At 57.5% G+C, this 66,756-nt stretch overlaps 5 protein-coding genes and 1 pseudogene across 13 annotated transcripts in view; 4 read left to right on the top strand and 2 right to left on the bottom strand.

The window, feature by feature from the left end:
• Positions 1–867, top strand: part of TMEM150B (transmembrane protein 150B) — a 9,863-nt gene extending 8,996 nt beyond the window's left edge. For all 5 annotated transcript variants that reach the window (XM_047100933.1, XM_047100934.1, XM_047100932.1 and 2 more), the window contains one exon: positions 1–867. This exon is cut by the window's left edge and continues 1,229 nt beyond it. The gene's annotated coding sequence lies outside the window, so the exon portion shown is untranslated.
• The window catches only part of BRSK1 (BR serine/threonine kinase 1), an 18,074-nt gene extending 406 nt beyond the window's left edge, over positions 1–17,668 (bottom strand). Inside the window, exons 1-18 of the mRNA XM_047100929.1 lie at positions 17,533–17,668; positions 15,438–15,532; positions 15,257–15,342; positions 13,248–13,388; positions 9,809–9,925; positions 9,695–9,728; positions 9,546–9,614; positions 6,039–6,185; positions 5,640–5,671; positions 5,271–5,441; positions 4,652–4,749; positions 4,283–4,442; positions 3,990–4,050; positions 3,168–3,537; positions 2,673–2,721; positions 2,458–2,581; positions 1,696–1,894; positions 482–571 (exon numbers count right to left, since the gene is read on the bottom strand). Of these exons, the coding sequence (XP_046956885.1) occupies positions 482–571; positions 1,696–1,894; positions 2,458–2,581; positions 2,673–2,721; positions 3,168–3,537; positions 3,990–4,050; positions 4,283–4,442; positions 4,652–4,749; positions 5,271–5,441; positions 5,640–5,671; positions 6,039–6,185; positions 9,546–9,614; positions 9,695–9,728; positions 9,809–9,925; positions 13,248–13,388; positions 15,257–15,342; positions 15,438–15,532; positions 17,533–17,668 (2,179 nt within the window). The remainder of the gene's footprint in view (positions 1–481; positions 572–1,695; positions 1,895–2,457; positions 2,582–2,672; positions 2,722–3,167; positions 3,538–3,989; positions 4,051–4,282; positions 4,443–4,651; positions 4,750–5,270; positions 5,442–5,639; positions 5,672–6,038; positions 6,186–9,545; positions 9,615–9,694; positions 9,729–9,808; positions 9,926–13,247; positions 13,389–15,256; positions 15,343–15,437; positions 15,533–17,532) is intronic.
• A 4,114-nt stretch (positions 17,669–21,782) lies between these two features.
• HSPBP1 (HSPA (Hsp70) binding protein 1) lies at positions 21,783–34,516 on the top strand. 3 transcript variants are annotated; one of them, XM_047101011.1, is made up of 8 exons: positions 21,783–21,932; positions 22,287–22,581; positions 24,293–24,497; positions 26,829–27,053; positions 29,855–30,010; positions 30,121–30,217; positions 30,760–30,871; positions 34,209–34,516. In XM_047101011.1, the coding sequence occupies exons 2-8, from the start codon at positions 22,378–22,380 to the stop codon at positions 34,281–34,283; spliced, it is 1,074 nt and encodes a 357-aa protein (XP_046956967.1). In that variant the 5' UTR covers positions 21,783–21,932; positions 22,287–22,377; the 3' UTR covers positions 34,284–34,516. The 3 variants fall into 3 exon arrangements, with proteins under 3 accessions (XP_046956967.1, XP_046956968.1, XP_046956966.1); XM_047101012.1 differs by having other exon boundaries at positions 22,284–22,581; XM_047101010.1 differs by lacking the exon at positions 21,783–21,932 and having other exon boundaries at positions 22,243–22,581.
• LOC124527795 (60S ribosomal protein L17-like) lies at positions 25,676–46,486 on the bottom strand (annotated as a pseudogene).
• Positions 46,487–46,604: 118 nt separating this feature from the next.
• PPP6R1 (protein phosphatase 6 regulatory subunit 1) lies at positions 46,605–60,316 on the top strand. 3 transcript variants are annotated; one of them, XM_047101009.1, is made up of 23 exons: positions 46,605–46,837; positions 47,109–47,295; positions 47,403–47,540; positions 47,633–47,698; positions 49,009–49,121; positions 49,207–49,320; positions 49,698–49,860; positions 49,945–50,097; positions 50,219–50,353; positions 50,691–50,755; positions 50,847–50,962; positions 51,049–51,134; positions 51,291–51,380; positions 51,466–51,563; positions 53,544–53,601; positions 53,696–53,871; positions 56,498–56,622; positions 56,719–56,866; positions 56,964–57,034; positions 57,137–57,218; positions 57,593–57,703; positions 57,785–57,863; positions 60,258–60,316. In XM_047101009.1, exons 1-22 carry the CDS (start codon positions 46,611–46,613, stop codon positions 57,858–57,860), a joined length of 2,598 nt encoding a protein of 865 aa, XP_046956965.1. In that variant the 5' UTR covers positions 46,605–46,610; the 3' UTR covers positions 57,861–57,863; positions 60,258–60,316. The 3 variants fall into 3 exon arrangements, with proteins under 3 accessions (XP_046956965.1, XP_046956964.1, XP_046956963.1); XM_047101008.1 differs by lacking the exon at positions 60,258–60,316 and adding an exon at positions 57,967–58,809 and having other exon boundaries at positions 57,785–57,856; XM_047101007.1 differs by lacking the exon at positions 60,258–60,316 and adding an exon at positions 57,967–58,809.
• TMEM86B (transmembrane protein 86B) lies at positions 59,764–61,923 on the top strand. Its single transcript, XM_047101013.1, has 3 exons — positions 59,764–60,012; positions 60,255–60,501; positions 61,049–61,923. The coding sequence occupies exons 1-3, from the start codon at positions 59,962–59,964 to the stop codon at positions 61,429–61,431; spliced, it is 681 nt and encodes a 226-aa protein (XP_046956969.1). The 5' UTR covers positions 59,764–59,961; the 3' UTR covers positions 61,432–61,923.
• The last annotated feature ends 4,833 nt before the right edge of the window (positions 61,924–66,756 follow it).

The raw sequence follows: 66,756 nt of genomic DNA, 5'->3' as shown, positions 1-66,756 counted from the left end.
ACAGACTCTGGCTAGGACGTTGTTCGCTAAGGGACAGCCTGTCGCAGCAGCAGCAGCAGCTCAGATTTGGGGATGACAGCCAGAGGTCCCCTTTCCTTCCTCCCAACCCTGGTTGTTAGGGAGGACGCTCCTTGGCAATAGGGCCCGGGGGAGCCTACATGGGCCATTTGGGGGCCTGAACAAACCCGGATGGTAGATTCCCCGTCTCCAGAACACACTTCCAGAACTTCTGGCAGCAGAAAGTTCCACTACGCCCGACAATGAGACTACTCATTCTCTTGGGGACCCCTGGAGGTGCCCTCCCTAGCAACGAGGCCTTCTCGGTCAGGATGGCCAGGTTCCCTGGATGGAGCTCAGGCCCCAGCCTCTCGGAGGCCCCGCCCACAAACCGGAGCCCTGGGGGGCACTCGTTCAGCAGGGGGTCTCCCCTCCAGCCCACAGGATCAAAGAGGGAGACATTGCAGCCCCCACCCCCCCACACCTGCCAGGGCCTGCACGGAGGGCTGGTCGTGAGTACTCAGCAGCTGTGCCTGGATGGTCTCCACAACTCGCTTGAACCGACGGCTGGGACCTGGAAGGGGTATGGAGACAGACTGACTTGGGGACCGACCGGGACAAGGAAGGCCCTCCCACCCTGTGAAACCCAGCAAAGGACTCTTCTCTCGGTCTCAACTTCCCCCGCCCTGTGTTGGGCATAAAACTAAACTTCGGTCTGCAAAGGGGACTAAGAAAGGTCTGAGTTGAAATAATGATGGGTGCCATTTTCCACTTAAATAGGTCCTGTTCCTTGTAAGTTTCAAGGTGAGGTCATGTAGAGCCAGAAATGCAAGAAAAGAAACGGGAAGTAAAATAAAATTTTAAAATCGAGGAAGTCCTGCGTATTAGTCTTTAAGGGAAAGGAAAAACAACGCGCCGTCATTCATTTCGGTGATGACACCGCAGTGCTCTGGGGAAGCCTGGTTTAGAAACCCCGAGAGCAAGCTCATCTCCCAGCTGTGACACACTAAGACAGCTCACAAGGCTGGGAAACAGGGGCAGCCCTGGTCATTCAAACTCTTGGTTAGCAGGACTCAGGAACCAAGCTGAACCGGAAGCAAGGCACCTCTGTGGTTTTCGTCTCCTGTGCCAACTCCCGAGTAGTGATGGTGGCCTGAAGTTTCTCAGGCTGCACCTGAGCTCAGCGGGAGGAAGTGCAGTGGTCGATTGCTGATGTCTGCTCTGGGTGCAGCAGTGACATCTGACAACGGGGCGGGCCATGTCTTTGCCCTTCTGCTGTACTGTCTTAAGGAAGTAGGAAGGGGGCTCTGCACTTCAAGGTCAAGGGCTCGGTTGAGCCCAGCTCTGTCATGGTCTGTAGTGTGACTCTGTCAAGTCTGTTTACCTCTAGAGGACTCAGTTTTCTCCTCTGTAAGATGGGTGATTACTAACACCACAAAGGCTGCTGGGAAGCTTCAATGAAATAGTGCAAGGAAAGCATTTGGAACATCATAAATATCCACTAAATGTCAACGAGGAAAGGGGGAAGGAGAGGAGGTAGGGGTCGGAACGAGCAGGGGGCTCACACAGTCAGTCAGCACTAGCTGAGCCCCACCTCCTCCCCCTCGCTCTTGCTGCCCTCGTGGGCCACTATCCTATCTCAGCTGTCTTGAGGATCCCAACACCAGGCTAGAGGCAGTGTAGCTGAGGGAAACTTACCGGAGATGAGAGTAAAGGTGACAGAGTAGATGCCACCACCACCGCTGCCATCCCTTCGTGGGGAAGGCTCCGGGCCCTCTGAGGAGCTGATGTCTACCTGGAATCGGACGGGTTTCTGGAAGACGGATGGGCCGCCACTGGCCTTGTACTCGGCCCTGAAGCTGGTCTGTGACAGCACACTGTGACTCAGGCTGGGGATCTGAGGCAGGAGGGGGACAAAAAGAGGGGGTGATTCCAGTGACCTGATTCCAGGGAATGGAGAGCCAACCCTACAACTACTTCTGCCCAAGGAACTACAAGTTCCATCAGCCACTGGGGCAAAGAATAACAGAAAAGCCATTGGGAGCCCCCACTGCCTGCTGGGACTTGTAGTTTTCTTGTCCAACTATAGGCAGGGTATAAGGGGAATGGCTGAGCAACTGGATCCCCACATAACGGGACCCTCATATCTAGGTGTCAGCCCCAGGCTCCAGAACCACATGACACAAACATCTCCTCCACAAGCACGGCCACATCTGTCTCAAAACCTTTAAGTCCCACTAGCTCCTAGAGCAAAGCACCCCAGGACACAGTAAACCCCTCCCACCTCGCTCCCCCTACAGTGACCAAACCCAACTCTGAATGGAAAGCTACAGATCCCATGAGCCTTAGGAGGAAGCCAGGCTAGAGCTGGGGGGTGGGGGGGAGGGGGAAATCCCCCAAGGGCTTCTGGGATTTGTAGTCCTATGCTGCCCAGGACACACGAAGACCCAGGGCCCTCACCGACAGGAAGGCGTGAACAATGTCCGCTTTGATGCTGCTGAGAGGTTTGTCCTTTAGCACAAGGAATATTTGTTCTTCTTTGTCCAAGGAGATGAAATTCCCAAACCAGGAGCGTTTTGCCAACCTGAGTGAAAGGGGATGGTTGGAGGCGGGCCAGGAGGGGGCTAAGGGATTAAATCCCTCCCTCCTTCCTCTCCCTTCCCCGTCAGACTCACTCTGGAGAAGACTCTGGAGTCAAACTGGACATCTCCTCAGCAGTGGGGACTGGGGGATAGGGAGGGGAGAGTATGGTCAGCACTTGTCCGTCATCCTGGTGTCCAGCACGCAGGCTAGCAATCACCTCCAACCAGAGGTTCCAGACCCCAGCGCCCGCCCGCTCACCTCCCAGTAGCTAAACCCCAAATGGCATGCTGACTGATGGTCCTTCCAGGGATGCTGTCCCACCCGTTAGACCACGCCCCCCGAGGGCGGAACTTGCTTGCCATGAGCCAATGGGAAGATGAGCCAGAGCAAGGAAGGGGCGTGTCCTTCAGGGAGGCCCCTCCTCCAGAGATGGATGCCACACCCCCTCTTCCCAACACCCGAATCTTTCCTCCCAAACCCATCTTCTCTTCTCCTAGGACGTGGGAATCCAGGCCCCCTACCTCTCTCCTCATACTAGGACTCAGGAATCCGTGCCCCCAGCCCCTGCACCCCCAGGGACCCCGTACCCTGCATCTTGCGCCGGTGAAAGCGAGGGGAGCCCAGGAAGCTGTTGCGGATGGAGTTGAGACGACTCCTCCAGGCGGCTCCCCCGACACCACCACCGGGGCTTGGGGGTGGCGTTGTTCCCGGCGTCCCGGTGGGGCTGGCCCGGGGTGTGTGCAGGGGCGAATGCAAGGGGGTTCCCCCAGAGGAGCGCGGGGAGCCTGGGGGGCCAGGCAGGGGTGTGGAGCGGGCACTCGGGGGCGGGGGCTGCTCCCCGGCGCCCCCACCCCTGGGGCCTCGAGAAGGCAGCGTCTGCGTTTTGGAAGTCGGGGAGCCCCCGCCCCGAGCCTCATCTCCAGCCCCGGGCTCAGGCGAGAAGGAAAAGACAGGACTCTGCGAAAGAGTGGAGATGGGTGAGATGGCAGACTACAACTCCCAGGAGGCTCTTGGAGCCTCAGTCTCACATGCTCACAGAGGTGGACACTGATGCACGCTGGAACTTGTAGTCCATTATTTCCGCCTCCCAAACCACATTGTTAAGGGGACGGGGACTTTTTCTATCATGCTCACTGCTCTAAGACCCAGCACAGTGACTGGTCACGGTAGGGACTCACTTAGCTTTTGTTAAATGAATAAATGAACCTCTGACACACTAAAACCCCAATCCTATTGGAGGTGAAATGCCCAATGTACTAAAATAAAATACTTAATGCAGCCTTAGGTTTTGGTCCTTTTAGGTACAAAAAGGCAATGCCCCAAGACTTCATGGGAATTGTAGTTCTGCCAATCTTTGCTCCAGTGTTTTCACCCCCTTATCCCTTGAGTAATCGGGGACCTGGCCTTACCCTTGGGCTGCTCAGAGGGCTGGAGGACAGACCGGTGGAGGCTCCACTGACACTACGAGACCTGTTTCCAGGAGACATTTTTTTTTTTTTTAAATCAGTTGTGTGGGTTTCATAAGGCTCAGATGTCCTCTCCCTTCCACACTCCTTTCAGATGACGACACGAGGCCCAGAGAGGGGAGATGACTTGTCCCAACGACACAGTACGGTCGAGGGGCAGCTGGGCTAGAACCCTGACCTCCCACCCCCCCTCACCCGCCAGGACTGTGATCCGCTGGAGGGGCGAGGGCTCCCACCTCTGACTGTGCTGGGCCATCTCCAGGGCCCGCCGGGTAGGCACTGGGGAGCCACCGCCCCCAGCATCCGTGATGCTCAGTACTTCCATGGACTTCCGCTCTGGCCGCCGCTTCCCGTGACGGCTCAGCATAGGGGAATCCACACGTTTCCGAGGTGGGTCTGAGGGCGGAGAGAGTTTCAACCTGATCAAAAGACATGTTCGTCCAGCTGCACATGGCACTCATGCAGATGGGGAAACGGAGGCCCAGAGTGGGGAGTTGTGACAAGGTCACAGGGCAAGTCAGGGGTCTAAACCCAGAAGCTAAGGGCTTGCAGCCCCTTCCTCCCACCGGAATCCGGGGTCTGGATTCCCAGCCCTGCCCGCTCACCAACATCATTCCTGGGAGGCAGGTCCTGGTCCTCACAGCTGGGATAGCGCTCCTTCCGATCCAAAAGCAGATAATAGATCATCTTTTCTTGGTTCTCCCTGGCACGCAAGGGGCGTGAGGGGGTAGGAGGAGAATTGGGATCAGAGGTCGGGTCTCCAAGGTCTCAGCCCCTCCCCGCAGCTGGGGCTCGGTACACCCAACATCTCTGCCCATGCTTCCATCTTCCTAGGTAGCGGCACGGTTAGTTCCTCTGTGTCGGTGTACATCCTACCCTCACCTTAGTCAGCAATGATAACAGTAGTAGTAATAATAATATCGAAGCACTTACTATTTGCAGGCACTACCCACGTGAGGCACTAAGTCTGCGTCAGCACCTGTTGATACTTTGCAGCATCCTATCTTTTTTTCCGCTGGCCCTACCGCCCCCTCCTGGTTCCTCGGGGAATCGCTCCACGTGGGACCTTTAAGCCCCGCCCTGTCTAGCGGCCCCGACGCCCGCCCCAGGGAGTCTGCGCGGGTGCGAGGCACAGCTACGCCCCCTGCTGGCCGTCCGGGGCGCTGCAGCAGCTCGCCGGAGGCGGGCAGGTGGCGCGGGTGTTCGAGGGCGAGGGGGCCTTACTCCTCGCTGCGCAGTTCGCGGTGCAGCCGCTCGCGGTCCCTGAAGCAGCCCAGCGAAGCCATGCTCTCCAGGACGTCGGGGTCCAGCTCTCCGTTTGATGGCAGGCTCCGCATGGCCACCCGGCGCCCTGGGGCTGGCTCCAGACAGGGGTCCGGCTCGTGTTTCCCGCCCCTGGGAGACGGAGAAACGTTACAGGGGGCCGGGCATCCGTGATCGAGCCCACTCCACCCTCTCCTGGGAACCCAGAAATCCGAGTCTCCGGCCCCTCCTCCTTGAGGAACCTTGGCATCCCACCCCCTAGCTGGTGCTTGACATTTGCCCCCCTCCCCACGTCCTCCCGGAACCGGGCACCCAGTTCCCCGTACTCACAGGTACCAGGGATGTTTCTGAATTTGCTCCAGCTGTGAAGAGGGTGGGTCGTAGAGAAGCACCAGTGAGGTCGAAAGTTGATGACGTGGCATTGGGGGTCCCTGACGATGCCCCCTCCTCTCCACCGGGGTCAGGATGACTTTGGTCTCCCCTAGTGGCAACTGAGTGCCTTGACCCACAACTACTGCCTGGGGCATGCATCCTTCCCGCGGTGGGGGACCTTCCCAGCTTGGAGCGGCAGGTTGGGCAGACCCTGGCTCATTCCACGACACAACCCAACCCCCCCCCCCCCCCCCCCCCCCCGGCCAAGCTGACAGGCAGGTCCTGGAAAGCCATCTTTATGAGCCCCCTAGGGATTCTGTCCTCTTGAGCCACCATCCCCCCTGCCCCCCAACTCACACTGAGCCTTTTCTCAGGCTCCACTTCGATCATCCCTCTCAGGAGGCTCTGGCAGTCTGGAGGAATGAAGTGGGGCATGTGGAAGACGCCCCTTTTCACCTTCTCCAGCAGCTGGCGGAGATTGTCGTCATCAAAGGGCAGAGCCCCCTGAGTGAGAAATGACAGGACCCCTTACGGAGCTTACCACGTACCAGGTAAGAGCCTAAGTGCTCCACACACGGACACATTTAGTCCTTACCACAGGCCTCGGGAAGTAGGGAACTGTTAGTACCCCACCTTACAGGTGGGGAGACTGAGGCACGGAGTGGTCCAGCAACTCGCCCGGGGCCTCTGAGCTGGTAATGGAGTCAGGCCCCGGTGCTTAAGAGGCTGGGGTTGCATCTTAAGAACAGGTTTCTCCCCAGACCAGTTTCGGATGCGGTCACGCTCATTCATTCACTCAACAAAAGGTGAGCATCCATTATGGGTCGGGGATCTAGTAACCGACAAAACGAGCCCTCGCTCTCCGGGACCGTGAGATGCCGGCGAGTGGACGCGCATTAGCTGTGATGTCATTCACGATGGATTCAGCACCTGATGGTGCCCCTGCTGCCGCCCGGGTTCCGATCTGGCCCCTAGGGCTGGAGCAGGACAAAACCAGATTCCTGTCCTCACGGAGCTTTGTGTAGAACAGTAATTAATAGGCAACGGTTGTTGAATGCGTGGTGGGCGAGGCAAACAACACATGGACGGGAATGTGGGTGATGAGGACACAGAACAAGCAGGCAGCGCGGGACGGGAGCCGGGTGTAGCCAGGGAGTCGAGGAAGGGGTCGCGGGGGAGGTGACGCTGGACCGAGACTCACAGGGGGTGACAGTGCCGTCCCTGGTGTCAGAGGCCTCTGGACAGAGAATGCCGGGTGTTGGGGTTGGGGAGACTGGGAGAGGGCGCCCCTGAATGCTGGTCTAGGGCCAGGAAGCCTGGATGTGACTCTGCTTGTCGGTCTTGTTCGATGTGTCCCTGTGTTTCTTGTTTGCCTGGTACCTGGACCCTCAACTTCCCAGCCTCCAGAACAGTGAGAAGTGCATGTTTGTTGTTTAAGCTGCACGGTCTACTTTTGTCAGAGCAGCCCAAGCGAAGACAGACCTCTTGTTTTATATATATATATATATGTGTGTATATATATATATATATATATATGTGTGTGTGTATATATATGTATGTATATATATGTCTATATTAATATATATTTATATAAAATATATATATACATAAATACATGTGTATAATATATAAATATATAAGGGCGCCTGGGCGGCTCAGTCAGCTGAATATCCAACTTCGGCTCAGGTCATGATCTCACGGGTTTGTGGGTCCAAGCCCCACATCAGGCTTTGTTTATATATATATATATATATATATATATATATATATATATATGGCATACAGATAGAACTCATGGGCAACAGCATTATAACTCACACTTGAATGAAGCGTATCTAACGCATACATTTTCCTCGATGAGGGACAAAACAGCCTTTTTGCCCTTAGGAACGCAAGATAGCACTTCAACACTACCCTGAGCACCATTTAAAATCCCCAAGAAAAGGGCACCTGGCTGGCTCAGTCAATGGAGTATGTGGCCCTCGATCTCGGGTTGTGGGTTCGAGTCCCACACTGGGTGTGGAGATTATTTAAAAAAAAAAATAACATGGGGGCGCTTGAGCGGTTCGGTCGTCTCACTCTTGATTTTGGCTCAGGTCATGATCTCACGGTTCGTGAGTTCAAGCCCTGAGTTGGGCCCTGTGCTGACAGCACAGAGCCTGCTTGGGATTCTCTGTCTCTGTCTCTCTCTCAAAATAGACAAACTTAAAAAAATAATAATATAAAATAAAATCACCAATAAAAAGCACGAAAAAGCAAATATATTGCACTCAATAAACCACAAAAAGCACAGTTGCTTACGAGATGAGCTGAAATAAGGAAATAAATAAATACATAAAAAGCAGAGGGTGGGCTGCCTCGCGTGTGGTGGGGACTCCAATTTTTCTCTGCTCTGTGCACATCTGAGAATGACCTCAAAAGCACCCAGAGTGTTGATTTTGAGGTCATGGATAAACTGCGGTGAGTGGGCAACTTTGCAATACAGAATCCGTAAGTCGTGAGAATCATCTGTAATAATGATAGTAATGAAGTATGAGTACCAGTAACTGTCGAGCACCGCCTAGAACGCTGAGCATACGACACGCTATCGAAACCCTCGCAATTCCAGGTACCCTAACCGTCGCCACTGGGCGGGTGAGGAAAGGGGCCTGGAGAGGGACGGTGATTTGCTTGCTCGAGGTGACGGAGCGGGGGTTTGAACTCAGCTGGTGGGCTCCCGCACTGCCAGCTGCAGAGGGGCTGAGGCCTGTAGTGTTGGAGCCTGCCTCTCGGGCGCCTCTCCAGCTTCCCCGGGGCGCCCACTCGGCCTCGTTCCCCTCAGTGTCACGGAGCCTCCCTGGTCACGTGGGCTAGTGCTTGTGACGCCAAACACTGATCCCAGACCTGCCACTTCTCAGCAGTGCGGGCCGGTCACTTCTCTCCGGGGCTGTTGGGAGAGGTCCGGAGGATAACGTCCCTGTAACAGTGCCTCGCATGGAGCGCACCACTAATTCGTCTACACCACACGTGTTCCTGAGGGCCGACCGTGTGCCAACTCGGGTCCCACTCGCGAGCCCACGAAATAAGACACACAAAGACAAAAGCCCTGACTTCTGGGAGCTGATGATCTAGAAGGGAAGGGAGACGCCCCCTCAAGGAACCGAACGACTAAACGCACGATGGCAACCGAGGGCCCCCGGAAGCCCAGAGCCTACCCTGGAGGATCCGACCTCGTGGGGCGTGGGGGACAGGGGAGGCTTCCTGGAGAAGTGGCAGTTGAATTGAAGCAGAAAGAAAGTCTAAGGGGGCGCCTGGGTGGCTCGGTCGGTTAAGCAGCCGACTTCGGCTCAGGTCATGATCAAGAGGTTCGTGAGTTCGAGTCCCGTGTCGGACACCGGACTGGAGGTGTGGAGCCTACTTGGGATTCTCTCTCTCTCTCCCTCTCCTCTCTCTCTCTCAAAATAAATAAACAGCACCACCAAAAAAGTCTAGGTGTAACCTAGCTGAGCAACGGGACTGGTAGGGGTGGGAGAGCGTTCTGGGCAGAGAAGCGCAGGTGTGGAGGCGAGGCGGGAAGAGCCAGGCTGACTGTACGAGTTACTGTCGTGTTGCAGTGCCCTAGCACGGCCACCGTCCCGAGCCGTCCCAGGGCTCCCGGCTGCCCCGTCCTTTTCTGGGACACCTGGATTAGCTCACCATTGTGTGACTGAATGGTGAGCTCTGGGCACAGAGGGGGGTGCTCCAGGATCTTGGTCTGCTGGCTAATACCTCCCACCTTCCCGATCTCAGTGGAATAGTTGGTACCCCTGAGGGGAGGACGGAACTTGATGTTCTGAGCTCTAGGTTGTCCTAGAAATGGGGCAGGAGAGGTGAGGGGCACCTTACCACAAGCAGGGCAAAGAGAATGACTCCACAGCTCCACATGTCCGCTCGGCGGCCGTCATACTTCTCCCCCTGCAAAGGAGGACCAGCTGTGACATCGTCTCTCTACCACGTTCCTTCCACTCCTCCCGCCTCTCCACCCGCTCACTCACCTTAATCACCTCCGGACACGCATAGTGGGGGGACCTGAGGGAGAGAGGCAGTGTGAGCCTCTGGCCGGCTTCTCACCCCCTCCCTGGGACTACAGGGGCCAGGCCCCCACTCACCCACAGCTGGTCTCCAGGAGGCTGTCCCCCACCTGCAGGGACGCCATGCCAAAGTCCGCGATGCGGATGTTGTTTTTCTCATCCAAAAGCAGGTTCTCGGGCTTCAGGTCTCTGTGGCTGAGACAGGCAGGCAGGTGGCGCTCAGATCTCTGCCCTCCTCCTGGGGGCGGAGGCCCAGTTCGCTATCTCTCAGAGGGGGAGACTTCTGCAAAGTCTTATGGACAATTTCAAACACGCTCCAAAGTAGTGAGAAGATACAAGGAAGCCCCATGCACCTGCCCGCCGCGCCACCCCCCCCTTTATCAACTCAGCGCAAATCTTCTCTCGCCTATACCCCTACGTACTGTTTCCTTCCTCCGCTGGATTTTTTTTTTAAGTTTATTTTGTTTATTTTTGAGGGGGGAGGGGGAGGGGCAGAGAGAGAGGGAGAGAGAGAGAATCCCAAGCTGTCAGTGCAGAGCCCGATGCAGGGCTCAATCCCACGAACTGTGACATCATGACCTGAGCCGATATTAAGAGTCGCACGCTCGTCCAGCTCAGCCACCCAGGCGCCCCTTCACTGGAGACGCCAGACAGCGTATCATTTTATCTGCAAAAGCTTGACTATGTATGAAGTGAGATATTTTGAGGTGAGAAGAGTTAACATTGAGCTATTGAAATACTTCCGTGCTGAACAATAAAAACATTGCCACCCCAAGCCAGTCACTGGTCCCTCGTGAGACACCTGCCCTCTCCCCTGGAGCAAAATCCTTCAAGTTTTAAGAGCTAATGTCTGGGAGGAGATGGGGCCTGAAGACTCTAGAGTTTCGGTCGGAAGCGGTCAGCTCAGTAACTGGGTCATACTTGTTCAGTATGTTGACTATTGCCCCCTAGAGGCCAGTGTTTTTAATGTCAGGGTTTCGACAGGGTCCGGTCGATAGGGAGGTGTTGACAACTTAACCAGGCTGCCTTTTCATTTCCAAGCTCTACCCCCAACTCTGAGCCCCTCCACCCTGATACCCACCCCAACTCCAATCCCCACCCCAGAGAGGGAGGTGTGCAAACAAAAGAGGCTGAAAGACAACGGAAGGCATCCATTTGCACCTCAATGAATCATTAAAATGTTGCATATTTAATATCCTGTTTTGAGAGCGGAAGAGAGGACAGGACGATCTTTTCACATGGACATTCACAAGCCAAAGCACGAACCTCAACCCTTACTTCAAGTCATAGACAAAAATTAATTTGACATGGATCCCAAGACTAAATGCAAGAGCTAAAACTATATAACTTCTCGAAGAAAATGTAGGAGGAAGCCTTAGGGACCTTGAGCGGGGCAAAGATTTATAGATAGGACAGAACTAGCATAAACTGTAAAAAAAAAAAAAAATGACAAAATTGGATTTACCAGAATTTAAAGCTTTTGCTTTTCACAAGACATTGCTATAAAAACACACAAAAGAGGGGAACCTGGCTGACTCAGTCGGAAGAGCGAGCACGTGGCTCTTGATCTCGGGGTCATGAGTTCGAGCCCCAAGCTGGGTGCAGAGATTACTTCGTTAAATAAAAAAAAAAAAACCAACCCTAAAAATATATTAATAATGCAAAATCACGTCACAGACTGAGAAAATAATACTCAAAAAATATACAGTTGATAACAGATTTGTCCTTAGGGGTGTCTCAGCTCAGTTCACGATCTCATGGTTGGTAAGATCAAGGCTCGAGTCGGGCTCTGTGCTGACAGTGTGGAGCCTACTTGGGATATTCTCTTTCTCTCTTTCTCTCTCTCTCTCTCTCTTTCTCTCTCTCTCTCTCTCTCTCTGTCCCCTCTCTGCCCCTCCCCCTCTCATACTCACACACCTTCTCTCTCAAAATAAATGCATAAATAAACGTTTACAAAAAAAGATCTGTCCTTAGAATAAATAATTCTTAAGAGTTATTCCTAGAGCTCTCGTTCCTAGAATAACGGAGTCTTACAACTCAATAATCAAAAGATAACTCAAAAGAAATGGGCAAAGGGTCTGAACAGACATTTTTCCCAAGGAACATAAACAAATGGCCAATAAGCACATGAACAGATGTGCTACATCATTAGTCATGAGGGAACTGCAGATCAAAACCACAATGAGATACCACTCCATATCCACTAGCATACGGCTATAACCAAAAAGTCAAACAGTAATGGGCCGCCTGGGTGGCTCAGTCGGTTAAGTGTCCAGCTCTGGGTTTCAGCTCAGGTCACAGTCTCATGGTTCGGTCTCACGGTTTGTGGGATCGAGCCCTGGGTCGGGGTCTGCACTGACAGTGTGGAGCCTGCTTGCGATTTCTCTTTCTCTCTCTCTCTCTCTCTCTCTCTGTCCCTCTCTGCCCCTCCCCTGCTTGTCCTCTCTCTCTCTCTCAAAATAAATAAGCTTAAAAAAAAAAGTCAAATAGTAGCAAATGTTGGCAAGGAGGTACAGAGACTGGAACCATCATGGACTGTTGGTGGGGCGGAGGGTGTGTTAAAGGGCGCAGCCGCTTTGGAAAATCATCTGGTACTTCCTCAAAAGGCCAAGCAGAGTTCCCATATGACCAGACAGTTCAACCCCCGGGTACGTACCTGAGAACCGAAAACACGGGTACACACAAAACTAGCACGTGAATATTCACATGTCCCTATTATTTATAATGGCCAAAAAGGAGAAACAGGGGCGCCTGGGTGGCTCAGTCGGTTTAGTGTCCGACTTCGGCTCAGATCATGATCTCATGGTTTGTGGGTTCGAGTCCTGCGTCGGGCTCTGTGCTGACAGCTCGGAGCCTGGCTCCTGCTTCCTTTTCTGTGTCTCCCCCTCTCTCTCTGCCCCTCCCCTGCTCACGCCCTGTCTCCCTCTCCCACTCGAAAATAATCAACATTTAAAAATGGAGAAACAACTAAAGTGTCCATCAACTGTCAAATGGATAAACAAGATAAGGCATATCCACGTGATGGCATATTTATCAGCCACAAAAAGGAACGAAGTACTGACAAGCTACAACATGGCCGAACCCCGAAAACATTTTGCTCCGTGAAGGAAACCAGACACAGAGGGCCACATGCAGTATGAGTGCGTCTGTACGAAATGTCCAGAATGCGCCAATCCGTGGAGACACAAAGCAGACTGGTGGTTGTCAGAGGCTGCGGGCAGGGGCGGTGGATGGGTGACGGCTTAATGGGTACGAGGTGATGATGTCGGGGGTGATGAAAATGTTCCAGAATTACATAGCAGCAACGCACAGCACTGACTATACTACAAACCACCGAATTGTGTACTTTAAAGGGGCGAATTTTATGACACGTGAGTTATAGCTCAGTTTTTTTTTAAAGGGATAAAGATTTATGTCGGGGCCGCACCACACTGGCTTCCCCTCAGCTGCCACGTGCTTCCAGGGCCTGCCTCGTGGGCAGTGCTCCTCCCGGCCTCCCCTCACGCTGCCCCCTCACCAGATGGAGTAGCTATGGCAGAAGTCCAGCGCCGATACTATCTGGCGGAAGAACTTCCGGGCCTCCTTGGGTGTCAGTCTCCCCTTCTTTACCAGGTAGTCAAACAGCTCACCTCCAGAGACGTGCTCTAGAACCAGGTACCTGGGGGACGTGGAGGGGGCAGAGGGCTGGAAGGGGCATGTGGAGGACCAAAGAGCCTGGTCTTCCTCTTTCAAAAGCCCTTGGACCCCAGCACAAGACCTCAATCCCACTGGCCCCTGACAGCAGAGGACCCCAATTCCCATGAGTCCCTGGGAGGGGAGAGACTCCAATTCCCATGAGTCTCCGGGAGGGGGTGGGACTCCAATTCCCATAAGTCCCCGGGAGGGGGGAGAGATTCCAATTCCCATGAGTTGCTGGGAGGGGGAGAGACTCCAATTCCCATGAGTCCCTGGGAGGAGGAGACTCCAATTCCCATGAGTCCCCGGGGGGAGGAGGAGACTCCAGTTTCAATGAGCCCCTGGGCAAAAGAGACTCCAATACCCCTCAGCCTTTGGGAATCCAAAACTCAATTCCAGAATCCTATGTCAACTTTAGGAGTATAGTACTTTGACTCCTAGTTATTTCAGGAGATAAGGCAACCCTGTTAGCACCTGGGGGGCAGAAACACCCCAATTCTCACAAGACCCTGGGAAATAAAGACACCTCCCTCCCTCACTCCCATTAGCTTCTGGAAAGCCAAGCCTCTCATTCTCATAAGCCTCTGGGATGAAGAAACTCGAATTCTCAATAATGCCTGGCAATAAATGATTGTAGTGTGCACCAATCTAAGTCAAAGTCTGTGAGGTAAAAGACTACAACTCCCATAAGCTCTAAAGGGGTTTAAAACTCCCAACTCCCATAAGCCTCTGGGACATAGACTCCTAATTCCCATCAGCCACTGGATCCTTAAGACTCCAAATCCCATCAGGCTCCAGGAGGTTAAAACTCTGATTCCCATCAACCACTGGAAACAAAGGCTCAATTTCTTGGAAGGCTGATAATCCTCTGTGAAGCCGAAACTCCCATGGGCCCCCCCTCTCCCTACCTAGGTGGTGGGGTGGGAGTGACATCTCCACCAGCTGGTGACAAAGCCCCTCCCTGCTGCCACACCTGGGGAAGCCTGAAGATTACAATTCCCATGAGCACGTGGGGCCCAGCAGCGTACTGCCTGGGGAAACCAGCCCCAGCATCTGATGGGTATTGGAGACAGTTCATCCTGAGGACTGCATGGTGGGGGCGGGGGTCTGGCCCCTCTCCCGCTGCCCAGCCCAGCTGTCCCTTGGGTCACCAGAGTCCAGACAAAGGCCTATTGTCTGTACCCTGGACAGCTGGACTCCACTCCCATGTTCCTGGGGGGTAATCAACTTTGAGATACAGACTAGGAAATCGTAAGACGGCCGTTGTTGGGGTGTCCATCGTAGCACCCAGAGTTATGTGCGGGGAAGGGGGGGTTCCAATGCTCCAGAGCGGGGGTTTAGGAAGAGGCAGGATTCACTGAGCCTTAGGCTTTGTTAAGCCCTGTTGCCTCAGCAGATGGAACTGGGGTGGGGAGCTGCTCTTAACAAGGTGGACCTCCTTGAGGACATCCAGGTTATCTAGTAGAGAGTGTTCCCTGTAGTGGGGGGGGGTACCGGGGCTGGGGAAGAAGGGGCAGGATGGGCCTCTGTCCCCCCACTCAGGACGGCTCACGCTTAGCTGTCCTGTTGTTGAGGCACATTTGGTCCTTAGCGTCAGGCCAGGTCAGGCCAGTCAGCCTGGGAACAGAAGGATTATGTGCGAGCATGCGTGTGTGTGTGTGTGTGTGTGTGTGTGTGTGCGCGCGTGTGTGTGTTCTGTGCAGTAGGGAAGGGACTGACTGGGCCTTCAGAGGCCCAGCCTGGAGAGCTTAAGTTTCCACAGGCCTCTTCAGGCCTTCTTTCCAGAAAGGTCCCACGCTAGGAACTTGGAGTGGGGGTGCATAGGGGGGCTGGGTGTCTATAAATACCTACAAATATTTCTTGTTCTCGTAGACATCATGCAGCTTGAGGACGTGTGGGTGTTCAATGAGCTTCAGGATGGCGATCTCCCTCTCCACCTGGGGGACGGCAGGGCGCACAGAAATGGAGGTCAGCATGGCCTCCCGCCCTCCCCTCAGCCCCAATGGGACGCCCTCCCTCAGCACACACACACCTTCATCAGCACCGACTCGGACAGCTTCTCTCGGTTCACGATCTTGATGGCAACCTTCTGGCCCGTGATGCAGTGGACCCCGAGTTTAACCAGCCCTGGGGAAGCAGGATTGAAAATGTGGAGTGTGTTCAGAGAGCACTCTCATGGCCTCTGGCTCCTCAGTCCTCCTTGCCACCCCTTTCCTCCTCCTTTTCCTGCTGGCTGCAGTGGCCTGAATCACCCTGACCTGAGTCCCTGAGGGCTCTGACAGCTGTCATTCCCACAAAACGCACTCTTCTTCCTGCTGCCCGTAGACATTGACATTCTGATCTGTCCATTCTTCTTCTTCTTTTTCTCCCCCTTAAGTCATCTCTACACCCAACGTGGGGCTCAAACTCACAATCCCGAGATCAAGAGTCGCACGGCCCACTGACTGAGCCAGCCAGGTGCCCCTGTTTTGTCCCCACCTCCACAGCCGGCCCTGGTTCTCACCCCCTTCTCTGTCCTTCTGATGTGCCCCCTGAAGTCCGTCTCTCCACAGAATCTCTCCTCACTGTGTCTCCATAGCTTTGTCTCCCCTGCTGCCTCCTTCAACCTCTCTCTCCCTCTAAACCCATCTTTTCCTTGAATTCTCTGCCCTTCGATCATCTGGAGACTCCAGGTCTCCCAGGGAATATACTTTCACGTTTGCCCCCTTCCCAGACCATTCTCCTCCACCTCCTTCCAAACCCTGACCTTTTTTTAATCCTCTTTTTGGATCTCCTTTTAATAGCAGCTGTAGCTGGGAGCATGCAAGAGTATGCCCACTCCCCAGGGGTAAGCCCCAAAGCCACAGACCCTGGAGTCTGGGTCCCCAGCCCCTCCTCCCTCAGACCCAGGAGTCTTGCCCCAGCCCCCTCCTACCTCAGATCCAGGAGTCCAGACCCCTAGCCCCTCCTCCCTCAGACCCAGGAGTCCAGGCCCCCAGCCCCTCCTCCCTCAGACCCACCCAGCTCCTCTTCCCTCAGACCCAGGAGTCCTGCCCCCAGCCCCTCCTCCCTCAGACCCACCCAGCTCCTCTTCCCTCAGACCCAGGAGTCCTGCCCCCAGCCCCTCCTCCCTCAGACCCACCCAGCTCCTCTTCCCTCAGACCCAGGAGTCCTGCCCCCAGCCCCTCCTCCCTCAGACCCACCCAGCTCCTCTTCCCTCAGACCCAGGAGTCCTGCCCCCAGCCCCTCCTCCCTCAGACCCACCCAGCTCCTCTTCCCTCAGACCCAGGAGTCCTGCCCCCAGCCCCTCCTCCCTCAGACCCAGCAGTCCAAGACCGTGTCCCCTTCCTCCCCCATAACTCAGGAATTCAGGTCAGTGACACCTTCACACTCTTACCACTAGGCTCTTGGGGTCTGAGCCTCTACTTCCCTCATGCCCCGGCCCTCAGCTTCACAGAGACCCTGGGCCCACCGCTGCCTAGGACACAGGTGTGCAGCTCCTGCCTCACAACCCCCTACCCTCCACCTGGCAAGAAAGAGGCTACAGCTGGGGCCAGTGTTTAGCAACAGCAAAGGATGCCCTCCCCCCCCCCCCCATTCCACAACCACTCCTGGGAGCTATGCTCTTGGGTCCACCTTTCTACCTCTCCATCCTGTTGCCCACACTGAGCCGGCATGCCAGAGAAGGGGGAGAAGGCCGCAGGCCCCATCACCCTAGCCTCCCCGCTGGTCACCCACACAGCCTGCCAGGAGAGCGTGAGGCCCTCCGGATCCAGAGCGGTGCAGAGGGAAGCGGCTGTCCAGGGCGCACCCCCATCCCGCGGCCGGACTGCAGCAAGGACCTCGGCTCCCGTTGCCGGCTGGTCCGCTGCTGCAGGCCGGCCTCCCTTCCCCACCTGGAGCCCCTCCAACCTCTGCCCACCATGAGGTGGGAGCCTGTGGGCCCCGCACCTCACCCCCCCCCCCCCGGAGTCCAAGCCCCCAGCCCCCTCCATCCTGGGGACCCAGCAGACTGGAGCCCAAGTGCCCTCTCTGTGAGGGACCCTCACAGAGGGCGATCAGCCCCTGCCCTTTGAATCCCCAGGAGTCCCGCCCTCTGCCCCCCAGCTCTTCTGCCCCCGCCCTAGGTGTCCCCTCCCCTGGCTCACCTGTCTGTCCTTTGCCCAGCGTCTTCTCCAGCCGATAGGGGCCCACATATTGGGCGTGCTGGGGTGGGTGTGGGTGTGGGTGCGGGAGGTGGTAGGCGGGGGAGCCCCCGCCCCCCTCCTTGGCCCCGGACGACATGGTGCCCTTGGTCCCGGCCCGACCGGCCCCCCGGCCGCCCCCCCGGCGGCAGGTCGCCCCGTCCCTCCGGTGGGGGCCGGCGACAGCTCCGTCCCGGCCCCCCCGGCTGCTCCCCACCTCTCCGGGGGTCCCCAGGGGGCTGGGCTGGGCCCCCCCAATCGGCGGGCCGCGGAGCTGGGGGAGGGGGGGCTGGCCCGGGGGGGTCAGGCCCCGGGAGTCAGCATGGCCCGGGGGGGGCTGAGCGGCCCCCCCTCCCCAGCCCGTCCCTGGCCGGCCCCCCCCTTCCTGCGCCTCCCCCCGCCGGGGGGGTCTGAGGTGCGGGCCGGCGGATGCTGCAGGCCGAGGTCCCCCCCGCCCCCCCACGCGCCCTCTCTCCTCCGCCTCCTCCTCCTCTCCGCCTCCCCCCGCCACCTCGTCCTTTCTCTCCGGCACGCTGACATCACCATCCGGGGACTCCGGGCCCTTCCCCAAAGTTAACCCTTTCGGAGGGGGGAGGGGGAGCGGGGGCAGGGGGCGGGCCTGGGAGCCGGAGGGACAGAGAGGAGGGATGCAGGAGGGGAGAGGGTGGAGGCCAGGCGAGGGAGAGACGTGCGGAGCCGAGACCGGGGCCGAGACGGGGCTACACAAAAGGAGATGAAGTCGGGCACAGAGGCAGACGGCGAGAGAGATGCGGACCAGCAGACCGGCTGGCGCGAGGCAGGGACAGGGGCAGAGCCGGGGGAGTCCGACGCGGAGAGGCAGAGACGGGGGGAAAAGAGGGAGAGAGTCGGCCGGGGAGACGGAGACAGATGTGCAGAAACGCAGATGTGATGGAGAAGGGGAGAGGGGATGAGGGGGAGAGACAGCGACACAGAACCAGGGAGAGGCACAGGTGAGGGGAAGAGACAGGGAGGTGAGGGGGAGAGATAGGGAGGAACAGAGAGACAGAGACAGAGGGAGGGGAGGATGTAGAGGCGAGGAGCAGGGAGAAGAAGGGCAGCCAGAAAGACGAAGGGTCAGAGCGCAGGAGGGAAGTGGGAGAGACAGGTGGACGGGGATGAGGCGGCAGGTAAAAGGACAGACAGGTGGAGGGACAGAGACCCAGACGAAGAAAGACAGGGCTATGGAGAGGGACAAAGAAGGAGAGAGCTGGGGACCGGAAAAGAACCGTGGGGTCCCTACAGGGGGAGGGCTACGTGCTGGGGAAGACGGGGGCACAGAAAGAGGGAGACAAGCAGAGAGAGGGAAAGAATTTGGGGGTTGCCGAACCAGGCCCCCAAGCCTGCCCACCCAGGCCTCCTTCTCCCTCTAGTATCAGGGCCCCATATCCACCCACAGCCCAGGTGCACCTTCTCAGATTTTCTTGGTTCCATTCCCCCTTTTAGGATCCTCAGTACTCCACAAAGAAACTTCCAGAACCCCCTCAGGTCCCTGTGTATGTTTTGAGACCCCTGAATATTCTTTGTGCCCACCGTAGGGTCCCCTCAATCTTCATGTGGGCCTCCATACAATTCTACATGCCCACTATAGCACATCCACGGATCTGTGCTCAGGTAGATGTCCACATAATCCAGGACTCCTGTATCAGGTGCCCAAAGGTGTTAGACGCCCGTTTAGTCCCCAAGTCCCCTATAAAGTGGACCCAAGAGCTTCTAGTCTCCTAGACAACTGCCTTCATTCTGTAAACCTTTATTTAACACCAAATCTGAACGCTGGCCCTGTCCACATGGTGAGGGGACACCAGGGAACCACACCAACAAAGATCTTTGCCCCGTGGAGCTTCCACGGCAGTGGACACAGCAGGTGATAAACAAGATAAGCGAAGTGTATGTTTTGACAGTCAAGTCTCTGGAGACGAGTGCCGAGGAGCAGATGAGGGGTGCAGGAAGTGTTTGTTGGGTGGAGTAGGATTTTTTAAGCGGTGCCAAGAAAGACTTCTCCAGTGAGGGAACACTGAAGGAAAATGAAGGTCAGAGCTGTGTGGACAAAGTACCTTCCACGCAGGGGACAGCGAGTGCAAAGGCCCTACGGTGCATGGTGGGAACCTCGAAGGGTCAGTGTGGCTGGAGGAGCAAGAGAGGGGGAGAGACAGAAAATGAGGTGAGGAGGCAGATCATATAGGACCCCATTAGAAGCAGGGTGACCATATGCCTGGTATTCTGTAATTATCGTCATCACCATCATTATTTGGTATTCTGTAATTATTAATGAGGTCTGTTTGCACTCTGAAGTCTCGCTATGCATTGAAAATTGTATGATCACCCTACTCATAAGGTCATCATAAGGACTATGGCTTTTGTAGGGTACCTGGGGAGTTTTCCTGTAGGCCAGCATTATATTATACGTATATTAACATACACAGTGTTATGTATAATTACACGTTGTAGTTACATAGGTTGTATGGTACCATGCATAATAACGTATTGTAAATAATATAAATCGACTTGTACATGGGCGTATGTAAGGATGGTAGGCTGAATAACAGCCCCCAGAGATGCCCACATCCTAATTTCCCAGAACCTGGGCCTATGTCACCTTATGTAGCAAAAGAGACTTTGCAGATGTGACTGAGTTGAAGATCTGGAGATGGGCAGATGGTCCTGGTTATCTGGGTGGGCCCTGTAGGTGATCGCAAGGATCCTTGTGAAAGGGTGGCAGGGGACGGTCAGAGTCAGAGGAGATGGGACCAAGACAGCAGAAGCCAATGTGATGTAGCCACAATCCAAGGAATGCGGGTGGGCTCTGGAAGACAGAAAAGGCAGGCAGCAGATTTTCTCCTAGACCCTCGAGAAGGAACACAGTCCTGCTGCTACCTTGATTCTAACTGAGTAAGAACCATTTTGGACTTCAGACCACCAGAACTGTAAGATAATAAATCTGTGTTGTTTTAAGCCACCAAATTTTTCGTAATTTATTTTTTAAATGTTTATTTTTTTGAGAGAGAGAAAGAGCGTGAGTGGGGGAGGGGCAGAAAGAAAGGGAGAGAGAGAATCCCAAGCAGATTCCATCACTGTCAGCGCAGAGCCCTATGCAGGGCTTGACGCAGGGATCCCCGAAGGGCTCCATCACACGAATTGAAGAGCCCACGCTTAACCGACTGAGGCACCCAGGCGCTTCTTTCATAATTTGTTAAAGCAGCAATAGAAAGACATGCAATAGGGTACAGGGCGTGAGGGTAGCGGTAGGAGCCCAGACCCCTGATAGCTATTTTGCTCAGTGCTACAAACACCGCCCGCGGGTGCCCAGGGCTTTTACGTTGTCTCTCCAATTCTGTCCCCAATACAACCTCGCACACTCCTGGCGCAGCAGGATGTGCAATCCGTGTGCGACTGTGGCCGCCACCTGAGCTGAGTACAACCTTCTCCTAGCGGGGCAGGGCGGGGCCCCTAATGGAAGACTAGAACCAGGGGTTAAGCCCAGCTCGAGGCAAATAGCTCTACAGACCAGGCTATTCCCAGACCCGGGCCCCACGCATGGCGCACAGAACCGGCAAGCCTCCCGAACCACCTAGTCCGAGCATTTTGCTTTGGCTGCGGCCTTCAGGAATCCCCTCGTCCTGTGCACCTGGCAGGACCCAGGGAAGATTCCAAGAGGGAGAGGCTGGGTGATAATAGGTGTCCCCAGGCGCTGCAGCGGGAACGAGGGAGCCCCCTTTGACGACTGGGGAAACTGAGGCCAGGAGCGGGGTGGAATGGGCCAAAGGCTGCTTACATCAAATATTAGGGGTGAGAACCTAGGGCTCCAGTAAAAGACGCAGCAGGTGTCCAGGTGCAGGGGAAAAGGCCCTAGGGTGAGGGACCTGCACAACCTGCAAGTAGGGGGTGGGGCCTAACGGGGAGCGGCCCGCTCACCGGCACGCGGCTGGGCTCAGGGGAGGGGTGGAGTCAAGCTGGGAGAGGCCGAAAGGCCCAGAACAGGGGCGGAGCGTGAGGTGGCAGGGCGGGGCGAGAACATTGGTGTGGGCGGAGCTACACTGTGGGCGGGGCGAAGCCACGGCAGGGGTGGAGCTTGCAAGGAGGACTAGGGGACGCGGCTCCTAAGGGGCGAGATCTGGGTCGGGGCGGAGCTTAGGCTGAGAATGAAGCGGGGGGCGGGGCCGGCCGCCTTATCCGGCCAGGTGGGAAGGGCTTAAGAGCCGGGAAAGCCTCCTGGATCAAGGTTGGGAGGGTGCGCCGGGAACTTCCGGGCGAGTTTGGCGCATTTCCGGTCAAGATGGCGGCGCCCAGCAGAGTCAGGTGCGGGCGACTCTGTCTTTAGTAGCGGCGGCGACTCACAGCCCGGGGAGGTGAGTCTTGGGTTAGGGAGGTCCGTCTCGCTCTGGCTCCTCTCTTTGGAGAGGAAGGAGAGGGGATTTGTTGCTAAGGCGTCCAAAGGGGGGGCTTGTTGCCAAGGAGGCAGGGCAGTGGGGTTGCTAAGAGACGGGAACGCACTTAGGGGCGATGGGGGAGGGGGTTGCTAGGTTGCTAGTTGGAGTGGGTGGGGCCTGTTGCGAGGGAGGAAGGAGGGGCGTGTGACTTTGGGGAAGGGTCCTGTGGGTCTGCAGGAAGGAGAGAGGGCTGTGGCTATGGTGGGTGCGGGCAGAGTGGTTTGGGGTCATGGGCGGGCGCCCAGCTCCCCTAAAACGCCGCCTTCTCAGCAGACCCCCAGGAGTCGACCCGACGGGACGCCAGAGCTACCTCAGCGGTGGCCACCCGCTCTCCCAGACACATTCTTCCCTTCACAAACAGCCCATGGCGGACCAAGGCTCTGGGGGCAGCCGCCTCCCCCTGGCGCTGCCCCCGGCCTCCCAGGGTTGCTCCTCAGGGGGCGGCGGCTCCTCGGCCGGGAACTCGAGCCATCCTCCGCCCCCGCGAAACCTCCAAGGCCTGCTGCAGATGGCTATCACGGCGGGCTCTCAGGAACCAGAGCCCCCTCCGGAGCCCATGAGTGAAGAGGTAAAGGGTGGGGATCCCGGAGGTGGGGAGAGGGGGTAGGTGGGACAGAAATCTCTCGGGAAGTGCGTCCTGGGCAGGGGCGGGAGTCCAGGTGTGAGGGCATGGCGGGCTGTGTTTGTGCCAGGTGGGGTTATGGTAGACTGGAGGTCAGATCTCAGAAGTGCCTGCGAGGGCAGATCCCTGGAACCCAGCATCCCGTCGAGGTGCAGAGTTGCACAGTAGCTTTGTGGTGAGAAGGGAAAGGGAGCCGGGCAGACCTGGTTTCGGCAGTATCCAGCTGTGTGACCTTGGGTATGGCGCTTCACCTCTCTGAGCAGCAGGTTCTTTATTTGCAAGTTGATGATGACGCTAAGAATAACAGCACTTCATAGGGTATTTCTGAGGTTCCCGTTTAAGTAGGGGTCCACACGGCGCCGGGCAGTGTTCCTGAAGACAGCAGGCTGTTCTCATCAAGAGTGCAGGCTCTGGGGACAGGCACTTAGGTTTGACGTTAGGCTTTGTGGGTGGCCCACACTGTGACCTTGGGCAAGTCACAGCCTTTCTGGGCCTCGGTTTTCTCATCTGTGAAGTGAGGATAGCGATACTCACCTGGGAGGGTTGTCTTGGAGATGAGTTAGCGATACTGGTTATATGTGATGTTTAGCGGCCGATGGTGATTATAGTATACAAAATATTGTGCTAATCCAGTGATGTCATTGAACGTTTAGGACAATGAGGTAGGAATAGGCACAGAAGGATTAACATCTTGCCCAAATTCATCCAGGACTTGTGACCACAGAGCCCGCATATGAGCACTAACAGACCTGGTGGGAAAAAAAAAAAACAAGAAATCAGTGGCCAGCTCTCAGCTGTCATCTCACTTGACCTGATAGGCAGCATTTGATTCCTACCCATCTCCTTAATCTCTTTCTTCATTTGTTTTCTAGAACAACAGTGTCCTGGTTTTATCCTAACTCACTGGCTCTCCTTCCCTCTCCTCTTCTGGTTCTTCCTCATTCTCCAGCCTCTGAATGAATGCGTACCCCAGGGCTCTCGTCTTACCTACCTGTGCTCACTTCCTTTGTGAACTCATGTTGTGTTGAGACTTCCCCCTGACCACTCTCAGATTTATATCTCTAGACCGGTGGTTCTGATATTATCTCTCTGCGGACATCTGACAACCAGCGGAGACACGTTTAGTTGTTCACCTCGGGGCAGGGGGTGGGCTGCTGGCATCTAGTAGGTAGAGACCAGGGCAGCTGCTTGCCGCTCAACATCGTCCAGTGTACCCACCCCCAACAGAACCATCCGGCTCAGAGCGTCGGTAGAGCCAGGTTGGGAAAGCCAGGTCTAGGCTGGACCTCCTCTCTGAGCTCCAGCATTTCGCCTTGGGTGTGTAATAGATCTCTCAAGCTGAACGTGTTGAAAAATGAGCTCTAATCTCCACTCCTCATGTTCCATACCCGCTTCCCCTCCCGTTTTCCCCATCTCCTCCTAGTTGCTCAGGACAGAGACCTAGGAGTCCCTTCTTTCCCACCCCGTTGCCACTCTCTCCGTAAATCTCGTGGCTAGAAAGTTGTGAATAGAAAAGACGCTCAACGGAAACCTGTTGATTGAAGGAGCAGTCAGCTCCCGAATGTTGGCCGTTATTAGCAACAACTGTTAGGCGTGAACGAATTACTGACGGAGGGTTGCTTCTTTCCCCACCCTCCTGCCCGGTCTCGCGCCCCAGAGGCGTCAGTGGCTGCAGGAGGCCATGTCCGCCGCCTTCCGGGGCCAGCGGGAGGAGGTGGAGCAGATGAAGAACTGCCTCCGAGTGCTATCCCAGCCTACACCCTCCTTGGCTGGGGAGGCCGAACTGGCCGCTGACCAGCAGGAGCGTGAGGGGGCCCTGGAGCTGCTGGCCGACCTGTGTGAGAACATGGACAACGCTGGAGGTACGCCCCGGGCTGCCCACCCCCGCCTCCAGGGTCCCGCCCCTTCTCCCTGGTCCCCGCCCTGTCTCTTCCCTCCTCTGCAGCCCCGGGTCCCTCTGTGTCCTCGCCCCTGTCCTTCCTTTCGGGGATCGCACTGTCGGCCCCTCCCCTACCCTCCCGGCCTCCAGCCTCTCCCTCTCTAGTCTGGTCCCAGATGTGACTGCCCTGTCTCTTCCTGCCCGGTCCCCTTGTCATCAGGAGGGGACCTTCTCTCACCCCACCAGCCCGGCAGCACGTCTGCCTCCCCGATATCCTCCCAAACTGGTCATTTCTCCCTAGTCTCTTGCGTGTGCACCGTCACTCCCCGGAACGTGAGTGAGGAGGTGGTTCGGGGCAGGACGGTCAGAGAGGGTCTCCCCGAGGGGTGCCATTTGGTCAGAGACCTGAAGCGGTGGAGTGAGTTATGAGATTAGCTCTGGAAAAAGCTAATGGGGTATGGCCAGTGCAAAGGCCCTGAAGTGGGAACATACCCGGGACGTGCAGGAACAGCAGTAGGGCCAACAGGCCAGAATGGAGTGAGCGAAGGGTGGGAGGTGGGAGGGGACGCTGGGTGTGGAGGGCCTTGTAGGCCAGAGTCGGTGCTGGGGTTTTGTTCTAAATGCCAAGGAGCTGGTAGGAGGAGGACATTCTACTTTCAGTCTCAGGGGCATAATATAGTCATTGAGGGTGTGGATTTGTCTTTTCTGGCCGTTTCGTGTCAATGGAATCATAGAATATGTGGCCTCCGAGTGGACGTTTTCAAGGGTTTTCCACGTGGGAACCTGTAACTGGAACTTTATTCCTCTCTGGAGCAACCTATTGTGTGGATAGGTCACGGGTTTGCTTATCCATTCATCAGTTAATGGACATTGGGGTCATTTCCCCCATTGCTTATTGAGAATACTGCCCTCGTGAACATTGGTGCAAGTGTCTGTTTAAGTCTGCGCTTTCCGTGGTTTTGGGTCTTTATGTAGCAGTGGTCATATGACAACGCTGCGTTTGACTTCTCGAGGAACCACCACTTTATTTATAAGAACGGGTGCTGGGCCGTAGTTTGCCGAGCCCTGGTCTAGTATGAGGTACTCCCACAGGGAGATTGGGGGTCAGTACCGGAATTCAGTGGGCTGCAGCCTGGGACCCTAAGCCCCCAAACGCTGACATTTTTTTTTTTTTTTTCTGTTTTTACTTTTATTTGCATGTATTTCATGCAGAATTTACTCCCGGGCCATAAGTTTTTGTTTCTTCACTTTCTTCTGGGATATCTTTTTCTTCTGTGCAACCTCCTCTTCTGGTTTAGGAACAATCTGCTCTTTTTCAGTAAGGATCATCTCAATGTGGCAGGGAGAGCTCATGCATGGGCTAATCTGACCATGAGCCCTGTAAGTTCTACGCCACATTTTGGGGGCTTTGTTCACCTGGATGTGCTCAGTGACCAGAGAATCTACATCTAAACCCTTACGTTCAGCATTGCTGTCTGCATTTTTAAGCACGTGCAATAAAAATTTGGCACTCTTTTTGGGCCACCGACCCTGTGTTTGGCCTGGGCACACCTACCAACTCCACCATTGTAGCGTCGGAATGGCACACATTGCTTCTGCAAAGTGACATCTTTCAGATACTCGGTGGCCTTTCGGATATGCATTCTTGATGGCCTGGGCAGTTTCCCGTGTGTTCTTAGAGTGAACACGAAGATTTGAACCTCTTGATTTGCATGATTTTGTCGGGTTTTCCGGGTCAAGTGAATAGCGAACCATTTTCAGAGATCACCTCAGGCCGCTTACGGGAAGAGAAACGCTGACATTTTTGAGACCTCGGAGGGATGCCTGGTTGGGTGCCGGGAGGAAGCCCGCGCTTGAGGCAGGCTCCCCTGGGAGGCAGCCTCACCCTCCAGCCTCACCTGGAGTATTAACTTGTGAGGGTGGCAGTAACAAAGCACCACAGAATGGGAGGCTTGAATAGACTTGTGTCGCCTCACACCTCTGGAGACTGGAAGTCTGAGATCCAGGTGTGGGCAGGGTCAGTTTCTCCTGGGCTCGGGTCTCCTTGGTTTGCAGGTGGCCGCCTTCTCCCCGTGTCCACACGTGGTCTTCCCTGCGTGCATGTCTGTGTCCTGACCTCTTATAAGGACACTGGTCGTACCAGATGAGCACCCACCCTGATGACCTCACTCTACCTGGGTGATTTCTTAAAAGGCCCTGTTTCCCCGTACGTTACATCCTTGGACACTCGGGGCTTCAGCATACGAATGTTGGGGGGGAGGGCACAGCTCAGCCCCTAGCACCTGAACTCTCGTCTCCCCTCTCTCTGGCACAGACTTCTGCCAGCTGTCAGGCATGCACCTGCTGGTGGGCCGGTACCTGGAGGCAGGGCCCGCGGGGCTGCGGTGGCGGGCGGCACAGCTCATCGGCACCTGCAGCCAGAACGTGGCGGCCATCCAGGAGCAGGTGCTGGGCCTGGGCGCCCTGCGCAAGTTGCTGCGGCTTCTCGACCGGGACTCCTCCGACTTGGTGCGCGTGAAGGCCCTGTTCGCCATCTCCTGTGAGTGTCGGGGGGGCTGCGGGGAGGCGCACAGATCCTGCTGGGATCTGCCTGGGGGCAGGTGGAGGGGGACCTGAACGTTCAGTTATGCCCATTACCCGTTGAGACTCTGTGCTGGGTGCCAGGACCGGGTGGTGAGCTTGCCAACCCCCTGTCACTCAGAGAGCCACACCCTAGTGCCACGGGAATGCCGCTCAACACGTCAGAGTCGTCAGTCTCTGTTGCCCTTCCTTGTCGTGAGGAGGGGGCCGTCCTTGCCTGAGAGGGTGGCCTCCACCCATTAGAGATACCAGTGGCTCTCACTCACGCTGCCTCCTGGGGAACAGGTGCCTGGATGGGGCTGATGCCGACACCTGTGGGGCACTCTCTGTGTGCCAGGCCCCACGCCAAGCCTGGGCGAGCATTAGCTTGCTTAGCCCGCACACACACCGTCGGAGGTAGGGAGACTGAATCTGCGTCAAGGACAGACCAGGTCAGGTAGCCTAAGTGACAACCCGGGCGCCCTGCAAGGACGTGCAGGTGCGCGGTGGGAGCCCAGGCAGTGCTCTCCACCATGCACTGGGCCCCCGTCTATGTGTGCGCCATGCTGGGGGCCCCCATTTGACGGTTTCTTTCTGTCTTTTTTTTTGAATAAGCTTTGTTGGGATGAAATTCACAGGCTATAGAATTCATCCTTTTGTTTATTTTTAAAACAGCTTTAATGTTTATTTATTTTTGAGAGACAGAAAGAGAGAGGGAGGCAGAGGATGAGAAGCAGGCTCTGAGCTGTCAAGTGCAGAGCCTGACTTGGGGCTCGAACCTGTGAACTGTGAGATCATGACCTGAGCCGAAGTCAGATGCTTAACCGACTGAGCCACCCAGACACCCCATCATCCCTTTGAAGTGCACAGTTTAGTGTATTCTCAAGGCTGTGCAACCGTCACCGCTGTCGAAATTCAGAACATTTCCGTCGCTCCCAAGAGAAGCCCCACGCCTGTTAGCGGCCCCTCCGCGCCCCCTTTCCTCCAGCCCCTGGCAGCCACCCAGCAGCCTGCTTACTGCTTGCCTGCCCCGGACATGTGGCAGAAGTCATACACCGCGTGGCCTTTTGCGTCTGGCTTCTTTCACTGAGCGTCCTTCTCCAGGCGCGTCTGCGTTTATAGCACGTACCACCGCCTCGTTCGCTTGTGTGGCTGAATAGTACGTCATTCGTGAATGGACTGCGTTCTGTTTATTCCTTCATCACTCGCGTGGCAGGTGGTTTCTACCTTTGGCTGTGTGAACGGTCCCACCGTGGACCATGTGGGCAAGGTTTTGAGCGGACGCGTGTCTTCATCGCTCTCGGGTGCGCACGCCTGGGCGCGGGCGCGCGGGGTCCCGTGGCCGTTCTGCATTTAACTCTTGGAAGTTGGAGGAGAACCTGTTCCCTCCCCTCACAACACTCGTGATACCAAACGTGTGTGCGGGGGTTTCTACAACAACCAGGTTTCCAACTTGCTGGACACCAGCGGGGTGTTGGACAGTTCCATTCGGACACTAGCTACCCACAGACGGCACACCTCCCACAGGGTAAGGGCTCAGCTCTATGAGACTGCCCTGCTTCGGACACCAGTGGAGAGTTTGGGCGTCCCTTACTTCTTCGTTACTGGCTGCGTATTGGCGGCTCCCATGACGCCCCTCCTCGGCCTCGATAACTTGCCAGAATAGCTCACAGAGCTCAAGGAAATACCTATGTTTAATGACTTATTATAAAGGATGTGATAAAGGATACAGATGAACATCCGGATGAAGAGGGACATGGGACGAGGTCTAGAAGGGTCCTGAGGACAGGAGCTTCTGCCCCTAAGGAGTTGGGGTGTGCCTTCCTCCTGGATTCACTAACCCAGGGGCTCTCCGAACCCCACAGTTCAGGGATTTTTTTAAGTTGTAGAAACCCCCGCACAGACTTAAAAAGCACAAGCAGGGGGAGGGGCAGAGAGAGAGAGAGAGAGAGAGAGAGAGAGAGAGAGAGAGAATCCCAAGCAGCCTCCACACTGTCAGCACAGAGCCCGACTTGGGGCTAAAACTCATGAATTGTGAGATCATGACCTGAGCCGTAATCAGGAGTCAGACACTTAACCGACTGAGCCACCCAGGCGCCCCGAGGGATTTTTATGGAGGCTTTCTCACGTAGGCGTGATGGATCATTGATTTCACTTCCAGTCCCTCTCTCCTTTCTGGAGGATGGGAGGTGGGGCTGGAGGTTCCAAGTTTCTAATCATGGGTTGGTCTTTCTGATAAGTAAACCCCATCCAGTAGTCCACCCAGAGTCACCTCATTAGAACAAAAGATGCTCCTATCACCCAAAAACTTCCAAGGGTTTTGAGACGTTGGTGTCAGGAAAGGGGGCAGAGACCAAGTATGTATTTAGTATGTCACAGTGGCCCCGGGAGAAGAACAGGGAGGCTACGGAGAAAGGGATTGTGGCAAGGGTGCGGGAAAGAGTCCTGGAGGAGGTGGCATCTGGAGAGTCACCTGCAAAACTGGGGAGACAGAGGGACAGGCAGACCTTGGGTGGCTTGGCCACAAAGGGTGGACAGAGAGACTCAGTTCCCCAGAGGTCCCGAGAGCCAGAGCAGGATGGGGAAGAGGTGGGTCAGTGTTGTCTTCTAGTAGCTTGCGTTAACCATCTCTCAGTAAAAAGAAATACCTAAAAAAAAAAATAATGCTTATGAAGCGCGGGACCCTAGAAGTTGATGTTGATGGTGGTGACGGTGGTGAGGATTCTGGTGATGGTGGTGACCGTGACCTCGAGGTTCCTCCCCCCGCTTGTCTCCCCCCAGGCCTGGTCCGGGAGCAGGAGGCCGGGCTGCTGCAGTTCCTGCGCCTGGACGGCTTCTCCGTGTTGATGCGGGCCATGCAGCAGCAAGTGCAGAAGCTCAAGGTCAAGTCGGCGTTCCTGCTGCAGAACCTGCTGGTGGGCCACCCCGAACACAAAGGTGGGGCAGCCAGGGCAGGGGGCCCAGGGACGGTCCCAAAGGGAGGGTGGGCGGTGTGTGCGGGGGAGGGGTGTGGACTGCCCCTCTGACCCCTAAGACCCTTCCCCCAGGGACCCTGTGCTCCATGGGGATGGTCCAGCAGCTGGTGGCCCTGATCCGGACAGAACACAGCCCCTTCCATGAGCATGTGCTTGGAGCCCTGTGCAGGTATGCTGGGGCCTCCGAGAGGGCGAGGCCTGCGCCAGGCGCCCCCCACCCCCCACCTCCCGGGCTGGCACCGCTGGGCTCCCGCCCACCGGCCTCCTCCCTGATGGGATTCGGGAGCTTGGGCCTTTCCCACAGAGGGGGCAGGCATCATTGTGCTGGCCCTCCCTGAGCAGTAGTTTCCTCACTTGCAGGGGCTGACACGGCAGCCTGGGAGGAGGGGCAGAGGCTTACCCCGCTCCCCCCCCACACACGGTACCGGCAGATTAGTGTCTGCACGAGAGGACACGGGGAGCAGCCCGTCACGCAGGCGGCGGCTCCCGCGTGCCGAGCGGGCTCCAGGCCAGGCTCTGTGCCAGGTGCCTTGTTTTGTACCAGTCTCATCGTAGTCCCTGGGGTGGCGTGGGGACGGCGTGAGGTCTGCATCCGGATGGGGAAACTGAGGCCCAGCGTGGGGAACTGTCTTGCCAGGGCTCCTGTGGGAGCAGCGCGGGGGCGGGCCTGTGTAGAGCGGGGTCCCAAGGATCGCTCTCCTGTCCCCGCAGCCTGGTGACAGACTTCCCCCAGGGCGTGCGGGAGTGCCGGGAGCCCGAGCTGGGCCTGGAAGAGCTGCTCCGTCACCGCGTCCAGCTGCTACAGCAGCACGAGGAGTACCAGGTACGGCCTGTGGGCGTGGCTGCGGCACCTGCTGCGTCCTTCCTGTGTCTCTTGCCGCGTGCCTCGTGCTCTGAGCTAGCGCTGCTGCACGGGCGAATGGGAGCCCGGGGTGCCGTAAGGGGTTAGTTAGCAGTCATTTATTTATAGCCAAATCGTATAGTTATTTACATCCTGTCAGAGTTTTAACAATTAATCTTTATTAGATTGCTAAATAACAAGTCTGATAAGTAGCAACCAATGAGATAATTGAATAAGAAACGAGATAAGTAACTCGTGTATTTAATTAGGTAATAAGTAACAAGTGATAACTCAGATAATTAATCAGGAACAAATAAGTGATAAGAGCAACTAATTAAATATTCGTACAGTTGTTTAATTATTTAAGTGATTTAGCTGATAATTAAATGTGTCACACTCCAGGGACAACTGTTCGACTGAGTCCGTTCCTCTGTGACACTGTCGAGAGTTCACAGAGGTGCTGGGAGTGAGGAGCAGGGATGACCAGGAGAGGCACAGTGTCCACTCCGAGGGGCTTGCCCCGACCTCATCACAGGGACACGTGGAAACATGTGCCCACGGATCGTGGGGGCCACGGAGCCCCAACCCGGCCTGGGCTCACTTCCAGCTGGGGAGTGCTTTAGTTGTTGCATTCGATCCCTGAGCCGCCTGCGTGGCAGGTGATACCACGGCCCACTGGTGAGGACCCTCCTGGTGAGACAGGTCTCCTGTGAACTGACCAGCACTCCTTTTGCCTTTTTTTTTTTTTTTTTTGTTCCAAAAAAAAAAGTCTGTTAGCTCTATTTGGTTCTAATTTTTCTTTTAACATTTATTTATTTTTGAGAGGAGACAGAGCACAAGCAGGGGAGGGGCAGAGGGAGAGAGGGAGACACAGACTCAGAAGCAGGCTCCAGGCTCTGACCTGTCAGCACTGAGTCCGATGAGGGTCTCGAACTCACGAGCCGTGAGGTCATGAGCTGAGCTGAAGTCGGACGCTCAACCGACTGAGCCACCCAGGCGCCCCGCTTAACAGTTCTATTGAGGTATAAGTGTCATGTAATAAACCACTTACTTGAAGTGTGCTACGTGAGAAGCTTAGACATATGGATACACCTGTGGAAACCTTCATTCTTCCTTGCCTCTCTTTGTCGGGGGCAGCTCAGCCATGTGCCAGGCCCTGATCTGGGCGCTGGGGGTTTGGGGAGGAGCAAAAGGGTACAGCCTTCGCTCTCACGGGGGCTCAGGGGTGATAAACATGCAGACACGCAGAAATACATATTTACAAGTACATGTATACCTTGTGTGTGCGTGTATATGTGCATGCATAATACATTCAGTGTTTGTATATGTGTAATTTAACACGGATAGTATGACATCAGGAGGTTACAAGTACATTGACGGAAAAAACGTGAGGGGGCAGAGAAGACGGGGCAGTGATGCGTTAGATCTGGTGCCATATCAGTTTCCTACGGCTGCTCTAACAGTACCACAGACTGGGTGGCTTAACGCAGGGAGGTACGCTCTCGCAGTTCTGGGGACTAGACGTCTGAAGGCAAGACTAGAGTCGGCAGGGCCGTGCTCCCTCTGAAGGTTCTAGGGGAATAATCCTTCCGCTTCCAGCTGCTAGTAGTTGCTGGCAATATTTGGCTGGTGGATGTGCCGGTCCGGTTTCTGCCTCCATTTTCACATGGGCCTTCTTCTGTGTCTGTGTGTCTGTCTTGGAAATCTTTCCAGATACTTAGAGGTCTGCTTTAATTTCAGCATAATTGAATGACGCAGTTGGCATGATATCCCGTAAGGTGATTCTGTCATGACTTAGTCCTCTTTTGTAGGTAAATTTAAGAGTTAAATTTCATGAATGCTTTCTTGCAAAAAGGTCCTGTAGTCATGTGGTTCAAAAGTGAAGCTGCATAGGAGGGTAAGCAGTGAAAAGTCTCCCCGCTGCCCTTGTCTTTAACCACCCAGTGCCTCCCCCAGTTCTGTGTGTGCCCTTCCTCAGATGGTCTATGCACACAAGCAAATGTGCGTGTAAATTCTTCTCTTCCTGTGCCCCTTTGGTGCACAACCGACCTGTCCTGACCACTCTTCTGTTCCCTGCCTCATTCCCTTTCATGACGTCTCAGGGAGGGGTGCAGGAGGAGTGTGTTGTGTGTTGGCGGCCCTGGCTTTTTCCTGTTTCCTTTGAGAGCTGCAAGGTAGGTCGCTTCTTCCGCATCATGACCTCTGTTAATGGACTTGCTGGCTGTTGCTACCACTCTGCTAAAGGAATAACCTTTTTACCTGTTACTTAATATGCATGAATATGGCTATAGGACAATTTCCAGAGAGGGAAAAGCAGCCAGGTTAAGGTAGGTTAAAGTGAAGGTACAGAGTTAGGGGCCGTTTTGTTAGCTATTGCCAAGTTGCTCTCTATAAGGGGGGAACCAGTTGATGAGGGCGCCCAAGGGTCCCTTAAGCCATTTGGTCTTTTTCCAAGCCGATTGGCGAAAAGTAGTATTCCAGACCGGTTTACATTTGCGTTTCTGCAGTGAGTAACGTCGGACAGCTTTCCTTTCTCGTGAACTGCTCATTCGTATCCTGTGCCCATTCATCTACAGGGTGGTTGTTTTTTTTTTTTATTTTTTTTTATTTTTTTAACGTTTATTTATTTTTGAGACAGAGAGAGACAGAGCATGAACGGAGGAGGGTCAGAGAGAGAGGGAGACACAGAATCTGAAACAGGCTCTGGGCTCTGAGCATTCAGCACAGAGCCCGACGCGGGGCTCGAACCCACATACTGTGAGATCGTGACCTGAGCCGAAGTCGGACGCTTAACCGACTGAGCCACCCAGGCGCCCCTAAGGGGTGGTGGTTTTTATAATCGATTTATTTTAAAGCTCTTGAAGCATTAAATATGTTAGCCTTTTCAGACGAGTTGCAAATATTTTTCACCCCAAATTGTTGTTTTTCTTTCCTTTTTGTTTCTGGCATCTTTTTGCCAAGCAGAACCCTTTCAGGTTCATACAGTCCAGTCTTTCAGTGGTGTTTGTACCTGTGGAAGGGGTTTTAGTTTTAAGTGGTGATTAGTAGGGGTCGGTGGTACCTGGGAGTTAGGGCGCAAGGAGCTGAGGGGAGGACTCACCAGTGGGGTTTGATGGAGGCTGCGCGGCCCCTGGTTCTAGGTCAGTAGTCCGGGCACAGGGGAGAATGATGGATCCCGCTGGCATGGATCTCCGCTGAGATCTGAGGACCCTGGGAGACTTCTGGGGCAGGCAGTGCGGAGGGCAGAGACCCCGAAGCAGGGGTGGTCCTCTGCACTCAGGACTCTGCCTCTTGTCCCCCCACCCCCACCCCCATCCAGGAGGAGCTGGAGTTCTGTGAAAAGCTGCTACAGACCTGTTTCTCCAGCCCGACGGATGACAGCATGGATCGGTGAAACCTGGTGGCTTATCGCCTGTCTCCGTGGAGCCCCAGGCCTCCTGCCTCCCAAGCGAGAGCAGGGCCTTACTGGTGCATGGCCAGGGCGTGCCAGCCGGTCTCTGCTCAGCCCCCTGCAGGGGCACCGGGGAAGGCTCTGGCTCCCTGGATCTCACCTCTTGTGCTCTCACGCCCTTCCTCCTTCTTGTGTCCACACTGTTCTAATAAAGGTGTTTCTCTTCCTCCAGCTCATTCACTGCAGCCTTTGTCACCTCCCCTAGAGGATAGTTGGGGGGTGGGGCACGATCTTACGGGACCGAGGGAGCCACGGAGGAGGAGAGGGCAGCGGGAGGAACCTGGAAAGAAAAGTGCTGCTCCCTAAAATCCAGAGCCATCGTGTCTCATCTTCTCAGGCCCTCTTGAGAGGGAGTGTGGTGGACACCCGCCCTCCCTTTTGACCATCCAGCGTCGCGGGTTTCTCCATCAGAAGAGCCCCCCACGTTTGATATCCAAAGGGCCTGCCCGGAGGCGGGAGCCATGTTACTTCCCAGCATCCCGTGCAGAGGCATGTCACGTGACATCAGCCCCACCAATTAGAGCCCACCGCGCGGCTTCTGGGCGCGGGAGATGGGGGGAAGGCGGGAGCAGGTGCACCGCGGCCAGCCCGAAGCGCTCTACTTGCCCAGGGCTTGGGCATGGGCCTTGCTCCCGGCTGCAAAGCACTGAGAGATCCCCAGCCTTATCAGATATTGGGGCCGGAGACAGGTCTCACCCCCTTTCATAAATTCCTTGTCAGCTCAACCACGTCTGGTCGTGTGCAACCAAGGCTCGTGACCAGTGCCATTTTTCAGACGAGGAATGTGAGCCCAGGGTGTTGATGCGTGGGCAAATTCACACAGCTAGGTTTCAGACCCGGGCTGGCTTCAAAGCTGTGCTCCTCCTGTACCCTGGTCTCCTAGCTCCATTTCGTACACGCTAATTCCTCTCGTGTGGCATTTACTCGTACTCTTGGGATTTGGGATGGCCCAATTATTTCACCCTTCTTCCCAAGTTCAGGATAAATTGAAAGGTAGCTACAGAATCCAAGAATTGGAGCTCAAGTATCACGTTTATTACCATTATGGCCAATCAGAGAAAGTAGCTTTAGTCTTGCTGCTACCCCACCCAGCGTGAGACATGCTTGCCTGTCTGGTCACAGGCAGCACTGGACAAGCAGAGGCCTCCCCTTGGGTGCCGCAGGCCGCACTGGGCAAGCTGGCTCTAAGACAAGGAGGGCTGGCGTGAGCCACGATGCCCGTCCAATCTGGCAAATTGTTCCTCAGCCCCTAAAGGGGTTGGAGAGGCCAGGGGAGACACACTAAGCAATAGAAGTACCTCCGTGTGGAAATGTGAACAATGGGGAATGAGCGTTGTCACCAGACACTTTAAGCGCCTTCCAATTTTTTACGCATAACAGCATCGCCAACCTGTGAGTCCTGATAGGGGGAGACGACGCAGATTTTGGTCTTTAAAGCTGCTGCAGCTTCCCGGGTTCTTCCAGACTGACCATGTCAACTTCTCAGGTTTCTTTTGCTGGTTGAAAAGGGCTACCCCTCGTCTCTCAGTTCCTGAGCTTATGTGTTAAAATAATATGGCAACTGTGCCAACATGTAACAAAGCAAGCAAAATGCTGAGTAAAAGTCAAAAGAATGTGACCGAAGAAAAGATGACTGAGGAACAGAAGGAAATGCATCACAACTGCTTCAAGCTGAGTTACAATAGGAACCTGGGTCCATTTTAAAACAACCCCCCCCCCCAAAAAACAAAAACAAATCCCCAGGCACCTGGGTGGCTCAGACTTTGGCTCAGATCATGATCTCACAGCTGGTTGGTTCAAGCCCCATGTCAGGCTCTGTGCTGACAGCTCAGAACCTGGAGCCTGCTTCAGATTCTGTCTCCCCCACCTCTCTGCCCATCCTCCATTCTTTCGCTCTCTCAAAAATAAATGTTTCAAAAAATTGAAGAAACAAATAACAAAAAACAAATCCCCAATGATGAAAAGGTTAAGATTGGCAAAACTAAGGAAACAAACAGAGGACTATGGTGGATTGTTCAGGAAATATTTACTCCCTCCCATTCCACCTCCATAAGAGAAGTACACTTATCCACTCTGTTGGTGTGTGGAATTTATGTGCCTGCTCCCCATAACTTTGGGCTTGATTGTGTGACTTGCTTTGACCAATGGATGATGGCAGATATGAGGCAACCTGAGACTTGAAATGCGCTAACAGATGGGCTCGACCTGGGCTGCTTCTCCCTTTCCTCGTGAGATGGTGCCCTGGGTAGCCCATGGTGCCAGAATACGAGAGACATGGGAAACAGAACCAACTTTGCCAAACTTCACATTGGCCAGCTCCAAGCTGTGAAAATGATAGATACATGCTGCTGAGGTTGTGATTGTTACACAGCAGCAGATAACTGATAAAGAGCCAAAAATTAACTCATGCAGCAAATCCACTGGAAATAGCAAGGACCAGAAGAAGAGACATATGATGATAAGCAAATACAGGTGGAAATGAGAAAGATTAAAGCCAAGTACAGAGGAGCTAACAAATGTGAAAGGCAAATGCATAACTGGCATCCTTGAAATGGGGAACAAACAACAAGAACAGGAAAATGTACTAAACATATGATTCAATAAAATGTCTCTGAAATAAAAAAAAGTAAATCTGCAGATTAAAAAAATGAAAGGAGTCCGTACACGCACGCACTCGTCTGATCCTTACAGTGGGCCTGTAACATGAGCAAGGGCCTGTAACAAATTGGGGAAACGGAGGCAACAGTAAAGACAAGGCCTGGGCAAAAACCTAAGGCGAGACCTAAGTCAGCTTTACGCACAGAGAAGGCGTCGAGAACCGCGCGAGGCAGACGCGCGCGGGGCCCTGGTTGGAGAGAAAACCGGGTGCGGATTACCCAGGACCTGGACCCTGGAGCGAAAGCAGGAAATAATTGGAGGAGACGGAATGGGTTTCCAAAAGGAGCGAGTGGGAAGAGAAATCCTGGAGCAGGATTTGCTCTGGACTTTGGAACGGAGTCGTAGACAAACGCTACCCGCGTGCGGTGGCGCCTGCGCGTTGGGTTGTCTGGGTTTATTCAGGGAGAGACCGTTGGCCCAAACCAACGCAAGCGCATCCGCGGCCATGTTCTGGCCGGGCCGGAGGGGCGTGGTTGTGCCCCGCGCGCAAACGCACTGCCCGGGCCCGGGCGCGCGGCCCCGCGCACCCGGACGGCGGCGGGTGGGCGGGGCTTCCTGCGTGCCCCTGCGCTAGGGGATTGTGGGATAGTGGCGGACGGAGCCGGGCGTCGGAGGCCCCGAGCCGACTGCAGAGTCCGAAGACGCGGTCCGTTTGAGGAAGGGGACGCCGAAGGAAGTGGGCCTCGGCTTCCGTCGGCCGCTGCTCAGCCCTGCGGCCTGTTCGGACTGCGGAGGACAACGTCTTCTCTGACCGGCCTTTGCTTTCCCGCGCGCCGCCGGGCCGGGCCAGCCGGGACCACTTCCCCGCTGAGGGCCTTCGCCGGCCTCGCGGCCGCACCGACCTCTCCGCGGCCCCGGTCGCCGGCGAGCCCCGGACGCCCGCCTCCGTCCGCTCCCGGCCGGCGCTGACCCCCGGACTCTGGAGCTCGGCTCGCGGGGAGCCCCCTAGGCCCGAAGGCGCTAGCGCGAGCCCCCGCCGCCGCCGCCCCCCGCCCCCTCATACCGGGCCCCTGAGGCGGGGCCGGAGCCGCCGGCGGCGGGGCGGGGGGGGCGCCCCGATGAGCCCCGAGTGCGAGGAACCGCCGCCCCCCCGCGCAGGTGAGCGGGCCCCCGGGTTCCCCGAGGGTCTCTCAGCCCCCCAGGTATCGGACCCCCCCCCCTCCCCCGGCCAAGTTCCCTAGTCTCTCCTCTCGGCCTCCCGCCGGCCAGCTCACCTCCTCGGTCTCCCTCCGATTCCCCCACTCGCTTCCAACTTCCCCTCCTCGGACTCAGCCCCACTCTCCTGGGACATCTCCATCTTTTCCTCCTCAGCCCCTTTCCCTGGAACACCCCCTTCCTGTCCTTAGACTCCCCGCCTCTGACCCTGCCCGTACCCCTGCCCCGGGCTCAGGCCCACTAGAGCAGCAAGGCGCTCCCTGCTCCCTGCCCGGCTTAGCGTGTGAGGAGGGCTCTGGAAGCAGCCTGCGGAGCCAGCCAGGCCTGCTGAAGGCAGGCGGCAGAGGCAGGGACCAGCCCCAGGCCCTGCCCTGGGGAGACAAAGGCCCTGCCGGACAGTCACAATTAGGGGTGTTGTGATGGAGGTGGCTCAGGGCCTGCAGGCCGCAGAGGAGGGGCTCGGGAGCCTGGCTCGGTGGCCGTGGCGTTCTCTGTCTGGGAGGGACGAGTAGGGGGTTGACAGATGGAGAGTGGGAAGAAGGGCCTTCCGGGTGGAAGGAGCAGCACGTGCAAGCCTGTGAAGGTGGGAACCGGGGAGTGGTCTGCAGAAGTGTCGGGAGGGGGCGGGTGGAGGGCCTTGGTGCCGCTGCCTGTCCAGCCCCTCGAATGTGATCTCCTGGTTAGGGTCTTTCTTGCTCGCTCTTTTACACACCTGAGCCTGGGCTGGGGCCACAGACGTTACCGTTCACTCCGGCCCCAGAGGCAAGATGTTTCTGGAAAGGAAGATGCGTTAGGTGTGGTACCGGGTTCGGAGTGGTAAAGAAACTTCAGTGGTGTGTAAAATGGTGCTGATGTCAGTGTTCTTCTCACTCGGCGGCTCTGGGGATTCAGTGGGGATTCAGTGGGCCGTTTCGGGAAGCCTAGACCCTCACGCAAGGCACAGGAAGTGCTCCAGGATCAGTAGCTTTTAGGAGTGTTATTACTAGGTTCGGGATTACGTGTTGCAGTGGCTCTCAACTTGGGGCGGTTGTGTCCTCCAGGGGACATTTGGCAATGGCAGGAGGTGCCGATTGTTAGGAGGAAGGTGCTACTGGTGGGTGGAGGCCAGGGATGCGGCTGGACGTTGTACAGTGCACGGGACGGCCCCCGCCACAGAGTATTGTCCAGCCCCAGATACCAGCAGTGCTGCGGCGCAGAAACCCTGCTCTCTGGCTTGGGTGTCGTGTACAGTTTTGCCTTATCTGCCCTGTTGGTACTCGTGAGTGGCTGTGTGTTCTGAGTTGTGCATTTTGATTTATTTTAGTATTTTCAGGGATTTTTGTTGGTTCATCTACAGTTTCTCTGCATCAGAGGAGAGCCCTCTGGTTCCTGCCTACCCCGATCACCAGCACTTTTTCAGGGTCTATGGGAAGTGCCTTCAACAGGTCACGCTCCCCCTCTGGACTTGAGGTGTTTTTTTTAGTAAGTATTTCTAGCTGTGGGCCTGGCCTTATGCTAAGTCCCGGTAAGTTGGCATCTTGCAGAGGGAGGCAGGTGACTGAACAGGCAGATCCTGTCACAGAGCGCTCGGATGCTGTCACAGGGTGACCACGGAAGCTGTGGAAGTGTGGAGCAGGCCCCTAACGAAGTCAGGGGAGGCTTCTTGGAGGAAGTGGTGTCTGTGCCGAAGCCTGAAGGACCCAGGAGGAGCTAGTCAGGCCCAAAGAGCTGGAGGGAAGGCGGAGGGAGCAGGCAGCCAGGGCAGAGGCAAGGGTGCCCACGAGCAGTCAGGTGTGGCGGGAGTGTGAGCACCATGCGGGTTGCAGCAAGAGATGAGGTGAGAGAGGCCAGGGGGCTTTGGTGAAAACGAGAGGCCTTCCGGGCGCCCCTGGCTCACCAGCTCTCTAGGGCAGGCTCAGCACGTGGGGGGTGGGGACACGCCCTCCTTTCCAGGCCAAGCATGGTTTTCTCTTTGAACACCCGCTTTATAGATCTTCCCGTGGGAGGTGTGATCTTATGGTAACCGTGAGGTGTCTCCCGAGGGAGGAGATGGAGTCCAAGGCCACGGGGATTATATTTGGAGAGGCAGGATTGGAACCCAGGCCGTTCTGACTTTGGATCTCCCTGGAACACTGACCCTGCTCCTCTTCGTGTTCCAAGGGCTATTTCAAAATCTGATAGCCGTTTTCCTTTTTTCCCTTGAACCCATAACTGATCCAAGTGACAGTCCCAAATGTGAGCTTTCAGGTCCCTCCTTAGTCGTTGGCCAGGGGTCTGCAATCTTCTAATTCCTAATTATTCCATCTCCCGGGGTTGGACCCAAGTGGCCACCTCCCCTGGGAGAATGTGGTCTGGGGTGTCCCCCTAACTGGGGACCCCTCCCAGGCTTTCCCAAGCCATGGACAAGTCCCAGCTTATTGTCCTCTGTGGCTGTGGCCAGGTCCCTCCTTCCCTGGCTTCAGTGGCCCCTCGTCCCAAATGGGCATCCTGCTGCCTACCTTGCTAGGTCTGTGCTGGGTTCTGCATCGTACTCAGAGGTCGTGGGGTCGCCGTTACTGTTGTCCTATCCTCGGAATCGAAGCCCCCTACCCCCTTTCCAGACTTGGCAGAGAGCTGACAGTTGGGGAGACTCGAGGGAGGTGGTCTCATAGCCCTTGGACCTGCTGAGCGCTCAAGGGGCTGAGGCCGGCCTTTCAGTCATGGGTTCTCTCCCCTGCTAGGGCTCGTGTCTCATCTCAGCAGCCTGTGGCCCTGTGATGGCTGAGGGTGGCGGCGCCTGCAGGCCGGAGACGGTCTCTGCCAGCGCTAGACCCTCCCCTGAGCCCCTGGGCCACTCAGGTGGCCACCCCAGACGCGCTTGCTTGCAGGGGCTTCATGGCCAGGGCAGGCGAGGAAGGGGTGGAAGGTAGAGGATCGGGCCCCGGGCTCCCTGGCACCGACAGAGGTGGTGGAGGCAGATCGGCGGTGCAGTGGGGCCGGCGCTCTGGGCCCTGCAGTCAGGCCCTGTCTGAGCCTGGGCAGGGCAGGGGCGGGGTGGGCAGGCTCCTGGGAGGGCAGCTGCTGTCACAGGCCTAAGAACAACACAGCAGAGCAAGAGACCCGCGGCGATGGTGCCAAGCTGGCAGAGAGAGAGGTGGTTTTCTTTTTTAATGGCTTCCTTTCTCATTTACAGTTTCCCCTTCTTCCGTTTGCAGCCAGTCATGGTTTTCAAACGGTTGCTAAAAACCAGTGGTAGTCACTTCCGTTTTCTTGAAGTTTGCTAAGAGTTGCATAGGGTGGGGGTGGTGGGGTGCGAGGCGCCTGCCAGAGTATTTGAATGACCTGGGTCGCTCAGGCAGGTGTGCAGAGAGTCTGTCTCTGGGCTTTCTGGTTTTGAAGCTATCACCCCTGGGTTACTGTCCAGCTCCTTCCGTCCCGCTGGGAGTGTCTGGGCTTCGGCGGGGTCAGGGACCTACAGGAAGGGGCCACCAGCTGCCGAGCACTGCCGTGTCAGGACCACCTGCCTGAGCTGGCCGTTCTCACAGGACTCTTCCTGAGGGCTGTGAACGCATTTCACAGATGAGGAGATGAGGCTCCAGGATACCGGGTGCCTGGCCCAGGCTCACCCCATTAGAGTGAGAATGGAACACCCCCCCCCCCCCCACTGGCCCATCCAATTCCCAGGGCTTCCAGCAAGTTCTGTTAAGTGGGAAGATGGGGTTGGCCATCAGGACTTGAGGTTGGAGTGAATTGAGAGAGCGTGTGTGTGTGTGTGTGTGTGTGTGTGTGTGTGTGTGTGTGTGTGTTCGTTCCTGTTCTCCTGTATCTCCATCTCTGTTCTGTGTGGAGCTTGAGACGTGATGCTTGTAGGCACCAGCCGCCACTCACTTGCGTGTGATCCTTGCAGCCTCTCTGATTTTGGAGGAACGACCTTAGGTTCTGAGAGTTTAAGGGGCCACCTGGGTTCTGAGGCCCCTGGAGTTCATTCCCCATGCCACCCGGCACCCTCCTGTCTTACGGTGGGCGGGCCCTCCCCTGCCCATCCCTCCCCACCTCTCCCCCCTTACCCCGCCCGCCCCTCCCCACCTTACACCGGCTCTCTGGAAAGCAGCTTGGGGAAGGAAGCCCTAGCTGCTGTCCACAACCAACCCGTGGGAGAGGTTGGGGATGATGCCCTGATCCCGTGCCCTCTAACTAGCTGCTTTGGAAGTGGGCGGGTCTCAGCTTTGACAATTTCCGCCAGTAGACAGGATAGGGGGGCTGAGTCCTGGTTCTGCCTCTTGGTGGCCACGGCTCCGTCCCTGTGGGCCCCTGTCCCCATGTCTGTCAAATGGGAATATCCACTCTCTTGTCTTGATGTGGAGCCCAGGTGCCCAGGCTGGTGTGTAGGTTTCCATGGGATGTTGTCTGGGCCCCATCCCCGCCCTGCCCCTCAGCTGTGGGGGGTCCTGCTTAGCTCAGGGGTGTTGGGGGTGTGGAAGGGGGAACCTGTGCATGCTTTCTGTGCTTCAGCTTTTGTGGCACCTGGCGCCTGGTTAGCTCTGGGTGACTTGGACACAGAGTGAGGCCTGGCCCCGGCCCTGTCACCACAGGCTTGAGCAACTTTGGTTTTGTTTTTGGTAGTGGTTTTCGTTGAGATACAATTTATACGTCATGTGGTTCATTTATTTAAAGTGCACAAGTCAGTGGTTTCTAGTATATTCAGAGTTGCGCAGACATCACCGTAGTAGGTTTTTTTCATTGAGGTGTAACGGACAAAATTGTGTACATTCAATTTTAGAACTTTTGGGGTTTTTTTTTTAGATATGCTTTTCCCAAAAGGAAATCTCATATCCATTAGCAGGTGCTCTCACCCCCACGCCCAGTCTCCTCCAGCTCCTGAAAGCCACTAATCTGCTTTCTGTCTATGGGTTTGCTTCTTGTGGATGTTTCGCGTTAAGTGGCGTCCTACAACACGCAGTCCTTGGTGACTGGCTTCATTCCCTGGGCTTAGGGGGTCTTTTGAACTCTCTGGTCTCCCCCTCACGTGAGTCTCCAGTGGAGAAGGAGGTGGTATGCTTGCCACATTGAGCTCCTTGCCTCTCACAGCCTGGGTGGTGGCTGCCCCTCAAGGGGGTCCTGGCCCCAGGTTTGCCCAGCTCAGTGCCTTGGGGCTGGTGAGTCACCTGTGCCAGCCCTTAGTTTTCTGGCCTTTAGCACAAGGCCTGTCACAGACTTGTTACCCAAAGAGAGAGGACGTCCATCAAGCGTAGAAGGGTTTCTTGAGAAGGTCTAGGATCTCAGCAAATGGAGGGAATTGCCTGCATGCAAAGGAGAGTCGCTGAGTACTTTAGAGTGTGGGGGGTGATATTCAATGTTTTCCCCGTCACACGGCCCGGGGGTGCACACTCAGCACCGGCTCAGCCCTCCTCCCCTCCCCACCCCCACCTGTGACTGTGGTTTAACGGGGGGGGGGGGGGGGGGACATGGGAGGAGCGATGCCCTGGCAGATATGTCACCTGCTGCCTCAGAGAGGGCAGGGGCCTTATGACACGTGGGGGGTTGCAGACGGGGGTATCTTTCTGCTGCTATTTTGAACATAATCGAATCGCGTACCAGGTGCTGTGCAGGGTGCTGCCCCTGGGCGCTCACAGCAGCCTAACGAGGAAGGCTCTGCCTGTGCTGCCCGTCATCTGGTCAGGGCACCAGGGCACGTGCACCGTGTCACAGCACACTGTCGTGCGGACCGGGGTGCACATTCCAGAGCTGGCGGATGGAGGGGGTGCCAGAGCACTGCTTCCACCCTCTCGGGGGGTAGAGGCTTGGCAGGAGACCCCAAGGATGAGAAGGAGCCGGTTACTGGGACATCCCAGGCCGGCGAGGCAGCAAGAGCAGAGTTGCTAAGAAGATCCCAGGCCAAGTGTGCTCTGCACACAGAAAAGCCGGTGTGTCCAGTGCAGGTGAGGAACGCGGTGTGAGGGCGGCTGGAGGAGCCAGCTCACACAGGCCTGCAGCCGGGGCAAAATTTAGATGTATCTGCGAGCGGAGGGAAGCTCTCAGGCTCCTGAGCAGACAGGACGTGGTCAGGTTCCATCTTAGCAAGACGGTCCTGGATGCCTGTGGAACAGAATGGAGAGAGGTGACGGGGCCTGGTCGGGGTGAGGGTTCTGCAGGTTAGAGAAGCGCCCCCAGTGGCTGAGTGATGGGCAGGTGTGCAGGCTGTGCCTTCCTGAATTCAGAGGTGTCTCCTGAGTAAGCGCTAGACTAGGAGCCGAGTGTCCCGCCAAGCCCCCGAGGACCGGGAAGGGGCCGGCCGTCAGAGTCTGGGTGAGGATGGCAGAGCCAGGCCGAGCTGGCCCTGCCCAAACTTGGGCCTGAGCCTGCCCATTCCTCTGTAAGTGAACAGGACAAGGCCCCCCGCCCGGAGACTTTACCTTCCGGGAGCTTGGGTGGACAGTCGCCTTTGTGCACCTCAGCATCCTCGCCTGTAAAATGGGGCCATCCATACCTTCTTGGGGGGCAGTCATGAGAGTAGGGAGAGATAAAGGCCAGACGGTCCTGAAAGCTGTCAGTACACAGCTGATGTGGGACATCAGTCTGGCATGTTAGGGAAGGGGCCCCCTCCATTCCTGTGATGCCGGGAGGCCTAGATGTCCAGTATGGTGCTGGGGCCGTGATGTCCTGCAGGGACCTCTTAAGGAGGGCCGGCCGCAGGCTGGGGGAGGCACACCCCTAAATGGCAGCTGCAGGATGACCTGTGAGGAGCCAGGCTGTAGCTTCCTTGGGGAGGCGCCGTGTAGGTGTGAGAGAGCCGGTGTGTGCCAGTGCTGTGGGAGTGGAGGTCCAAGGGGAGGCTGGGCTTGGCCCGAGCCGGCTGGAAGGCTGGCAGGGGCCCCTGGGGTCTCAAATGGCGAGACCCAGGGAGCCCTTTTGGGCTTCTGGCCGCGAGCGAACACCAGGCACTCACGTTTGTGTTTGAGAAAAGTGGCCAGCGTGGAGTGGAGGGTGGAGGGCTAACGGGAGAGTCCCTGTGTGCTGTGGGACGGGACCTCTGGGCCTGTGGGAGGGCCCCCCGCCACCCTGGCAGGGACCTGGTGCCTGCTGCCGTCTTGTATGGTGGTGTCTACTCCACTCCACCTGCCGCCGTCCTGAGCCAGGGCCGAGGAATCGCCAGGGCCCCAGATCTGGGATCATTGCAAATTTAGAGCCACTTGTTCCTGGGCACGGCGGGTGGGGAGGACGCTTGGAGGTGAGTAGTCTCCCGCAGAGGCTGGGAGGGAGGGCTGGGTGCGGGGGGGGCGGTGTCTCGAAGGGACCGAAGCCATGCGTGTGCCGCTCTGCCCTGGCTTTGAGTCCTGGCTGCTTCCTGAGGGAGTCAGAGCCACTTTGTGCTCTGGGCCTGGGCTCCATTCCATGGTGGGTGGTGTGGGGCAGAGAAGGTGAGGGAGGGCCTCGCAGTCCATCCTCGGTGGCCTCTGCTTTAGGTGGTCTTCACAGGCAGGTGACGAATGTGAGCTCTGGTCAGCACCTGTGTGGTGCTGGGGAGCCCCCAACTTTCCTGGGCATGAGTTGCCTGTCTTGCAGCGGGGGTGGCGACGTGTCCTCAGAGGGGGCCACGGGTGCTCTGCGTGGGGGACTAGTGGCCTGGGAGCTTGGTGGCAAGTGCAGGGCAGGCCTAGCAGGAGGTCTGGACTGGGAGCCGTAGGCCTTTGTAGAGGCCTGGTTGAGTCCACGTGCATAGTGGGCTCAGACCCCCAGGCACCCAGGGAGTGCTCCCGGTGAAGTGCTCCTGGTCGGGGAGTGGGACGCAGCCTTGTCCTCCTCCCCACTGAGTCAGTTACCCTGTCCTGGTTCCTTTGGGCCCCAGTCAGCGGCTCTTCTGGGAGGGCCCCCTCCCCCGCTTTTCCTCTTCCTTGTCCCGGGCCCTGGGTGGGGGGGGGGGGGTTGGGTGTGTTTGTGTGTGTGTATGTAGAATCCAGGCAACAGCCACAGCCTGGAGACATCTCAGACTTCCCTCTGCCGCCGCCCCACGCCCTGCACGTGGCATGGTGATTTGCTGGGCTGGCCAGCAGCCCCATGCTGGCGACCATGGGGCATTTGAATTTGTTCAGATACAGATTGAAGCGAGTCTGATGCCAGAGGTTCCAGGATGAGCACTGCTCCCACCCGTACTCTCAGGGTCCCTGCCCAGATTTGGGACCGTGGACACAGGCCCTGGACGGGGACAGGATCGCAGGGGCTCTGCACAGCCTCAGGGCTCTTCTTTACAGGCCACGTGTGTGCACCCCCAGCCCCCCACCTCCCCCCCCCCCTCCCGGCCCCCGGACTTCCCCCGCGACTGGGGGCGGAGGGCTGGTCAGGGCCATTGGCCTCAGGTGTGCACTACCCTCTGAACTAGAGGGTGGCCCTGTCAGGCTGCCATGGTCATCCAGCAATAGGTGGCTGAGGTGGAGGGAGTGGGGCGTGGCGGGGCAGAGCCGGCAGAGGCGGGTGTGTGACAGGCCCCGCCCCCAGGGCGCCATGTTTTGGAAGTTTGACCTGCACACGAGCTCACACCTCGACGCGCTGCTGGAGCGGGAGGACCTAAGCCTGCCCGAGCTACTGGATGAAGAGGACGTGCTGCAGGAGTGCAAGGTCGTCAACCGCAAGCTGCTGGACTTCTTGCTGCAGCCGCCGCACCTGCAGGCCATGGTGGCCTGGGTCACCCAGGAGCCGCCCGCCAGCGGGGAGGAGCGGCTACGCTACAAGTGAGCCCCACCCCGTCCGTCCCGGCCACTGCCCTACTTGGGCCCCGTGCAGGCGGGGGGCCGGGAAGCAGGGGTGAAGGCGGATGTCAGAGGTCACCTGGGGGTGGGCCTGGGAGAAGGGCGGTGGGGGTCGGGTCCAAGCTCAGGTTGACTGTAGCCTTGGGGGCAGTGGGGAGCCACGAGTGGGTTCTGACAGGAGGGCATGGGAAGGCAAGGATGGCCCCGCCAGCTTCCCTGACATTTGCCACCCTTTTGGACGTGAACCCCCCAGGTACCCGAGCGTGGCCTGCGAGATCCTGACCTCAGACGTGCCCCAGATCAACGACGCGCTGGGTGCCGACGAGTCCCTCCTGAACCGGCTCTACGGCTTCCTGCAGAGCAGCGGCAGCCTCAACCCACTGCTCGCCAGCTTCTTCAGCAAGGTCATGGGCATCCTTATCAACCGCAAGACAGACCAGGTACCGCCGCACCAGGGCCAGGGCGGCGGGCAGGCGGGCAGGTGCGCGGGCCCTGCTGGGTCGGGCCGAGTGACGAGCCTGACGAGCGCTGCCCCTCTGGCCCCCAGCTCGTGTCCTTCCTGCGGAAGAAGGACGACTTCGTGGACCTGCTGCTGCAGCATATCGGCACCTCGGCCATCATGGACCTCCTGCTGCGTCTCCTCACCTGCGTGGAGCGGCCACAGCTGAGGCAGGACGTGGTCAACGTGAGTGTGGGGGCGGGGCCTGCCGGGAGGGGGTGGGGCCCGCCGGGGGTGGGCGGGCCGGTGAGCCCAGCGCCCCTCCTTCTCACCCCCAGTGGCTCAATGAGGAGAAGATCGTGCAACGGCTCATTGATCAGATCCACCCGTCAAAGGATGACAATGTGAGTGTCCCCTACTCACCTGCTGTTCCTACCTGTGGCCTGGCTTCTTCCCTCAGATCTGCTCTTCACACCGGCTTTGCCCCCTCCTCCCTTCCTAAGAGGTGAACTGGTGAAGAAGGGAAGCTTTAGAACCTGGTGTGTGCATGCCCTTGAGTCTCTTGCTGAGAGTAAGAGGGGCCGGACCCCCACGGACGGGGTCTGGTGAACCAGGACCTTGCCCAGCATCTGATGGGTCGCAGCCTGGCGAGGGGCCTCGGGCTCTAGGCCCCCTCACTGCCAGCCTCCCCCCACCCCCCGCCCCGGGGTCCCTTCCCTGCCCCCTCCCCTGCTGACTGTGACCTGGCAGATAGACCCTACTTGTGCTTCAGAGAATCCATACAGAGGTTCCGCATCCTCACTGCAGCTCACGGGGCCTCGCCGTATCTTCCGGAGCTGCTGGCTTACAGAGCCGAGGCCCACAGGTGTGGGGAGTTAGCCCTGAGCATCTAGCCAGTATCCGTCCCTGTAGGGTGAGGGCTGTGCAGGCCTTGTGGCACAGGGGCTCTGAAGAGTGAGCGGCCTGTGGCCCGGGTGGGTCTGGGGTCTGCACAGGTGGGCCCTGGCAGCCGCTCAGTAGGTTACACTCAAGAGTTGTGTTCATGTTTCTCTCTTGGCTTTTCTTTGTAACAGCTTTGTTGAGATATAGATTATGTGCCATGTGGATCACCTATTTAGAACACAATTCAGTGGTTTCTAGTGTGTTCACAAAATTGTGTGATTATCGCCACGTTGTTTTAGAATACTTTTTCATTACCCCAGAAAGGAAATGCTGTGCCCATTAGCTGTCACTCCATTGCCTTGCGGTCCTCCAGCCCCCAGCAGCCACCAGTCTGCTTTCTGTCTCTGGGTTTCCTTTTCCTGGACTCACTGTACGAATGGAATCACGAAATACATGGTTTTCATGACTGGCCTCTTTGCTCACCTGTGTTGTGGCATGTCAGTGCTCCGTCCCTTCCTGAGGCTGAGGAATGTTCTGGCATGCAGACACATCACTGGTACTTATCCACTCACCAAACTCTGGACATCTATCTGGTCATTCCCTCCTTTGGCTATAGCAGATGGGGTGTCACCTTCTCCAGGAAGCTTTCCTGGGTTTCCTATTTCTTCGTCGTCTGTCCTCTCCCAGCATTTGGTGTCTTCGTTTTCTTCCCTCGGCATTTGTTTCCCCATGTCTGTGTTTCCCCATGTCTGTGTTCCTACAGGCCAGCTGGTCAGCTCACGAGGGCCCAGCAGCTGGGCTGGTGTCCTCAGCTCTCTGTTTGCCTCCCCAGCAACATTCCAATGCGTCCCAGTCCCTGTGCGACATCATCCGCCTGAGCCGGGAGCAGATGATCCAGGTCCAGGACAGCCCAGAGCCTGATCAGCTGTTGGCCACCCTGGAGAAGTGGGTTTGCGGGGCAGTTCCCAGGCCCAAGGAGGGAAACTGTCCAGAGCCCTGCACCCTGACCCCGCCCTGTCCCCCGCCCCAGGCAGGAGACGATCGAGCAGCTCCTAAGCAACATGCTGGAGGGAGAGCAGAGCCAGTCTGTCATCGTGAGCGGGATCCAGGTGCTGCTGACCCTGCTGGAGCCCAGAAGGCCAAGGTGAGGGGGGCCAGCCCCCCCAGGTGGCTGAGCCATCCCTCAGAGCCCTGCCTTTGCATCTAGAGGCGAAACTCATGGGGACATGGCCTCTACAAGGGCTGGCCCCTTCTTGGTGGTCACTTAGGGTCCCGGGAAGAGAGTCCTCTGCTCATATCTGAGGCCAAATAAACCGCCTGTGGCTTGGAGGTAGCTGTCTGAATCCAGGGCCCTTCAGGCAGGTGGTTGCCTGAGACAGTGGGGCCTGTCCTGCACAGTCCCTGAGCACCCACCCCTGGTCCTTGCCCTACCCTTCCCAGGGAAGCAGTTTTTCACTCCCAGAGGTGCCACACGTGAGCATATCCATGCACACAGGCCCTCTGTCCTGTCCCCTACCGCAGGTCTGAGTCTGTGACCGTGAACAACTTCTTTAGCAGTGTGGACGGGCAGCTGGAGCTCCTGGCCCAGGCGACCCTGGACAGCACCACGTCCAGTGTAGGCGCCCTGCACGCCCTGCGCCCACGCCTTGGCCGTTTCCACCAGCTCCTGCTTGAGCCCCCCGAGGTGGGCTGGGATGCCGGGGAGGGAGGGTGGCAGGGAGGGTGGCCCCACATCCTGGGCAGCGCTGAGCCACCCCTCTGCCTGCAGCTGGAGCCGCTGCGTACTACGTGGGGCAGCCTGGCCCCACCACTGGGCAACACCCGGCTGCACGTGGTCAAGCTGCTGGCCAGCGCCCTGAGCGCCAACGATGCAGCCCTGACCCAGGAGCTCCTGGCACTGGATGTGCCCAACACCATGCTGGTGCGGAGGGTAGGGGGGTGGGGGGCCGAGGGGGTCAGGACTGGGCGGGGGCCCCTGGGCAGGGCTGGGGGCAGAGGGCAGGTGGGGGGCCTCGGCGCCAGCCTGTGCTTCCCCCACCCAGGACCTCTTCTTCCACTACGTGTTCAACAACTTCCTGCATGCTCAAGTGGAGTCGTGTGTGAGTGCCATGCTGAGCGCTGGGCCTCCTTCCGACAGTGGCCTCGAGACACCTGCTCCAAACCCCGTCGTGAAACATGTGAGCTGGGCTCCCAGGTCCCCTCCTCTCCCCTCAGGTGGGCTCTGCCCCAGGTCTGCCTGCTGGGTGCCTGTGCGTGCTGGGGGTGGGGCTCGGCCTTGTCTTAGGTCTGTCTTCGAGAAATGGGGGGTGATGTGCAGGTAGGTGCAGGATGTGGTGCCCTCAGGGCAGCGGGTGTCCTGGGAGACAGAGGGATGGCCTCCCTGGATCTAGCCCAGGGCCTCAGGGAGGAGCTGTCCAGCAGCACCTCCATGGGGGTGGGGCTGGAGGGACGCAGGGGAGGAGGGGAGGAGGGGCGGAGTCTGGCCCCGCCCCCACACCCACCCTGCTGTCCCAGCTGCTGCAGCAGTGCCGCCTGGTAGAGCGCATCCTGACCTCCTGGGAGGAGAACGACCTCGTGCAGTGAGCATCCCCCGGGCCCCCTGCCCCCAGGGGAGGGCGGGGCAGGGGCAGGTGTGGCCAGCGTCCAGCTTCGGCCTCTGATCTTGTCCAGGTCAGCAGGGGGCCCTCGCAAGGGCTACATGGGCCACTTGACAAGACTGGCCAACGCCCTGGTGCAGAACGCGGAGAAGGGGCCCAACGCTGAGCAGCTGGGGCAGCTGCTGAAGGGTGAGGGCCTGGGCACACCCCAGCTCTGGAGGGCAGGGGAGGACGCCGTGGGGCCCCTCACGACCTGTCCCCTTCCCTCGGAGCAGACCTGCCCAGTGAGCAGCAGGAGCAGTGGGAGGCCTTCGTGTCCGGACCCCTGGCAGAAACTAACAGGAAGAACACAGTGGACCTGGTGAGGCTGATTCTCCCCTCCATCGGGGTTCTCCCCTGCGCACACCCCTCCGGCCCTCGCCCCTACTCGCCCATACCTCCCCGCCCTGGTCCTCACCCCTGTCCGCCCACACCCTGCCCACCTTGGTCCTCACTCCTGCCTGCTTACCCGTCCCAGGTGAGCACCCACCACCTGCACTCCTCCAGCGACGATGAGGACGACCGGCTCAAGGAGTTCAGCTTCCCGGAGGAGGCGGTGCTGCAGCAGGTGGGCTGCGGGGCGGGGACAGGGGCTGCCCTGCTCCTCCGGGCCCCACCCAGCCCCTGACCACCGCCCCGCCCCTCCTCCGCAGGCCTTCATGGACTTCCAGATGCAGCGCATGACCTCTGCCTTCATCGACCACTTTGGCTTCAACGACGAGGAGTTTGGGGAGCAGGAAGAGAGTGTGAAGTAAGTGCGCCCTCCCTGACAGGGTGGGGGCACGGGGCCGTGGGTCGGAAAGTGAGCACTCACCTGCCCTGTGGCTCCTCCTGCCATCTTTCCCATCTTCCCTGGTGTGGGTGGGGACAGGCCTTGTGCCGAGCCGGGCCTGAGCTGGGCCGTGTGGAGCTCCTGGGATGGGTCCTCGAAGCCGGAGTGGCCCCCACATCCCCTCGCCTGCACAGGCCCCAGGCTGACAGGCCCCAGGCTGACGGGAGAAATTCTTTCAGTGACTAGGTGTGCTTCTTTGTAACCGTGGTCTAATAATATTTTAACTTGGTGTTGCCGTCACCAACTTTCTTCTTTATTTTCCGAGCTTTCCAGCGCAGGTATCTGTTGCTTTTATAGTCGAGAGAAGAAAATTAGGATTTTCTAACATCACGTAAATTGCATGAGCAATCTGGTGGCAGCAGCTGGAAGGTAGCAGAGGACCAGTGGCTGAGTGTCACTTGTGGGGGCTGGGGGGCCACGGATGTCCCTGGGTTGGGGGCAGCTGAGCTGAGGTCCCTGTCTGCGTTTGCTTCGTCGCTAGCAGTGTGTTGGGTGCTTCTTGGGTGGTGTCCTGTCATGTGCCCACCATCCTCTTCTGCTTAGGGCTCAGGAGCCCCGTTAGAGCTGGGGAGACTGAGGTGCGTGTTGGCCGGCGTGGGAGCAGGATCACTGCTGCGTGATGGGCACTGGCTGGCGACTGGGCTGCCTCGCCTAGGTGGACGTGAGCTCTGTGTCTGCTGCTACCCTGCCCAGCTCAGTGCCCGGTGCATGGATGGCCTGGCGGTTCTGGCTGTGTCTCCGAGCCCTGGACCCTAGAGAGAAGACCCCGCCCTGGTGGGGGACGGTGTGGGGACTACCAGCTGTTTTCTTGATGGAAACTGTTGCCTCCACCGTCACATCATTTCCAGTGGGGCTACAGACTCCTTTAAAAAACCTTGAAAGCCATGAAGCGTTCTAGAGTGGAAGGTAGATGAATATTTTTAGGATGTTGGAGCTGAAGACGTTGCCCAGCAGGGCTCTGACTGCCCAACCGGGACCAGCTCTGCGTGTCTGGGTGGAGAGGTCGCGAGGACACCGCGTGGGCGTGTCTGCTCCGTGTCAGGAGCTGGGACAGCGCTCCGATCACTGACCTCCATTTGTCCACAGATCTTCGTGGCAGTGTTCCCTGGGGGGAGGGGGGCACGTGGTAACGTGGGAAGTATCCGTAACGCAGGGGACGGACAGATGTCCGACGCCGCCAGAGAAGTGGGTGAAGGACACGAGGCAGAGACTGGCGGGAGGACACTAAGTGACGCTCCCGGCAGCACTTTGCGTTGGCATCGAAAGCGCGTGCGCTCACTTCCCTGGAGCTGGAAGTGTTTCGTGGGGCTTTCAGAAAGGGAGTTGAGCAGAGGGAGCTGGGTGTCGGCCCCGTGAGCGGGGTGAGAGGCGTGAGAGGCGGGTGGGGTGAGGCGAGTCCCAGCCCCAGACTCGCCCCGCTCCGGCTGGGGCTGGATATGCGGGCCGTGTGTGTTGTGGCCTGGCACTGGGAACCTCCGGCTCTCACTCCTCAGAGACAGGAGGGATGACGACAGCCCCCACTTGTGGCCCGTAGCCACGGTCTCATTCGGTTTTGTTTCTTTGGTCTCTGCTTAAATTGCGTGCGGCTGCTTCAGCTACCAGAGGCCCAGGGCAGCACGGGGACAGAATAGGGAACAGAGTAGGTGCCGTCCGTCAGAGTCGGCACACGGTTGCGTCTCCATTTCTGACCGTGCCGTGTTGGGTCCAGTCACCGTGGGCACTAGACTGTCTCCCCAGGGAAGCATGTGCCTGCGTAAGGAGCTCACCTCGACGGTAATCTTTACGCCTTAACGGGCATCCCTGTGTGAGGGCTGAGACAGGAGATGGAGGCGTTCTGTGCTCCACCTCGAGATGCCCTGACGCGGCCACTGCCTCACTGCTGTGGTACTTGCCTCCTAGCGCACCATTCGACAAGACCGCCAACATCACCTTCTCCCTCAACGCCGACGACGAGAACGTGAGTACCCCCCGTCCCTGGCCGTGCGGGGGTGGGGGTGGGGGGTCCTGCAGACAGTGCCGCCCACTCCAGCCTCCCACCCTGCACCCCGCAGCCCAATGCCAGCCTGCTGGAGATCTGCTACAAGGACCGAATCCAGCAGTTTGATGACGAGGAGGACGAGGACGAGGAGGAGGGCCAGGGCTCCGGGGAATCTGATGAGGAGGATGGTGCCTGGCAGGGCCGCCAGCTGGCCAGGGGAGCCCGTCTGGGCCAGCCCCCGGGTGTGCGGTGAGTCCTCTCCACCTCCTGCAGCCGGGAGCCCGGCACGCGGGGCGGTCGGGCCCCCGAGATGTGGTTTTCGCCCGCTAATGTGGATGAGAAGCGTGAGAACGTGGTGTGTATTAGGTGGGGCACTTCGGTTTTGAATGCCAGAAACCCAGCTAAGCTGAGGTCGGCTACAGAGGGAATAGGGCAGTGGCTCGTGTGTGGCCAGAGAGAGGTGGGTCCTTGAAGAATGGCTTGGTGCAAGCGAATCTGTCTCTCCGCTCTGTTCTCCCCATGTTTGCTCTCGTTCGGGTGTCCCCACAGAGCCACCGACGTGGCATTGGTATGCCTTCGCTCCAGTACAGGAGAGGCGGTGATGGTGTCTCCCGTACAGGCTGTGACCAGCTCTCTGCACACCCCAGATTCGTGCCTTGTGAACAGGTGCTCAGGGCCTTTGTCCCTGTGGTTTCTGGCTTGAGGATTACACCGTGTAGTTTTAACTTTTTCGTGCACCGCCCCACAGACACCCCTTTGCCAGCCCCAGCACCCGGATGAGGGAGTGGAGCCATCCCTGTGCCACTGTGCCCCCTGAAGGTGGCGCTGTCCTGACTTCCTGCCCTATAGATTTTGCCTCCTCCTCCTACTTGAGAGGTCTTCACACACACACACATCCCCTCTCCCCACCATGGCTGTGGTTGTGTTTCACTTCTCATCTGCTGGGTGTGCTGTTGTGTTACCGGCCGGGCTGGTGTGTACTTGTGTGTGTCCTTGAACACCCCAGTCATGACTCACCCCATGTTCTCTTCCAAGAGTCTCACAGTTAGGTTTTTGATCCCGTGGCGAGCTGTGTGTGTATGGTGTGAAGTGGGGGTCCAGCTTCCTCTTCTCTCTGTGTGAATGTCTTCCCAGCACCTCTTGTCGAAGAGACTGCCTTGTCCCCACTGAATGGACCCGGTGCCCTTGTCACACATCATTTGACTGTATGTGTGGGTTTATTACTGGCCTCTTTGGCCCATTGGTCCTTATGCCAAGACCTCCTTGTCTTTAATTTTTTTTTGTTTTCATTAAAAAAATTTTTTTTTTTAAATTTTTGCTTTTCAACGTTTATTTATTTTTGGGACAGAGAGAGACAGAGCATGAACGGGGGAGGGGCAGAGAGAGAGGGAGACACAGAATCCCAAGTAGGCTCCAGGCTTCTGAGGTGTAAGCACAGAGCCGGATGCAGGGCTTGAACCTACGAACCGTGAGATCATGACCTGAGCTGAAGTTGGACGCTTAACTGACTGAGCCACCCAGGCACCACCCCCTAATTTCTTTTGTTATTTTAGTGAGAGAAAGAGAGAACATATGAGCAGAGGAGAGGGATAGAGGGGGACAGAGAATCTTAAGCAGACTTTATGCTCATCTCAGAGCCTGATGTTTGGCTCAGTCCCATGACGGTAAGATCATGACCTGAGCTGAAATCAAGAGTCAGACCCTCAACTGACTGAGTCACCCAGGCGCCCCATCCCTGTTTTGATTACTGTCGTGTTGTATTAAGTTTTGAAATCAAGAAGCGTGAGGACTGCAAGTTTGTGGTTGTATTTCAAGACTGTGTGGCCTATTCAGGGTCCCTTGGGATTCGGTGTGAATTTTAGCATCAGCTTGTTAATTTCAACAACTGAAGCCAGCCAGGGTTGAGAGGGCCCGTCTGGAACCTGTAGGTCAGCTCAGGTTGTGCCCTGCGAGCCCCATCCCATCCTCCAGTCCGTGAACACGGAACGTCTTTTTTCTATTTGGGTCTTTTGTAGGGTATAAGTTTCATGCTTCCTGTGTTAAATTTATCCCTACATATGTTACCTAAGTGGAATTTTGAGATTGTCGCAAGTGTACAGAAATAGAGTGGATTTTTGTACGTCGACGTTGTGTTCTGCGGCACTCGCTCTAACAGTCTTAGCGGATTCCTTGGGGTCGTCTGAACACAGTCACGTCATCTGCAGTTAGAGCTTTACTCCTTTTCTGATCCGGATGCCTCTTAATTCGTTGTTTTGCCTCCTTGGCCTCCAGTATGGTCCTGAGCAGAAGTGGAGAGCAGCCCCGGTCTTGCTCCTGGCCTTGGGGAGCATCTGGGCTTCCTCCACCTTGTGTGATGGTCCTTGTGGGTTTAGGAGATGCGCTGCTGCCCCCCCCCCCCCCGCCCCCGACTCTGGAAGCTCCCTTCTGCTCTCTCTTTGCTGAACGTCTGCGTTTACTCTCAGCTGCGTGCAGATGGGTCCCTTTCCAGTCGGTAACCATTCACACCATGGTGCATTCGGCATCTTAGGAGCCATGTCATTTCTTAACCATTCCCCAGTTGGCGACACATAGGCCAGTCGGGCTGTCCCCCGGGCTGGGGTCGTGTGTCAGTCGATACTTAGAGCACAGTTTTGGAGCAGCCGCTCCGAGTGTGTGGTTGGAGGGAGAGTGTCCGGTCAGGGGTGGGGGCGGGGAGGCTGTTCACGTTAAGGATGGGCTTTGGCATCTTCTCACCCCATGGGCCCTGGAAGGCCCTGACCTGCCTGTGCTGTGGCTTCCCTGCCGCCCCCACTCGTCCATCCCTTCTGTCGTCCCCGGGTAGTCAGGACACCTGGCTGTGTCTCAGCATAGCCGCTGACCAGTGGTTTCTGGGCAGGAGTGGAGGCAGCACAGACAGTGAGGATGAGGACGACGAGGAGGACGAGGATGATGGTGACAGCCGAGCGGCCGGTGGGAGGACCGGGCCCCCCTGTCACCCCGGCCCTGGCCCCCAGCCTCCAGGTGGGTGAACACGACACACAGGGTGGGGCATGCCGGGGCGCACGTGGGGTGTCCGCCTGCCATGCTCACCCCTCCCTCCTCCCTCCCCCTGCCCAGGCCCCAGCTGGCCAGCCACCTTTGACCCAGTGCCTACAGACACCCCGACCGGCTCCCGAGACTCTGGGGAGAAGGAGCCGAGCTCTGGTCTCCTTGCCCCACAGGGGCCCCTCGGCGCTCCCCGGGACCTCTCCGCCCTGCAGCTCAGGTAAGGCCGCAGCGGGTACCCAGTCCCTGGGCCCCTGGGCTGGAGCGCTGACTCCAGCTGGCCCTTGAGCTGCTCCCCAACCTTGCCCTCCCCCCAGGTCTCAGGACCCCGCGTCCCCCTCAGCACCTCAGGAAGCCACAGACGGCAGCACAGTAGCGGAGCCCTCGGGTGAGCGTCGCCTGCCCAGCCCCACCGCCCACCCCGTTGTCCCCTGGCCTTGCCCATGCCCGACCTCGCTGAGCTCAGGTCTCCTGGCCTCTCTCCGCACAGCCCCCTGCCAGGCCTTGGTCAGCTTCGGGGACCTCCAGGCCACCCTCAGAGGGACACGCTCCACTCCCAGCTCCTTGAACAGGTGAGCGGCTCGGGAGACAGGTGGAGCCTGGCCCCTAGGTTGGTCCTGCCCTGGAGTTGCTCCAAATGGCCCTCAGAGGACCCCCCAGGTCTGCACTGCTGCCTCGGGGCCTTGTGGCGACTGAGGGTCCGCTGCTGTGCCTGCGCCCACGTGTGGATGCCGCAGAGGACCCTGGAGCCCAGGGCCCCAGGGCTGGGAAGGCTCCCAGAAGCAGGCAGGCGGTGTGCAGAGCTATCTGGATCTCCTCCTGCCTGGTGGCTCCCAGGGGTCTCTGATGGGAGGGTCCACCCTGGGCTGTGCACCTCTTAGGGGTGGGAGGGCCCACAGGGTATTGGTGATGGGAGCCCCACTGATGATCCGCCCTCTACACACAGTGCAACCAGAGACCCTGCTACCTCCGTCCCAGCCCCCGCGGCCTGCCAGCACCCCCAGACCACAGAGGGGGAGAAGAGCCCAGAGCCCTCAGGGCTCCCCCAAAGCCAGAGGTGAGTGTGGTGCGGCCTCCCAGGGCAGCCGGGGTCACGTGGGGGAGGCACTGACCTTCCTACATCTGTCTCCTCTGACAGTGCCCAGGCCCTTACACCACCTCCGATGTCCAGCGGCTCTGCCCCGGGAGGGCCGGCATCCCTGGGCTCCCAGTGAGTGGTGAGGGCTGGCTGGGGAGCAGCTGGGCCGGGGGTGGGCAGGCGGGGGGCTGCGGGGGTGGGGGCAGCGGGCTGCTCACCTGGGTCTCCCTCTTGGTTCCCAGGTAACTGCCTGGTCCTGGTGGTGGCGGCTGAATTCTCCATACTCCACGTGGACCCGGCCCAAGTGGGGGCAGGGCGGGTCCCACGATGGCCCTGTTGCCCCATCACCCCCTCCCCACCATCTGCCCCCACGTTCTCTCCTCTGGACTCCCAGGAGCCTGGTGCCAGGGAGACAGGCCCCTACCCACCCCCATTTGCACTGAGAAAAGAAATTATGGAGTTTTGTCTCCTAGAATAAAGATACAGAGTCGAGTAGAGAGAAAGGAGAGAGAGAGAGACCTATATTATATATTATAGAGAGAGAGTGGGTGGGTGGAGAGCCAGGAGGAGGCCAGGCGGGCGGGACAGCGGGTTGGACCTTCATCCCATCCTGAGGACATTGCCCCACCACCACCACGCCCCCAGCCTCCGGTGCAGATGCCCACACCCACACTCGGCTCAGGTCCGCCTCGGGGGAGGGCCCGAGTGGGGGCCGTGCCTTTGCCCAGACCCTTGCCCTGGACCCTGCACTTTGACCCGGGCTGGGGGCTAGAGGACCCCTGCCCGGCCCTGCTGCCTCTGTAGGAGCTGGCAGTCCCCATCCGAGGGGGTCTCTTCGGGGACATTCCTGTGGGGCCCTGATGCACTCACTGAGACTTCCGCACCTCCCATGGACCCCGGGGCGGGGGGTCGGCAGGGGTCTGGCTGGGGTCCCCTTCCCATGCCCGAGGGTCTGGGGTCCAGCCCAGCTGCCAAGTGACCTTGTCCCAGCTCCCCCTCCCCAGGCTGGCGTGAGTGTGCGTGTGTTCGTGCCCAGCTTCTATTTCATATTGCAAATATAAATAAATAAATACAGTTTAAGATTCCCACTGAGACCTTGAGTTCTGGGACTCGGGGAGGGGCAGCCTGTGCTGTCCTTGCACTGTGGCCTCGCGACCCCAGGTGTGGCCCTCAGAGCGCAGTTAGGCTCCTGGACCTCCTTGCTCTGCAGAGGGTGGGGTCACTCGGGCTCAGCGCAGGAGGAATGCCTGGGGCAGAGGGGCAGAGCCCTGCCCAGCCCTGTCTGGGACGTGGTCCCCACAAGGTCCCCTGTCCTGGGGTCGCTGTGTGTCCCGGCTCCTGGCTCCACACACAGGTGGCAGGTCTATCCCTGGCCTTGGCAGCGGTGGGCAGGGGAGCGACGCGGCTGGGTGACCTTGCAGAAGCCCCTGAGCCTCAGCTCCTGCAGTGGAGCAGAGGGCGTCCGAGGTGGCCAGCCAACCAAGATAGGAGGGCACCTAGTAGTTCATGCCTTCTGAAGTAGAAGTGAGGGACAGGCCAGGTGCACTTGCTGATGTGCACAGGAGCCTTTGTTCCGATGACTTCCAAAGCTGCAGACCAGCTCAGCAGTGATGACCTTGCCCAACCCGACACTGGCGTTCGCTCCTTCAGGAGGGTGCAAGGAGGCTGGCGTGGGGGCCGTCCAGGGCACGGGGAGGGCTTCGGGGTCCTGAGCGGGAGCTGAGGACCGCGTGTGGCAGGGAGGCCAGAGTACAGGGGGGACCCCCAGGCAGTCTTTTGGGGGACACTGGGTGGGCAGGTGCAGAGGGAGTTTCCATCCAAGGTGGTCCTGCCTCCCGAGACAGGGTGATGGGGCTCCGCTCCCCTGCTGAGGCGCAGGGAGTCCTGCCCTGTGCTTCCTGACTGGTTGGGCATGGGGAGGATGTGAAGGGCACTTAACGACCACACTCGGGCCGGGGGTGGGGAGGAGGCAGGTGGGGGGTGCGCAGAAGGCAGGTCTAGCGGGTGAGGACAGGGTGCTGTGGGGGAGGAGGGACCCTGGGTCCTGACCAGCACCTTATCGGCGGTGCCAGGTGGGGCCATCCCCAGGGTGGGGGAAGCATCTCCCTGAGCCCTGTTACCAGTCCCAGAGTCCACAGGACGCTCCTCGGGTTAATGTGTAACCACACGCTGTCCCCTCCACCCCCAAAGCCACCTGTGCCCACATACGCACCAGTCTGGGGGGGTCATAGGCCGACATGGACGCCTGGGAAGAGGGTCTGTCCCAAAAGCCTTGCTTCTCAGTCCAAGTGAGAGATGGTGTGGGAGGGGGTCTGGCCTGGGCACCAGGGGACCTGAGCAGCGTGGAGGAACTGGGGGGTCCTGGCCCTCTCGGGGAGGCTGGGATCTGTGAGGTGGGACGTCCCGGTCCCTGAGCAGCCCCCACAACAGTGTGGCTGGGTTCGGGGCGGGGAGGGAGGGGCAGAGTGGAAAGCCCCCACATCCGAGCCCCGGCCCGGGTTGGGCTCAGTGACTCCCTTGTCCCCCAAAGCAGCTGCACCTGTGCAGGGGGCTGAGCCCGTTCCTTCTCACCTGTGCCATCTACTTCCTCCTCTGGATCCCCGAAGACCAGCCGTCCTGGATCAGCGCCCTTGTCAAGTGCCTGCCCGTCCTGTGCCTGGTGGTGTTCCTGCGGGCGGCGCGCTCGGACCGGGGCTACAGGGCGCTCCTGCAGGGGGCCCTCCTGTGCTCTGCCGTGGGGGACGCCTGCCTCATCTGGCCTGAGGCCTTCCTCTATGGTGAGCCCGCGGGCACAGGCCCCTGCCCTCGCGGAGCTCTCGTTCCCCCGAGGGGGCCGGGCAGCGTTCCCTGAGGAGGTGTGCGTTGTGTGGAGGGAAACAAAGAGGGGCCGCACGTGTTGCAGCCTTAGCTGGTCCAGGACGGCCTCACCAAGAAGGTAATGTCTTGAAGAGGGTGCAGGAGCCATCTGAGGAACGGTGGGCCAGAGGGACCAGCAAGTGTAAAGGCCCTGGGGTGGGAAGCTGCTGGTGAGTCAAAACGGGTGGGTGGGCAGGCGGGGCCGAGTGGGGAGCAGAGCAAGGTGGGGAGTCAGCGGACAGTTCTAAGCGGAGTGAGGATGGAATGCAGCGTGTTTTAAGGTCGCTCTGGTGCTCGGGGAGAAGGGAGACCTGCACCGGGGAGGCGGGTACCGTAACCCCAGCAGACGGGTGCTGGGGCCAGGGTGGATGCTGGCACCTGGGGTGGGCCTTCCCTCAGGCTCTGCACTTCAAGGTGGCCGCGTGGGGAAGCGGGCCCACCAGGTACCACCCCCCCTGTCTCCTCCAGGCGTGACGGCCTTCACCGTGGCTCACCTGCTCTACCTCTGGGCCCTCGGCCTCACTCCCCTGCGGCCGGGCCTCCTGCTGCCCATCGTCCCGGCCTTCTTCCTGTACAACGGCCTCGTGCTGCTGCACCTCCCCCCTGGCACGGTCCCCATGTTGGTGACCTACTCCCTGGTCCTGGCGTCCATGCTGTGGCGTGGCCTGGCCAGGGGCGGGAGCGCCCGCTGGGGGGCCCTGCTCTTCACACTCTCGGATTCGGTGCTGGCCTGGGACGCCTTCCTGCAGTCCCTGCCCCACGCCCGCCTGGTGGTCATGACCACCTACTATGCCGCCCAGCTCCTCATTGCCCTGTCCGCCTTCCAGAGCCCCAGGCTCAAGTCCCGCTGACCACGGCTCGCACGAGCAGGTATCGGCCCCCTCCCCTCCCGCGAGGCCCTGGGCCTCCAGACTGACTGGCCTGGCCAGAGAAACCCCTGGGGGACAGCAGCCAGGCTCCTGGACTCCTGTCTGCAGGGGCCGGTCCACCCAGAGACACTTGAGAATCCCCCGTACCACCAAGTTCCTGCCGCCTTCCCTCTGGCCTGATTCTGGATGCCAGACCCCTCAACCACACCCGCGTCGGGGGGACCCGCCTGCCTGCCACCTGCCTCCCACGTCCACCTGCCCCCTTCCCTCTGGCCCTAGTTTGTGTCCAGGAGTGAAGTGCCCGCTGGGATGGCGCCATCTCTAGTATTTGGGGAGGGGCACCGGGGGAGGGCTGCCCACAATGACAACAAACGGTCCTTTCTCTTCTTCTTTCGTTAACAAACATACCATCTTAACCGTTTTTGAATGTACGATTCAGTGACATTAAATACATTCACAGTGTTGTGCACTGAATCTTTCTTTTAATTATCATTCTTGGGGTAAAAACTGTCACCGTGAGGTGGAGCCCGCATGACACATTTTTAGGGGTCCGATGTAGTGACGCTAACCTCACGCGGGCCTGGTGCCTGGGCTTATGAGACGTGGAATCCCCCCAGTGCGCCAGGGTCAAAGTGCGTCCGGTCCGCCCCTCGGGGGAGTTCCAGACCCAGGTGACACCTGGGGGAGGAGCCTCACGAGGTCAAAGAAGGACACCCCAGGGAGTGACCTCCAACGCCAGCACGTGCGACGCGTGTTATGTCAATGAAGCGTGTGCTCTCCGTTGCGCGTTGAGGGACTCTTCCGGCAGTGGGGAGACTTCTACATCCAGGCTGTGCTTTGGGGGACCCCCAGAGCCCCTCCCTATTTTAAGTTTTTATTTATTTTTAATGTTTATTTATTTTTGAGACAGAGACAGAGCATGAACGGGGGAGGGTCAGAGAGAGAGGGAGACACAGAATCTGAAGCAGGCTCCATCCAGGCTCCGAGCCGTCAGCCCAGAGCCTGACGCGGGGCTCGAACTCACAGAGCAAGACCATGACCTGAACCGAAGTCAGACGCTCAACTGACTGAGCCACCCAGGCACCCCCTGAAGTTTCTATTTAAATTCCAGTTAGTTACCTACAGTGCGGTATTGGTTTCCAGTGTGCGATATAGTCGTTCCACACTCCCACACAGCACCTGGTGCTCCTCGCAGGTGCACGCGTTAATCCCCGTCACCTGTTTGCCCCATCCCCCCACCCCTGGTGACCACCAGTGTGTTCTCTTAATGTAGTTAGGAGTCTGCTTCTTCATTTGTTTCTTTTTCCGCCCTTTGCTCGTATCTTTAAAGTCCTCCTATGAGTGAAGTCCTATGCTTTTTGTCTTTCTCTGACGTATCTCGCTAAGCATCATACCCTCCGGTTCCATCCACGTAGTTGCAAATGGCAGGACTTCATTCTTTTTGATCGCTGAGTAATAATCCATTGTATATAGACACCACATCTTCTTTATCCGTTCATCCATCGATGGACATTTGGGCTCTTTCCATACTTCGGCTATTGTCGATAGTGCTGCTATAAACATGGGGGTGCACGTGTCCCTTCGAAACAGCCTTTTTGTGTTCTCTGGGCCCAGCCCTATTTTTCCAATCTGCCCCACCTTCAGGCCAGGGTCCCCACTCACCCCCTGCCAGATAAGTCATGCATGCTGGGGGGCAACCCGGTCAGGGGCGAGTGATCTGGGGGCTGTGACTGGCCCTTCCCAACCTCAGAGGCCTGTGGGTCTGTGGTACCTCCCTTAAGCCCCTGCCTCAGGCCTACTTGTGGGTCACGGTCACGCTGCCCAGGTCCTGGGTGCTCTGTCAGCCATCAGAGCACGGAGGTAAAGTGAAGACCCTCTCTCTGCCCACCCCCATTACTGCACCCCAGAACAATCTCCCGCCCCTGTGGAAAGTGCTGAGGAGGGAAATTTCCCGCCTCTATCTCTAAAGAGTATCTTCAAAAATGTTTTAAATGTTTATATTTTGAGAGAGAGAGCATGAACAGGGGCGAGGCAGAGAGAGAGAGAGAGAGAGAGAGAGAGAGAGAGAGAGAGAGAGAATCCCAAGCAGACTCCGTGCTGTCAGGCCAGAGTCCAACTCGGGGCTCGAACTCCCAAACTGCGTGAGATCATGACCTGAGCCGAGATCAAGAGTTGGGCTTCTGGGGCACCCGGGTGGCTCAGTCGGTTAAGTGTCCGACTTCAGCTCAGGCCATGATCTCGCGGTTGGTGAGCTCGAGCCCCACATCAGGCTCTGTGCTGACAGCTCAGAGCCTGGAGCCTGCTTCAGATTCGTGTCTCCCTCTCTCTCTGCCCCTCCCCAACTAGCGTTCTCTCTTGCAAAAATAAATAAACGTTTAAAAAAAAAAAAAGGCTCCCAAAGGACCGAGCCACCCAGACACCCCTTCAAATTTTTTTTTTTAATTGAAATGTGCCTACAGATAACATCGTGTCTGTGCAACGGTGTGTATGTCCATGCGTGCGTGCGGTGGGGACAAGTAGATCTGGTTTCCTAACAACTGTGAACTTTTATGATACAGTATCATTGACTGTCATCACTGTGCTGTGACCATGTCCTGTTTGAAGTCGTTTCTATTCAATTCCAGCAAAAAATGTGGTCATGGCTTTATTGAGACGCCCTTCATATACCATCCAACTGCCCATTTAGAGTGTGCAGGTTATGGGCGCCTGGCTGGCTCAGTCAGTAGAGTGTGTGACTCTTGATCTTGGGGTCATGAGTTCAAGCCTCACGTTGGGCGTTGGAAGAAAAGAAAAAAAAAGTGCGCACGTGAATGGTTCATGGTACATTCACAGAGTTGTGCAACCATCACCACAATCCATTTGGGAGCCTTCATCACCCCAAAAAGAGACCCGTGCCTTCCAGCAGTCACCTCCCCGATCACTTACCCCCTCCGGCCCAAGGCAACCACCGGCATAATTCATCTTTAAACGTGTTACCGATCCTTTGGGATTTGGGTCCTTTCCAGGGTTCCACAAGGACAAGTAATCAGGATTCTACGCAATTCCAGTGTGAGGGTTCCCCCACACCACCAAGCAAAAGTCCCTGACACCCACTGGAGTCCCCCAGTTCAAGTCCATTCTGATGCTGGCTACCTGGAGACAGTCACAGCCCAGAGTGGAGGGCCAGGCCCCACGGGAAAGCCCCGCCCCTCCCGGAGGCCGATTTCGGATCCAGGCGGTCACTTGGGCTTCTGACCATCTGCTATATAGATCAGAGGTTCCTGAGACCCCCTCCCTGGGTTTGATTAGCATGCTCAATAGAGCAGCTCCCAGAACTCAGGAAAGCATTTCACTTACCAGATCACAGATTTGGGGCCAAAGGGATATGGCTCACGGGAGAGATGCCAGGTACGCGGAAAGGACGTGGGGGTTCCGTGCCTTCTCTCCACACCTCCAGGTGTTCGCCGACCTGGCAGGCTGCTTTTTATTTTTTAGAAATTACTTTTTTCCCCATGTTTTATTTATTAATTTTGAGAGAGAGAGAGTCCCAAGCTGTCAGCACAGAGCCCGACGCAGGGCTGGAAATCACAACCGTGAGATCATCACCCTTAGCCGAAATCAAGAGTCGGACGCTTAAGCAACTGAGCCACCCAGGCCCCCCAGTTTCCTGCTTTCGATATTGAATTATGTGTGTGTAAGATGTTACCACTGGAGAAAGTGGGACAAAGTTCACACAGGACCTTTTGTACTATTTTTTGCAACTTCCTGGGAGTCTCTAATAATTTCAAAATAAAATGTTTAAAAAACAATTTAGAACTTCGTTCATCAACAAAACACCCCACCAAAGATATTTTTCTTCCTTCTTCTTCTTCCTGTCCCTCTTCCTTCCCTCTTGAGACATTTCAGTCCTGAAGCCATTTGGCGGGACTGAGCAGTGCAGGCATCCCCGGTGGCGGTTCATCGTGAGGGTCAGAGTTCAGGCAGGGCGAGGAGGGCGTTCGCACGGCGGGCAGCTTCCTGTGCAGAGTCAGCGAGATTGAGCAGGGCACACGGGTCTTTGCAGGGGTGAGGAGGTGGTGGCAGAAAGGGGAACAGATCACATACAGGAGGCTTGCTCAGGTTAAGTATACAGAAGCTAGACCTACGCTGTCAGAGAAATGTGTTAATAATAACAGAAAAAGTGAATGAGCCACACGTGAAAAGATGCTTCACATCACTGGTCGCTAAGGAAATGCAAATCAAGACCACCTCACGCCCGTTAGGATGGCAACCACCAAAGAAGAAACTCAGAAGTGTTGGTGAGCATGGGAGATACCCCGGGCACCATGGGTGCGAACGTAGAATGCTTCAGCGACCGTGGGAGACAGCATGGCGGTTCCTAAAATAATTTAACACAGAGTTACCGCACGATCGAGCAATCCCGCTTCTGGACCTATGCCCGAAATAATTGAAAGCGGGGTCTCGAAGGGATATTTGCACACCCAGGTTCAAAGCGGCGTTGTTCACAATACCTGAGAGGCGAGAGCCGCCCACGTGTCCGTCAGCGCGTGAGTGAATAAGCAAAATGGGGACTGTTCTGTGTACGTCCATGTGGTTGGTGGTGAGTTGTCCCCAAACCTCACTGATGACCCCTCACCCCTCCACACACACTCTTGACAGAAGAGCTTGGACTACCACGCCCCTGAGCCCCCTGGGGGTTCCCTCCGGAAGACTCGGGGGGGGGGTCCTTGCAGAACTGTTGGGAACTGTGCTTTCTGGGGTTTGTGGATGGGCTCGGGGTGGATGAAGGAGCAGGGGACTGTCTGATGCCTTCTCCTAACAGGCCCATCTTCCCCTTTGCAGGCTCCATCCTAAGGGTGGAGGCTCAGACTCCAGCTCCATCACCCCGAGAAGGGAGGTCTCTGAGGGTCCAGGCCCTCAGATATACTTCTACGGGATCCAGCTGTCTAAGGAGAGCATCCCAGGTGGTGCTCACAGCACCTCAGAGACCCTGGCTTGTTGTGGATGCACTTGAACCCCAACTTTGTATGAATTCTTCGTGTGAACAGGACAGAGTGAGACCCTCTGCACGTCTCCAGGTGACAAATGACCCTCCCTAGGGATGACGCTACCAAAGAGTAAAAGTAAGGTCGTTGCATTTGTTGCCTGGGGCTGGCATAAGAAAGTGCCACCAACGGAGAGCTTAAAGCAACAGTTCTGGAAGCTGGAATTCTGAAATCGAGGTGTTGGTCACACTCCGTTTGGAGCCTCAAGAATCTTTTCTTGCCTCTCCTAGCTGGTGACCTTCGGCCTTCCTTGGTCTGAAGACACATCACGCCGATCTCCACC

This window comes from Lynx rufus, unplaced genomic scaffold (genome assembly GCF_022079265.1).
Source record: "Lynx rufus isolate CCGP_SWC_20201006 ecotype Redwood Valley unplaced genomic scaffold, mLynRuf1.p SCAF_54, whole genome shotgun sequence".
In the NCBI taxonomy this organism is placed as follows: domain Eukaryota; kingdom Metazoa; phylum Chordata; class Mammalia; order Carnivora; family Felidae; genus Lynx; species Lynx rufus.
This window is presented reverse-complemented; position numbering and strand designations above follow the sequence as displayed.

Coding starts and splice junctions, on each gene's coding strand:
- HSPBP1 (XM_047101010.1), top strand. CDS start 22,243: ATGGGCGGGCGCCCAGCTCCCCTAAAACGCCGCCTTCTCAGCAGACCC. Junction 24,498..26,828: donor GAACATGGACAACGCTGGAG/GTACGCCCCGGG, acceptor TCTCTGGCACAG/ACTTCTGCCAGCTGTCAGGC. Junction 30,872..34,208: donor AGCAGCACGAGGAGTACCAG/GTACGGCCTGTG, acceptor ACCCCCATCCAG/GAGGAGCTGGAGTTCTGTGA.
- PPP6R1 (XM_047101009.1), top strand. CDS start 46,611: ATGTTTTGGAAGTTTGACCTGCACACGAGCTCACACCTCGACGCGCTG. Junction 49,122..49,206: donor CTGTTGGCCACCCTGGAGAA/GTGGGTTTGCGG, acceptor CCCCCGCCCCAG/GCAGGAGACGATCGAGCAGC. Junction 57,035..57,136: donor CACAGTAGCGGAGCCCTCGG/GTGAGCGTCGCC, acceptor CTCTCCGCACAG/CCCCCTGCCAGGCCTTGGTC.
- TMEM86B (XM_047101013.1), top strand. CDS start 59,962: ATGGACGCCTGGGAAGAGGGTCTGTCCCAAAAGCCTTGCTTCTCAGTC. Junction 60,013..60,254: donor AGCCTTGCTTCTCAGTCCAA/GTGAGAGATGGT, acceptor TGTCCCCCAAAG/CAGCTGCACCTGTGCAGGGG. Junction 60,502..61,048: donor GCCTGAGGCCTTCCTCTATG/GTGAGCCCGCGG, acceptor TGTCTCCTCCAG/GCGTGACGGCCTTCACCGTG.